This window comes from Oncorhynchus kisutch, linkage group LG4 (assembly GCF_002021735.2).
Source record: "Oncorhynchus kisutch isolate 150728-3 linkage group LG4, Okis_V2, whole genome shotgun sequence".
Lineage (NCBI taxonomy): Eukaryota > Metazoa > Chordata > Actinopteri > Salmoniformes > Salmonidae > Oncorhynchus > Oncorhynchus kisutch.
Window position 1 is genome coordinate 46,164,448 of NC_034177.2, and position 72,089 is coordinate 46,236,536.

At 41.3% G+C, this 72,089-nt stretch overlaps 4 long non-coding RNA genes across 7 annotated transcripts; 3 read left to right on the plus strand and 1 right to left on the minus strand.

The window, feature by feature from the left end:
• Nucleotides 1–446: 446 nt before the first annotated feature.
• LOC116373655 (uncharacterized) lies at nucleotides 447–2,286 on the minus strand. Its single transcript, XR_004209592.1, has 4 exons — nucleotides 2,146–2,286; nucleotides 1,101–1,199; nucleotides 914–1,003; nucleotides 447–700 (listed from the first exon to the last, which is right to left on the minus strand). It is a non-coding gene; the product is annotated as an uncharacterized LOC116373655 (long non-coding RNA).
• A 22,444-nt stretch (nucleotides 2,287–24,730) lies between these two features.
• On the plus strand, nucleotides 24,731–34,314 carry LOC109888709 (uncharacterized). Its single transcript, XR_004209743.1, has 8 exons — nucleotides 24,731–24,884; nucleotides 25,795–25,893; nucleotides 25,991–26,080; nucleotides 26,293–26,428; nucleotides 31,700–31,763; nucleotides 31,904–31,991; nucleotides 32,061–32,132; nucleotides 32,651–34,314. It is a non-coding gene; the product is annotated as an uncharacterized LOC109888709 (long non-coding RNA).
• Nucleotides 34,315–41,916: 7,602 nt separating this feature from the next.
• Nucleotides 41,917–45,917, plus strand: LOC109889598 (uncharacterized). 3 transcript variants are annotated; one of them, XR_004209744.1, is made up of 4 exons: nucleotides 41,917–42,209; nucleotides 43,752–43,836; nucleotides 43,933–44,022; nucleotides 44,243–45,603. It is a non-coding gene; the product is annotated as an uncharacterized LOC109889598 (long non-coding RNA). The 3 variants fall into 3 exon arrangements; XR_004209745.1 differs by having other exon boundaries at nucleotides 43,752–43,793; XR_002255296.2 differs by lacking the exon at nucleotides 41,917–42,209 and adding an exon at nucleotides 42,969–43,453 and having other exon boundaries at nucleotides 44,243–45,917.
• Nucleotides 45,918–51,516: 5,599 nt separating this feature from the next.
• On the plus strand, nucleotides 51,517–55,175 carry LOC109889599 (uncharacterized). Of its 2 annotated transcripts, none has more exons than XR_004209746.1 (4): nucleotides 51,517–53,194; nucleotides 53,288–53,377; nucleotides 53,568–53,697; nucleotides 53,780–55,175. It is a non-coding gene; the product is annotated as an uncharacterized LOC109889599 (long non-coding RNA). The 2 variants fall into 2 exon arrangements; XR_002255297.2 differs by having other exon boundaries at nucleotides 51,518–53,194; nucleotides 53,563–53,697.
• The last annotated feature ends 16,914 nt before the right edge of the window (nucleotides 55,176–72,089 follow it).

Below are 72,089 nucleotides of genomic sequence, written 5' to 3' on the forward strand. Positions count from 1 at the left end.
AGGTCGCAATGGTGGGTAGTATATGGGGCTTTGGTGACAAAACAGATGGCACTGTGATAGACTGCATCCAATTTGCTGAGTAGAGTGTTGGAGGCTATTTTGTAAATGACATCGCCGAAGTCAAGGATCATTTGGCAGCATGAGTAAGTTTGGCAGCATGAGTGATGGATGCTTTGCTGCGAAAAAGGAAGCTGATTCTAGATTTAATTTTGGATTGGAGATACAAATGTGAGTCTGGAAGGAAAGTTTACAGTCTAACCAGACACCAAGGTATTTGTAGTTGTCCACATATTCTAAGTCAGAACCATCCAGAGTAGTGATGCTGGACGGGCGGGCAGCTGTGAGCAGCGATCGGTTGAAGAGATAAGGTAGTTGTTGTGAAATTATTAGATTACTTGTTAGATATTACTGCACAATCGGAAATAGAAGCACAAGCATTTCGCTACACTCGTATAAACATCTGCTAACCATGTGCATGTGACCAATAACATTTTATTTGACTACAGAGTGAAAATGCACTGACAGATAAGAATAGGTCCATGTGTATGTAAAGTATAGGCATACCGGTCAGATTTTCTTCATAGAAATTGCCTTCCTCTGATGATCCTGATGGCCCTGGGACATAACATCTTCACTGTTGTCAATAATAGTTATTGAGTCATCATTGAGTCATCTTGTATCCAAGCATAGCTTTGGTCAACTGTATTGCAGAAAAAAAGCATCTTAGATAACTGGAGAGATAACACAAAGTATTTGGACATTTTGATTAGTTATGGCTCTGTGCTCCTCTACTTTACATTTTGTTACAATACAATGAATATGGGATGAAAGTGCAGACTTGCCTGTCTTTGATTTACAAAGCAGATTCACAAGAACTTACAGTATGTGCTGGTGTTGAATGACACTAACTTACGTATACACTGTCTGTTCTGACCAACGGTTGTGCATCATCCAACACATAGACAATCGATCCAGAGGTACTGGCAGCCTCGGTGTCTGACATCTATGGATACAATAATATTAAATTAGTCATGTGCCACTTATGCAATGGAATATGATTCAGCAATCCCCAGTATCCTCATTCTAAACAACTGACAAACCTGAGCTTCTGGTTTTATTATTTCTTTTTCAAATCTGGCCTACAAGTTGAATTATGTTTCTTTTAGAGTTTCCATGCGTCTTCTTAGCCTCTGCAGTGCCTTCGTAAAGGAAGACAAGTTTCAAAAAGAATGGTTGACACTTAAAAGAATGACAAGATTGCTCGGCACACAACAAAGGGGATGGGCTGGGGGAAAAAAGCAAGTATAAGCATAACATAAGCACATTATACAAGTTCCTGGATGCAACTAAAGCACATCTGCTTTTATGGATGGACTAAAAAAGAAACAGTATGAGTGATATGGCTAAAGCAAGGCATGTGAATTGGCAGTCCTACCAAATGTTACACTTTACACAATCCTTATTCCTGTTGTGGTGTTTCACTCTTTTACGTGCAAAGCCTAAATAACTAGCAACTTATTTCTCTTTGGGTAAGAAAGGGTCATAAAAAAAACTGCCAAAACTTAAATAAAATAATTAAATGAGGGGATGTATTTAAATATTTCAGCACATATGCATGCTTATGACTTGACAAAACAGATGAAAGGAACTGACTTTTCTAGCTAGCTTGTAAACCAATTCAAGTTACATGGGCAATATTATTGTTCAATGCATGTAACATTGGGTTAACCACAATCATGTATTCTGAATCAAAGACATTTTGACCAATTATGCTAAACTAGCACGCTAACCGTTAGCTAGCACGCTAACCGTTAGCTAGCACGCTAACCGTTAGCTAGCACGCTAACCGCTAGCTAGCACGCTAATCATTAGCAAGCAGTAAATAAGTATAAGGTAAAAACATGCAAAGTAACAATTGCACATGAATGAATGGTTTGGATGAGCCTACCAATTTCAATCTCATGATGAAGTATATCTGATACAATGCGGCTTTCGGACATTGTCAATGCATGTTGGATTCCACCGAAAGACATAAATGAGCTAACATTAATTACAAATAAAGACAATGGGAACATGCATTGCTTGCCAATACATCACATACCATTTTAGTTAACATATTGGTTAACAGTTTAGTTAATAGCTTACCTTCTTGCATGAATGCGAACGTCTGCAACCATCCTCCTCTTCCTAAAAAAACGTGCTGCACAGCTACTTTTGTTGTGATCATGCTCAGGCAGAGACAGGCTTGCCAGGTCAATTTCACATTTCTATTAAATCCAGTGAAAACTCCCTTCAAAGCCTGAAAACGTTCACAATCTCATTAGATTACAGGGAAATGAATGGATTTTAAAAATATATATATCATGCAATATAGAAGTAGAATAAAAACTTGCAGATTTCTGAATATGTGTGCAATATTATTACTGTCACTGTCAAGTTCTGACCTTAGTTCCTTTATTATGTCTTTATGTTAGTTTGGTCAGGGCGTGAGTTGGGGTGGGTAGTCTATGTTCTTTTTTCTATTATGTATTTATGTGTTTGGCCTGGTATGGCTCTCAATCAGTGCGTCTCCTCGGCCCGGGTTATATGGCACCAGCCCTACGCAGGGTGTCGCCGGTTCGCCATCACAGCCCAGTGCGGTCTGTTCCAACCCGCCGCTCTTGCTGGGCTACGAGGAGTATCCAGCCTGGACAGGTTGTGCAGGCTCGGTGCTCAAGACCTCCATTGACCCTCCACGGTCCGGTCCATTCGGTTCCTAGTCCATGCACCAGGTCTCCGGTGGCAGCCCCACACACCAGGCTGTCTTTCCGTCTCCTCCCTCCAGGTGCTCCCTCCTGTCCAGAGCTTCCAGAGTCTCCCTCCTGTCCAGCGCTTCCAGAGTCTCCCTCCTGTCCAGCGCTTCCAGAGTCACCCGTCTGTCCTGAGCTGCCGGAGTCGCCCGTCTGTCCTGAGCTGCCCGGAGTCGCCCGTCTGTCCTGAGCTGCCGGAGCCGCCCGTCAGTCAGGAGCTGCCGGAGCAGCCCGTCAGTCAGGAGCTGCCGGAGCCGCCCGTCAGTCATGAGCTGCCGGAGCCGCCCGTCAGTCAGGAGCTGCCGGAGCCGCCCTTCACTACTGCGCTACCAGAGTCTCCCGCCTGTCCAGCGCTGCCAGAGTCTCCCATCTATTCGGGGCCCGCTGCAAGGGTCCCCAATCCGAGGTCGGCGGCGAGGGTCACCGCTCCAAAGGCACCGCTTAAGTAGACTAAGACTATGGTGGAGTGGGGTCCACGTCCCGCCCCAGAGGCGCCACCGTGGACAGACGCCCACCCAGACCCTCCCCTATAGGTTCAGCTTTTACGGCCGGAGTCCGCACCTTTGGGGGGGTACTGTCACATTCTGACCTTAGTTTCTTTATTATGTCTTTGTGTTAGTTTGGTCAGGGCGTGAGTTGGGGTGGGTAGTCTATGTTCTTTCTTCTATGTTGTATTTCTGTGTTTGGCCTGGTATGGTTCTCAATCAGAGGCAGCTGTCGATCGTTGTCTCTGATTGAGAATCATACTTAGGTAGCCTGTTTTCCCCATTTTGGTTGTGGGGGATTGTTTTCTATGTCTGTGTTTTCCACACAGAACTGATAAAAAATATGACGAACACTTACCACGCTGTGTATTGGTCTGATCCATCCTACTCCTTCTCAGAAGAGGAGGACAATTTGGGTTTGTAGATACACAGTCAGTATCAGTGAGGTGTTCAGAAAACTTGTAATAAACTTGGATAGCTGATGGATAACTGATGTTCATATCTTAAAGGACAAGTACCTATAAGCTTTTGTCAGGAATCAGGACTAGGTTAATAAATCCAACGCAACTGCATGTTTTAGAAATGGTAGGCTATCTTATGGTAGGCCTAGTTATAAAATGACACTATAGGCCTATTTTTGCCGGATTGGAGTATGTCTGCAATTGTCTTGCCTAGTGCAGCAAAATTGCCAAAACATGGCCTGGTCATGGATGAAAGCATCTGTTCAAAATGGGGTAGAACTGAGGGAACATAAGGCGGACCCCAGGATTTCAGCTCCCTGTGTTAGCTGTTGTTATCCTCTTGCTGCGTTTATTTGTAGATAGACTCACCCCAACAGGGAGTTACGAGTTGGGAGATATAATAAAAATGTCTGCTTAATGCTTTTGAGGGAGCAGCAGAAAAGTGTATCCAAGCTGGGGTACCCCTTGCTAGAATTGTTAGTTGTAGCAGTAGTAGTAGCCATGTCATGGCAGCAGTGTTGTAGTCGAGTCACTAAAGCATAAGTCCGAGTCAATTCACAAGACCCAATGGCTAACTCTGAGTTGAGTCAAAGTCATCAATGTTTGAGTCGAGTCGAGTCACAAGTCCCTGTGTTTGAATCCCGGTCCAAGATTTCAAATCTAAGACAATGGGTCCATATTAACTTAATATTAAGTTATTAACCCAGTCAGAATGTGGCAGGGGGAATTTCAATCAATCATTTTTAAATCCCCTTTCTTTCTGCGTCAACAAATGTTTATATGCTACAGGTCAAACAGATTGTCAGCTAGCTAGCTAGCTAATTAGGTAACATGATTGAACATGGTGTGGCTGCACAGCTTCACTATCTTTGATGTAGTCTAAACAGAAACTGAAAGACAGAGACAAACAGATACACTTTTATAAACTATACTGATGTCAGATATTAGTGGCTAATGTTCACATTCTGTGGAGGTCAACTGCTCCAAGATCTGTGTGTCTGTGCTCTGCTAAGTCATAGCTTCTCATCATGTTTCTAGAGAGAAACTGGGTACGATGCATGACTGATCTTACAATGCAATGTGAGTCTTTGCACTGCCCCCCATATACATCTCTACAAAAATGTGGTGACACCTCTTAAACTTGATGGATATCTTTATAATGCTAGTAAGCTTTGGGCTTTGGTGGAGAGAATGCGTTTCGGTATTAACCTTAGACAACAATAAATACCTTGCCAAAAAGTATTTATTATGATGGACTGTGAAAAACCCAATGTACTGTGTGAGAGCAGATATGACATTTTCTGTCATTTAAATAGTTGAGGCTGTGTGTAAGTTTAGATGGTGTTCAAGGTACAAATTGTTCAACCTCCTTTCGTTACAGACCTTTAGTGCCCCCCTGTGGAATATCACCTGTCGTTACATGGGGATCAACATTTGTTTGTGAGGGTTGCAAAAACAACATGGGTAATGTTAGAATAAAATCATGCCGAGGAAGTTTTATTCAAATGACGGAGGATGAGACACGACGTGTCGTACAGTGTCAGGCTTCAGATCAAAAGAAAAACGATACAGTCACTGCCTCGCAGTCCAACCAACGGTATTTTAAACTAAGCACAGTTTGAAGGCTAAGCAAATGTCCTTCACATTTCAGAAAATGTAAGGCAACACTACATCTATTCTAGATAAAGGGGTCATTTTTATTTGTATAAATGGAAGATTTATATAAGCATTGTGTTATGTGCCACTATCCAGGTCTTTCTTGCATAAGTGGGTTATTTTGGCAAGAGAGACCTGGTTACTGTGTAACCCAGCAGTTATATTAAATCTGCAGCTGTCTGCCTCCCTTACATGTGCAAGTTGAGATAGGGCCTTTTGACTCAAGCGAAGAAACCTTTGGCCAAATATTACGACAAACAAGCCTATTAGTCAGAAAATGTTGTTCAGCATTCTCGCATTTCATAAACACTGTGTTTGGATAGAACCTCATTTCCAATGTTGTAGTACAAATAGTTTCACCTTAGAATTTGTCAGTGTTGCTATACATTGAAAACGTGAAGAATTATGACATTAAGGTGTGAGTCAGATGTGCCACCTTCGGAATAATACAAATTTGAATCGGAACTTCACTTCTATTAGTCCGGGCAGCACTTACCTCTTCTCTTTGGTCAACAAATCAACCAATCCAATGAAGAAATAAACATTCTACTGAAAGGGTATACTTCATAGCTCACAAGAAACCAACAACACACACCACACATCATTTTCAACTGCAATAAAACTTTATAGAAACAGAATTCTTTGGAACATGGTGATGATAAATTAACATTTGCCTAACTAGAATGACAAGTGGATTAATATGAATCTCTAGTTGATACTGAGGGACATATTCTATCATCACACCAGCGTACTAGATACTCTGGATACTCCTAAGGGGTTGAATCAGTCCATCTTCAGGAAGAGAACACTGTTCGAGAAGCTCCACACTCCAGGGATGAAAGTACTTTGACATCTTGTGGCTCCTGTTGGGTCTCATAGGAAAAGTCTGCTCCAACAGTACTTCCGACAGTAGCTGCTGCTGCTCATGCAGAACAGCCTGGATCGGTGGGCGCTGGTTCATTTCTGTCACCTGCCCTTTGTGGTTCGGGTTGAAAGGGCAGTGGAGGTACTAGGATGGCAGGCTGGGATGATGCTGGCTGATCCTCTCTGGCCATGGGAGGCCATGAGGTCTCAATAGGGCTCCTGATTGGCGCAGCGGTAAAAGGCACTGGTCCCATAGGGCGGCTCACAATTGTCCCAGTGTCATCCGGGTTAGGGTTTGGCCGGGGTAGGTCGTCATTGTAAATAAGAATTTGTTCTTAACTAACTACACAATTTAAATAAAGGTCAAAAAATAAAATAAAATAAATATATTTTTGTGTGTGTGTGTGTGTGTGTGTGCGACCCCTTACAACTGTCTTTGTTCCATCTCTTCAGAAAGAGACTCTTCATCCACCTCCAAGATCGAGGGCAGTGATGGAGAGACACACACTGGGAAGAAAGGCCCAGACTTAAAGTTAACGTCCCAGTTAATGGGCTTCACTCTCTTCCTGCGCCCTCGTTGGCTATTCTCCCATTCAACTGGGCACTTCTCACCTGCCTGCACGGTTCTCCTACTGGTCAATAAGGGGGAGTGGTCGGTGCGACCTGTGTGGCTGGGCGTAGGTCTGGGCAGGGGGTGACAGCCATCATCTCCGCCTACGTTAGCTGGGTGGCAGACTAAAGGTGGACCACAGAGGAACATCCTCTCAGTGCTACTGAAGGACAGGGGCTCAGAGGGTAATATGATTTGTTTGTCACCCAGTTGATCCGGTAGCTGCTGGTCCAGCATAGCAGACCGGATCTGTAAGAGCTGGATCCTCTTCGACACACGCCGTGATCTGGAGTTGGCAGGCCGGGCTGGCACTGGCGAGGCAGGTGGGGCAGGCACTTGGCTGGAAGGAACCGGAGAAGCAGATGGAGTAGGCACCAGAAGGTCAGGTACATTGCTGACCATTGGGGTAGGCAATGGGATGGCCATCTGGGCAGGTGAGGCTGACACTGCAATGGTTGGTAGCACAGGGAAAGAATTGATGCTCTCCCTCCTACCCATGGAGTTTATAAGCTCTAAGGTCTGGTTAGGGAACCTCAGAGTGCTGCCATCAGTATGTCTTGCTATCCTAGCTATCCCGGTCTTGGGTCGAGCCAGGCTTCTGCTGGCCTGGACCTCCGGCTGGAGGACATCCACAGGAGAACATGGCGGCTGCAAGAGGCTGCCGTCGGACAGAGACCGTCTGGCCTGAGCAGGAGGAGAGCGGGGCCTTTGGTCCTGGATGTTAGACCTCTTGAGAGGATTGGCCTGGATCCTGACCTCAGACTGGCTGCATGGAGTCCCAGATAAAGGAGCTACTGCCTTGGCTGCAGTGTAGCATAAATTGGGCCTCCTAGGGATGCTTCCTGGTGTCTGAGGTCTGCTGGATTTAACCTCTGGCTCCTTCTTGTGGCTGGAGGTAAATGTGCTCCCTCCGGTTTTGGTTTTAACCGGACCCAGACGCTTGCTACCCATCTGTCCCTCCAGCTGCAGACGAGGCATGCGAGGCACCTTGAGGATGATTTTGTTCCTTTGGGCATTGAGACAGGTCACAGTGAGCATTGGGAGCCTGATGGGTGGAGTGGCAATTGGAAGCCTTCCCATGTCAGCCCCCTCTTTAATCACATCCATGTTGTGGAAGTGGGATCGGCTATTCTTTCTCCCTGGTGGCATTGGCTGTAAGACAATATCACTGGCACACCGGACACTGAGGATGTCTGTCAGGCTGTTCTCAGAACTGTTCTGACTGGTCTCTTGTGTCCTAGTCCTGGACTTCCCTCTGTCTTTCATGGCTGTGAGAGTCACAGTGGAAGAGCAAACAACATGTTTGAGAATAAGAATATAGAATAAATTACATATATTACAATAGAATTTGATCAAAGTTGTAATTATAAACTAGTGTTTTTCCACTTTCAAAGGACATTCCAATTCCTGCCAAAATGTTCACAAATTCATAAAAATGAAAGATTCACAGACTATGGCCTACCTTCAATTTGGACTTCAAGATAATTTGCACACGTAGGATTTGACTATACAGTTTCAACAATATATTCTTGAAAACAGAAACACAAGACCACAATACCTTGTTTAAAGAAATACTTTTTTTGTCACAAATCACAAAACAACAGTTTTTCTTACAGTTATTGATCAAATAAAGTTGTCATAAGACAAAAGTAGTGTATTTGAGATTATTTCATTAAATTATAGGTCCTACCTCAGATATGGAAGAGCATCAATGACCTGTCTATGAAATGTTGTATTTTAACAAGAGAATGCTTCATTGTGACATCATGTACATTATGACATAGGAGCCGTCCACATCATAAAAGTTTGTCAAAACCACTTGAATAGGCATGAAATGTCCAATTAAATACAAAAGGCCTAATTCAACAATTGAATAAAAACAGTACTTTGACAGTAATTATTCAGTTTATTGGCTTTTATTTTCACTCCAGTAGTGGTTTTGAATTAATTAAAATGAGAGTAGGCCTAGTGAGTTTAGTAGAACTCGATCGCTCATTGAACACCTGTGTGGAACGTTCGCAGCTGACGCCACACAGACACCTTTGAAAAAAATGCACGTTTTTAGTTTCATATTCAATTTATCAGCATATATGCACGACAAATAAATTCCCAGTACTCAAATAAATCGCAATTATCTATTTATTATAGCATCCTCTTAGAAGGAGAATCACTGTGGTGTCAATGTTTTTGATTATGTCCAAGTAGGAACATAGCTACAGGTATTTTAACTTCTATACTATAACAGTAGTAGTTGTGTGTGTTTTCTTGTCGTGCATTCGTTTTGAGTCAAAGCTAAACCCACAATATTTTGACTCCATTTGGTATTAGCACCGTCAATGGGGGAAGTGACATGCCTGATGCCTAAATTGCTGTTGTCGACCAAACACATTTCAATTTCACCTTTGAAATACAATAAATAGCCTGCTAATTTGTCGACAAAACAAGTTAATAAATTATATGTTGGATTCACGTCTCCAACTCAACCAAAAATGAAAGTTAAAGAATGGAATTAAGCCAGTGTCTTAGATTGAACTATCCAAGCAGTAAATATATAATTTAAAATTTTGATATTTGGTTGCGTTGTCAACTAAACACAATTTAATTTAACTTTTGTAATATAGTAAATAGCCTAAAGTTAAGGCCCTATTACAAACTAATGTAACAGTATTTATTCAACCTTAAAATAAGTAACAGATCCATGGCCACATTTTAAGGTTACTGTAACTATACATGTATTCATTCATATGTCAAGTTAATCATATAAAATGTGCATGTTCAAGATAGCATGTAGTAGGTTGTAGGTTGTGGAGATCTGTGGAGATATTCACAATGGCTGTAGTCAATGTAGAATCTCGAACGGCACTGATCACTTGCACCATGTCATCTCAACTTCAAACCAGGTCATTTGGTTCTGCTATTTGATGAAGCACAGTGTGGTTTAGTCGCCAGGGTTGTGGGTGCGATTTCCACGGTTGACCAGTGTGACCGTATGCTAAATGTAAATAAACTAAAAACTAAAATGTAAATAACCAGTCGTGGAAAAAGTACTCAAATGTCATACTTTTTCTTTTACAATATATTTATTGGCATTTCTTTTCTTTTTTTTCTTTTTTTTAAACAATTTAACAAACAACAGAATATGATACAGATAATGCCCCGTTATTCCTTCCACCTAAACAAAACACCATGCTACATGGGAGCACATTGTGCAAAACCCTTCCCTCCCCAACACAGGAACACCCCCCTCCCTCCCCTCTACTGGTATTAACTTCACTGATTAACAACAACAAAAAGAAACAGAATGACCTTCACATTCCATGCTAGAAAATAAATGATTCAACACAAAAACAAATAATAATAATAGATTCATGAAGAAAGTAGTAATGAGGCAGCTAAGGTGACGTCTCTAGAAACTACTGAAAGTCCCCCCAGACATCAGTAAATTCAAAGGGTTTATTACGTCAATTGTATGTTATTCTTTCAGATGGAATATAGGAGATAGTTCTTTTAGCCACATCTGCTTGCTTGGCGGAGTGTCACTCTTCCATATAATAGCTGTGCATTTATTGGCTGCAATGACTGCCAATTGAATGAATCTGGTTTTGCTACAAATAATAAGGGAAGGATCTAGTGGTACCATCATATTAGTGACCTGTGATAAGATATGAATAATGTCTTTCCAATAATTGCTTAGTTCAGGGCAGGACAAAAACATATACATAACTGTGCACACTCCCGTTTTACACCTTGGGCAAAATGTTAAATATTTAGAAGTGATCTTGTACAGTCTCTCTGGTGTAAAGTAGACCCTATGTAAAATATTGAATTGCATCAACTTGTGCCTTGTGTTAAATGAAAGACGCTGAGCATCTAAAAAGAGCTTTCCCCATTTCTAATCCTCAAATATGAGACCAAGGTCATCATGCCACTTCATGCAAGCTTTCAGAGGTTCATCATTCCCCAACAGAGCTTGAAGCCTCGAGTACATGTAGGAAATGAAACCTTTTACCCCTTTCCTCTCCAGCCACAGTTGATCAGTTTTAGGTTTACTCATGGGCTGAATCCTACCTCCCTGCTGAGTGGCAATATAATGCCTAATCTGTAGGTACTTGAAGAAAAGAGTTTGAGGTAATTTAAAATGAGATGCCAGTTGTTGAAAGGATAGTTGTTCACCTTCTCTATAGAGATGACCAAATGTTTTAATTCCTTTGTTGAACCAAGAAAATGTAATACCATCTCTCAGGGCTTTGGGTAAGATGTGGTTATTATAGAAAGGTGTTTGTTCATATATAGATCTAAGCTCTTTTTGTTTGTTTCCAAACTTCAATCCATAGATTTAAAGTGTTTTTAATGAACGGGTTGTTTATGAGACCTAGCAAAGCTTTAGGTGGGCTAATATAAGGTATAGATGCCAATGTAGCAGGGGTCAGACACTCCTCCTCTATCTGTCTCCCAGAGGGTGAACTTGTTGTTGTATCTTGCCATATCCACACAGTTTAACTGAGATGCCCAGTAATACAACTGGAAGTCAGGTAGAGTGAGTCCTCCTTCTGAGTATGGTTTGCATAAAGTTGTGAGTTTCACTCTGGAGGTTTTCCCTTTCCACAGAAATGAAGAAATCTTCCTATTAAGTTGTTAGAAAAATACTTTGGGAAAAGGAAAAGGCAAGGTTTGAAAAAGGTACAAGAATTTTGGTAATATATTCATCTTTACACAATTGACCCGCACAATAAGAGAAATTGGTAAACCCCGCCATCTATCCAATTCTTCCCCAACCTTTTTGAGAAGTGGAGTATAGTTCAGTTGATATGTCTTAATAATATCAGAATGAATTTGCAATCCAAGATATGTCATTTTCTGTGGTTTCCAAGAAAATGTTTGGTCTAAGATTGGGTTCTGCATAGCTGCCCTGTTAAAAGGCATAATTATATTCTGTGATTTTTTTTATATCCTGAAAAGGTCCCATATTCTTTCAGGATATAGTGAAGTAAAGCAAAATGTCATCGGCATATAGCGAGACCAGATGTTCACGCCCACCTATACGAAAACCATGGATGGATGAGATCTAAAAGCTTCTGCCAGTGGCTCTATAGCCAAAGAAAATAGGAGCAGACTAGTGGGACAACCCTGTCTTTTGCCACATGATAGGGAGAACTGTGAGGAAATGTTTCCATTAGTCAGGATCTGAGCTACCGGACATTTGTACAGTAATCTAACCAGACCTACATACTTAGGTTCAATATTCATCCTCTGTAAAACTTCTAACAGGTAGTTCCATTCTATGCGGTCAAAAGCTTGTTCCGCATCTAACGAAGCCGCCACTACAGATTCTTGGTCACTCTCTACATAATGCATAATATTAAATAATCTTCTGATATTATCAGGAGATGAGCGGTTTCTTACAAAGCCTGTTTGGTCCATATCAACCAAGTCCGGTAGAACCTTATCCAGTCTAAGAGCAATGAGTTTCGTAAGAATCTTATATGAAGTGTTCAATAGAGATATTGGTCTATACGACCCACAAAGCATAGGATCTTTCCCAGGTTTGAACAAAACTGTGATCAGTGACTGTTCAAGTGTGTCTGGGAGCTTTTCTGTCTCTATGGCATAATTAAACATACTGCAAAGAAGCTCAATTAGTTTGGGTAAAAAGGATCAATAGAATTCAATAGGGAATCCGTCTAACCCTGGTGATTTTTCCCCAGCAGTGTTGAAAATGGATTCCCTAATTTCCTCTGATGTAATCTCTTTCTCCATGTGCTCTCTGTCCTCATCAGTTAAAGTTTGTAAATTGGGTTTGTTCAAAAACTCATGCATTGTGGCAGGGGCATCCCCTTCAGACTTGTACAATGTTTCATAAAACTCCCTGAAGACTGGATACATTTCCTCAGGACTGTGAACAACTGTGTTACTGGGTAGCTTAATAGAGCTAATAACTCTACTAGCATCCTCTCGTCTTATCTGCCAAGGAAGCAACTTTCCTGCTTCATCTCCATGTTCCTAGTGGTTTTGTTTTGTTCTCCTGAGAACATTTTCGACTTTATGGGTCGGTAGGGTGTTATATTCCAATCGCTTTGAGTCAAATTTTTGTTGAGAGAGTTGAGTCGTCAAATGTTACACTATGTTCTTTTTCCAGATCTGTAATTTCATATACATCTTACGAGCATCTGAACTAAAGGATATGATTTGCCCCCTCAGATATGCAAGGAGAGCTTCTCATAAAATTAGGGAGGAGGCAGAGTTGTTATTGGTGCTAAAAAATATGTCTATATGAGTGTTCCGAAATGTTACAAATGTGGGACTATTTAGTAAATATGTACCAAACCTCCATCTTCTTGAGGGTGGCTGTGCTCTACAAACTGGTACTGAAGCCAGCAGGGCAGAATGATCTGATGTACATCTTGGTAAGTACTTACACCCAGTAGTTAAACTTCCCTTGGCTGCAGGAATAAGAAACAAGTCTCTTCTAGAGTAATTGTTATGGACAGGGGAGTAAAATGAGTATTCTTTAACCTTTTGGTTGTGAAATGTCCATAAGTCTACGAGTCCAAAGTGTTTCATTTCTGCTTTTAACATTTTAGCTTCCTGTGTGAGGTTGATACTATTAGAGGAAGATCTATCACTGGAAGGGTCCAGTACCAAGTTAAAATCCCCTGCCATTATTATCTCTGATGATGGGAATATTAACTTTAAAAAGATGTCTTGATAAAATGTAGGATCATCATGGTTAGGACCATACACAATCACAATGGTAATGGGCTCAGTATTAATGAAACCTTGAATGATCACAAACCTACCCCCTTTGTCTTTATTCTGAGATTGTATCTGAAAGGGGCAATGCTTATTAATGAGTATGGCCACCCCTCTTGCCCGAGAGGTGAAAGATGAATAGTACACTTGGCCCACCCACGCTCTCTTTAGTTTATCATGCTCAGAGTCAGTCAGGTGTGTCTTCTGAAGAGCTATATCAACCTTATGCTGCTTTAGATCATTCAGAATGCGTTTGCGCTTGGCTGGGCATTTATTACCACTAATGTTAAGTGTCATAAAAGTATAATTATTAGGTGCAGACATCTTTAAAGAAAATAAGAAATAGGGAAAAGGAAAGAAACAAAATTGCATTGAGTGTGTACAACTTGTACAAAATAAAATTATGAAAGTTTAAAGTAGTAAACTACGTGAGCTAATACCCTGACCCTACCACAAACCTACCCAACCCCCTCCCCAACTGAGGGAGTGAAAGAACCCATATCCTTAGATGCTAGTCTTTAAACTAGATGTACCTACTATGCATAGCATCGCTCTAATTAGGTTCATTCTAAATTATATGTATATGGAAGTAGAAGTACATTGACTGTTCCTTGTAGCATAAAAATATTGTTAGTCAAGTAACAAAATACAATTTGATTACAACAATAATGACCGGACTATTTAGCCCAACTTGAGCATGTCTCAACAACAACAACAAAAACCTTGTGTGTCACCAACAGAGCCTACACGCACACCCAAATGTCAACCAATCGGCATTCCCCAATGCGCCCTGAGACCTGTGCCGCGAGGCAACAAAAGCGATGACCACAAACGCACCCCAGCAGGTCAGGAAAAAAGACATCAAGCTATGATGTATAAATGAAAACCTTTAACAGACGATAACAATCATCTCTCATAAAATAGGGACAAGTAGTTAAACAATCACCATCCTCCTCAGTTCACTGTCCCCACCAAAATATTATATATATATACACACACACACACACACACACACACGTACGCACATACACAAGTGTAAAGCTATCAGCTAGTTGGCAAATAGGCGGCCAGCGAGTAGCTTATCCCGGTCTCGGTATCAGTAACGCTAGCATATACCTCTAACAATAAACAAGCCAGCAAACGTAATAGTAGCTAAAATTCCCTGAAGTAATTTAAACATAGTTAGGCTTGAAACCCAGTCAAAAGTCACATAACTATTTAACCCAACCCGACTGGACCTCTCTGCATAAATTAAAGTATACAGAATAATTGTAACTACCTGGCATAGTGTGGACGTATAGTAGCTAAAGCTACAACCTTGTAAACTTAGCGAGCTGGCTAAGTAGCACAGCCAACATTAGCTAACATCCAACTTTACCTCACTAGTCATTATCGCTCTAGCCATCTAGCCAGCCATCCAGCCAGTCGATCATATGAGTAATTTTGTTGTTTCATCATGTGCTAACAGTTCACTATCCACTGTATCCAAGTTCAAAAGACAGTTCCTCGGGATGTAGTAGACGTGAACAAGTCAGGAAGTTCTTTCCTCATGTATGTTTCAGCCATCTTCACAGAGTCAAATGTGCGCTCACCATTCTTGGTTTCGATCCACAAAGTCGCTGGGTAGCTCAGATCGTATGCCAAGCCAGCCTGACGTAGAAGTCTCTTCAGTGGGGAGAAAGACATCCTCCTCTTGTGTAGTGTGGGAGAAAGATCCGGAAAGATCATGATTCTGGCATCTCCATACTTGAGCTCTCCCTTTGCTCGGGCAGCAGAGAGGATGCGAACCTTGTTCTGGTAGTGTAGAAATGTACTGACAAATGCCCTGGGTGCAACCTGGCCAGGCAGCCGCCTCCGTAGGGTGCGATGGGCCCTCTCGATCTCCAGTGGGTGCGCGGGAGGGGGTCGATCCAGAATTTTGGGAATCCATTCCTGTAGAAAGCAGATCGCGTCTCTTCCCTCCACGGCCTCTGGGGAAACCTTGAAGTCTCAAATTCGATCGCCTTTGGAAATGTTTGTATTAATCAAATTTCTCCTCGAGTTTAGAGATGGCATCTTCTCACTTCTTGTATTTTTGTTCCACTTCCTCGTAGACGTCCAGGATGGCAGCCTGGTGGTCAGCATGGGCTTTTTCTAATTTTGTCACTCGTCCCTTTGTGACTATCTGGTCTTCGTGGAGTTTATTGACCAGTACATCAATTTTGCTGAGGTGTTCAGAAAGTGTCTCTTTGATTTTTGTTATACCCTTGTCCATCTATCTCCATTCTGAACCATGCTGGTGCTTCTTCCGAGCTAGCATCTGCCGAATCCGAAGAAGGGCTGTCAGAGAGGGGCATTTTTCCATGCCTTGTCTGAGGCTTTGACATATTGGGCATCTTTTAATTTGGAGGTACAATAGATGTTTTAACTTCCAACTCACTATTGACGAACAGATAAACCATGTCAAATGCCTTAAAAAGGTTCGAAAGTTTGAGGACGCTACGCAGACGCGTCTTGTTAGAGCTTAGCCATTTACGGAAGTCTCAATTGTCATACTTGAGTAAAACTAAAGTTACCTTAGTAGAAAATGATTCAAATAAAAGTGAAAGTCAGCCAATAAAATACTACCTGAGTAAAAGTCTAAAAGTATTTGGTTTTAAATATACTTCAGTATCAAAAGTAAATGTAGTTGCTAAAATATACTTAAGTATCAAAAGTAAAAGTATGAATTTAAAATTCCTTAAATTAAGCAAATCAGATAGCCAGAGTCACACCCAGACATCATTTAAAAACAAAGAATTTGTGTTTAGTGATTTGTGAGTCAGCCAGATCAGAGGCAGTAGGGATGACCAGAGATGTTCTCTTGATACGTTTGGGAATTGGACCATTTTCGGTCCTGCTAAGCATTCAAAATGTAATGAGTACTTTTGGGTGCCGGGGAAAATATATGGAGTAAAAAGTACATCATATTCATTTTCTACTAAGGTCACTTTACTTTTACTCAAGTATGACAATTGAGTACTTTTTCCATCACTGGATATTTACATTTGAGTAATTTAGCATACGGTCACACTGGTCACCCGTGGGAATCGCACCCACAACCCTGGCGACTAAACCACACTGTGCTTCATCAAATAGCAAAACCAAATTACTTGGTTTAAAGTTGAGAATATATTATAAGTACATGGTGCAAGTCATCAATGTCGTTCGAGATTCTACTTAGACAACATCAATTGTGAATATCTAAACAGATCCGCCACAACCTACAGTATGCATGCTGTCTTGAACATGCACACTTTATATGATGAACATTACATACGAATAAATGTATAGTTACAGTAGCCTCAAAATGTGGCCATGGATCTGTTACTTATTTTAAGGTTGAATAAATACTGTTACATTAGTTTGTAAGATGGCTATTTACTGAATTACAAAAGTAATATTGAATTGTGTTTATTTGACAACGCTTCCAAATTTCAACATTTAAAGGATATATTTACTGCTTGGATAGTTCAATCTAAGACACTGGCTTAATTCCATTCTTTAACTTTCATTTTTGGTTGAGGTAGAGACCTGAAGCCAACATATAATTTATGAACTTGTTTTGTTGACAAATTAACAGGCTATTTATTGTATTTCTAAAGTAAAATTGAAATGTGTTTGGTTGACAACATAAATTTAGGCATCAGGCATGTCACTTCCCCTATTGGCTGACGGTACTAATACCGAATGGGACCAAAATATTGTGGGTTTAGCGTTGACTAAAAACGAATGCACGACAAGAAAACACACACAACTACTACTATTATAGTATAGAAGTTAAAATACCTGTAGCTATGTTCCTACTTGGACATAATCAAAAACATTGACACCACAGTGATTCTCATTCTAAGAGGATGCTCTAATAAATAAACAATTGCGATAGTCAGATTTATTTGAGTACTGGGAATTTATTTGTCGTGCATATATGCTGATAAATTGAATATGAAACTAAAATCGTGATTTCTTTTCAAAGGTGTCTGTGGCGTCAGCAGCGAACGTTCCACACAGATGTTCAATGAGCGATCGAGTTCTAGGAAACTCACTAGGTCTACTCTCATTTTAATACATTCAAAACCACTACTGTAATGAAAATAAAAGCCAATAAACTGAATAATTACTGTCAAAGTACTATTTTATTAAATTGTTGAATTAGGCCTATTGTATGTAATTGGACATTTCATGCCTATTCAAGTGGTTTTAACAAACTTTTATGGACGGCTGCTATGTCATAATGTACATGATGTCATAATGAAGCATTCTTTTGTTAAAATACGACATTTCATAGACAGGTCATTGATGCTCTTCCATATCTGAGGCAGGACCTATAATTGAATGAAATAATCTCAAATACACTACTTTTATCTTATGACAACTTTATTTGATCAATAACTGTAAGAAAAACTGTTATGTTTTGTGATTTGTGACGAAAAAAATATATTTTTTAAACTAGGTATTGTGTCTTGTGTTTCTGTTTTCAATAATATATCGTTGAAACTGTATAGTCAAATCCTACGTGAGCAAATGATCTGGAAGTCCAAATTGAAGGTAGGCCTCAGTCTGTGAATCTTTCACTTTTATGAATTTGTGACCATTTTGGCAGGAATTGGAATGTCCTTTGAAAGTGGAAAAACATTAGTTTATAAAAACAACTTTGATCAAATTATATTGTAATATATTCTATATTCTTATTCTCAAACATGTTGTTTGCTCCTCCACTGTGACTCTCACAGCCATGAAAGACAGAGGGAAGTCCAGGACTAGGACACAAGAGACCAGTCAGAACAGTTCTGAGAACAGCCTGACAGACATCCTCAGTGTCCGGTGTGCCAGTGATATTGTCCTACAGCCAATGCCACCAGGGAGAAAGAATAGCCGATCCCACTTCCACAACATGGATGTGATTAAAGAGGGGGCTGACATGGGAAGGCTTCCAATTGCCACTCCACCCATCAGGCTCCCAATGCTCACTGTGACCTCTCTCAATGCCCAAAGGAACAAAATCATCCTCAAGGTGCCTCGCATGCCTTGTCTGCAGCTGGAGGGACAGATGGGTAGCAAGCGTCTGGGTCCGGTTAAAACCAAAACCGGAGGGAGCACATTTACCTCCAGCCACAAGAAGGAGCCAGAGGTTAAATCCAGCAGACCTCAGACACCAGGAAGCATCCCTAGGAGGCCCAATTTATGCTACACTGCAGCCAAGGCAGTAGCTCCTTTATCTGGGACTCCATGCAGCCAGTCTGAGGTCAGGATCCAGGCCAATCCTCTCAAGAGGTCTAACATCCAGGACGAAAGGCCCCGCTCTCCTCCTGCTCAGGCCAGACGGTCTCTGTCCGACGGCAGCCTCTTGCAGCCGCCATGTTCTCCTGTGGATGTCCTCCAGCAGGAGGTCCAGGCCAGCAGAAGCCTGGCTCGACCCAAGACCGGGATAGCTAGGATAGCAAGACATACTGATGGCATCACTCTGAGGTTCCCTAACCAGACCTTAGAGCTTATAAACTCCATGGGTAGGAGGGAGAGCACCAATTCTTTCCCTGTGCTACCAACCATTGCAGTGTCAGCCTCACCTGCCCAGATGGCCATCCCATTGCCTACCCCAATGGTCAGCAATGTACCTGACCTTCTGGTGCCTACTCCATCTGCTTCTCCGGTTCCTTCCAGCCAAGTGCCTGCCCCACCTGCCTCGCCAGTGCCAGCCCGGCCTGCCAACTCCAGATCACGGCGTGTGTCGAAGAGGATCCAGCTCTTACAGATCCGGTCTGCTATGCTGGACCAGCAGCTACCGGATCAACTGGGTGACAAACAAATCATATTACCCTCTGAGCCCCTGTCCTTCAGTAGCACTGAGAGGATGTTCCTCTGTGGTCCACCTTTAGTCTGCCATCCAGGTAACGTAGGCGGAAATGATGGCTGTCACCCCCTGCCCAGACCTACGCCCAGCCACACAGGTCGCACCGACCACTCTCCCTTATTGACCAGTAGGAGAACCGTGCAGGCAGGTGAGAAGTGCCCAGTTGAAATCCTCTTGACCCCCTTGGTCTCACTGGCAGAACAGCCTCCTATCAAGCGGGGGCACATGCCCGCCTCCCGTGCCAAGGCCGAGCGTGAATGGGAGAATAGCCAACGAGGGCACAGGAAGAGAGTGAAGCCCATTCACTGGGACGTTAACTTTAAGTCTGGGCCTTTCTTCCCAGTGTGTGTCTCTCCATCACTGCCCTCGATCTTGGAGGTGGATGAAGAGTCTCTTTCTGAAGAGATGGAACAAAGACAGTTGTAAGGGGTCGCACACACACACACAAAAATATCTTTATTTTATTTAATTTTTTGACCTTTATTTAAATTGTGTAGTTAGTTAAGAACAAATTCTTATTTACAATGACTACCTACCCCGGCCAAACCCTAACCCGGATGACACTGGGCCAATTGTGAGCCGCCCTATGGGACCAGTGCCTTATACCGCTGCGCCAATCAGGAGCCCTATTGAGACCTCATGGCCTCCCATGGCCAGAGAGGATCAGCCAGCATCATCCCAGCCTGCCATCCTAGTACCTCCACTGCCCTTTCAACCCGAACCACAAAGGGCGGGTGACAGAAATGAACCAGCGCCCACCGATCCAGGCTGTTCTGCATGAGCAGCAGCAGCTACTGTCGGAAGTACTGTTGGAGCAGACTTTTCCTATGAGACCCAACAGGAGCCACAAGATGTCAAAGTACTTCTTTTACATCCCTGGAGTGTGGAGCTTCTCGAACAGTGTTCTCTTCCTGAAGATGGACTGCTTCAACCCCTTAGGAGTATCCAGAGTATCTAGTACGCTGGTGTGATGATAGAATATGTCCCTCAGTATCAACTAGAGATTCATATTAATCCACTTGTCATTCTAGTTAGGCAAATGTTAATTTATCATCACCATGTTCCAAAGAATTCTGTTTCTATAAAGTTTTATTGCAGTTGAAAATGATCTGTGGTGTGTGTTGTTGGTTTCTTGTGAGCTATGAAGTATACCCTTTCAGTAGAATGTTTATTTCTTCATTGGATTGGTTGATTTGTTGACCAAAGAGAAGAGGTAAGTGCTGCCCGGACTAATAGAAGTGAAGTTCCGATTCAAATTTGTATTAATCTGAAGGTGGCACATCTGACTCACACCTTAGTGTCATAATTCTTCACGTTTTCAATGTATAGCAACACTGACAAATTCTAAGGTGAAACTATTTGTACTACAACATTGGAAATGAGGTTCTATCCAAACACAGTGTTTATGAAATGCGAGAATGCTGAACAACATTTTCTGACTAATAGGCTTGTTTGTCGTAATATTTGGCCAAAGGTTTCTTCGCTTGAGTCAAAAGGCCCTATCTCAACTTGCACATGTAAGGGAGTCAGACAGCTGCAGATTTAATATAACTGCTGGGTTACACAGTAACCAGGTCTCTCTTGCCAAAATAACCCACTTATGCAAGAAAGACCTGGATAGTGGCACATAACACAATGCTTATATAAATCTTCCATTTATACAAATAAAAATGACCCCTTTATCTAGAATAGATGTAGTGTTGCCTTACATTTTCTGAAATGTGAAGGACATTTGCTTAGCCTTCAAACTGTGCTTAGTTTAAAATACTGTTGTTTGGACTGCGAGGCAGTGACTGTATCGTTTTTCTTTTGATCTGAAGCCTGACACTGTACGACACGTCGTGTCTCATCCTCCGTCATTTGAATAAAACTTCCTCGGCATGATTTTATTCTAACATTACCCATGTTGTTTTTGCAACCCTCACAAACAAATGTTGATCCCCATGTAACGACAGGTGATATTCCACAGGGGGGCACTAAAGGTCTGTAACGAAAGGAGGTTGAACAATTTGTACCTTGAACACCATCTAAACTTACACACAGCCTCAACTATTTAAAATGACAGAAAATGTCATATCTGTCATATCACAGTACATTGGGTTTTTCACAGTCCATCATAATAAATACTTTTTGGCAACGTATGTATTGTTGTCTAAGGTTAATACCGAAACGCATTCTCTCCACCAAAGCCCAAAGCTTACTAGCATTATAAAGATATCCATCAAGTTTAAGAGGTGTCACCACATTTTTGTAGAGATGTATATGGGGGGCAGTGCAAAGACTCACATTGCATTGTAAGATCAGTCATGCATCGTACCCAGTTTCTCTCTAGAAACATGATGAGAAGCTATGACTTAGCAGAGCACAGACACACAGATCTTGGAGCAGTTGACCTCCACAGAATGTGAACATTAGCCACTAATATCTGACATCAGTATAGTTTATAAAAGTGTATCTGTTTGTCTCTGTCTTTCAGTTTCTGTTTAGACTACATCAAAGATAGTGAAGCTGTGCAGCCACACCATGTTCAATCATGTTACCTAATTAGCTAGCTAGCTAGCTGACAATCTGTTTGACCTGTAGCATATAAACATTTGTTGACGCAGAAAGAAAGGGGATTTAAAAATGATTGATTGAAATTCCCCCTGCCACATTCTGACTGGGTTAATAACTTAATATTAAGTTAATATGGACCCATTGTCTTAGACTTGAAATCTTGGACCGGGATTCAAACACAGGGACTTGTGACTCGACTCGACTCAAACATTGATGACTTTGACTCAACTCAGAGTTAGCCATTGGGTCTTGTGAATTGACTCGGACTTATGCTTTAGTGACTCGACTACAACACTGCTGCCATGACATGGCTACTACTACTGCTACAACTAACAATTCTAGCAAGGGGTACCCCAGCTTGGATACACTTTTCTGCTGCTCCCTCAAAAGCATTAAGCAGACATTTTTATTATATCTCCCAACTCGTAACTCCCTGTTGGGGTGAGTCTATCTACAAATAAACGCAGCAAGAGGATAACAACAGCTAACACAGGGAGCTGAAATCCTGGGGTCCGCCTTATGTTCCCTCAGTTCTACCCCATTTTGAACAGATGCTTTCATCCATGACCAGGCCATGTTTTGGCAATTTTGCTGCACTAGGCAAGACAATTGCAGACATACTCCAATCCGGCAAAAATAGGCCTATAGTGTCATTTTATAACTAGGCCTACCATAAGATAGCCTACCATTTCTAAAACATGCAGTTGCGTTGGATTTATTAACCTAGTCCTGATTCCTGACAAAAGCTTATAGGTACTTGTCCTTTAAGATATGAACATCAGTTATCCATCAGCTACCCAAGTTTATTACAAGTTTTCTTGAGGCTTTTTGCAAAGAGATCAATCTTGATGTAACGGCCTACGTTTTCACAGTGGTACAAAGCTGAAATCACTTATTATCAGTACATTTTATTCCACCTTGTGAAACCAGGGGTCTAGTAGAGTGTAAATGTGAATAGGGTTAAGAGGGTAATAGAGAAAGAGAGATGGTGAGAGTAGCTGAGTGCCTATAATAAGAGATGGCTGTTGATATCACTAGTCTGATTGGTCTTTGTGCAGGTAGTGAGCCTGACTGCTGAGAGGTTAGGTTGCTAGTTAGAATCTTAATCTGCCATAAACTACTTTTGTGTCAGCAAGTCTACAGACCATTCAAGTAGCTGCACTGAACACCTCACTGATACTGACTGTGTATCTACAAACCCAAATTGTCTAAGGAAATGTAGGTGACTGTCCCGGTTTTCGTCCTCCTCTTCTGAGAAGGAGTAGGAAGGATCAGACCAATACGCAGCGTGGTAAGTGTTCGTCAGATTTTTAATCAGTTCTGTGTGGAAAACACAGACATAGAAAACAATCCCCCACAACCAAAATGGGGAAAACAGGCTACCTAAGTATGATTCTCAATCAGAGACAACGATCGACAGCTGCCTCTGATTGAGAACCATACCAGGCCAAACACAGAAATACAACATAGAAGAAAGAACATAGACTACCCACCCCAACTCACGCCCTGACCAAACTAACACAAAGACATAATAAAGAAACTAAGGTCAGAATGTGACAGTACCCCCCCCCAAAGGTGCGGACTCCGGCCGTAAAAGCTGAACCTATAGGGGAGGGTCTGGGTGGGCGTCTGTCCACGGTGGCGCCTCTGGGGCGGGACCTGGACCCCACTCCACCATAGTCTTAGTCTACTTAAGCGGCGCCTTTGGAGCGGTGACCCTCGCCGCCGACCTCGGATTGGGGACCCTTGCAGCGGGCCCCGAATAGATGGGAGACTCTGGCAGCGCTGGACAGGCGGGAGACTCCGGCAGCGCAGTAGTGAAGGGCGGCTCCGGCAGCTCCTGACTGACGGGCGGCTCTGGCAGCTCCTGACTGACGGGCGGCTCCGGCAGCTCAGGACAGGCGGGCGGCTCCGGCAGCTCAGGAGAGACGGGCGGCTCCGGCAGCTCAGGAGAGACGGGGGGCTCCGGCAGCTCAGGACAGACGGGCGACTCCGGCAGCTCAGGACAGACGGGCGACTCTGGAAGCTCAGGACAGACGGGCGACTCTGGAAGCGCTGGACAGACGGGCGACTCTGGCAGCTCAGGACAGACGGGCGACTCTGGCAGCTCAGGACAGACGGGCGACTCTGGAAGCTCTGGACAGGAGGGAGGCTCTGGAAGCTCTGGACAGGAGGGAGCACCTGGAGGGTGGAGACGGAAAGACAGCCTGGTGTGTGGGGCTGCCACCGGAGACCTGGTGCATGGAGGAGGAACCGAATGGTCAATGGAGGTCTTGAGCACCGAGCCTGCACAACCTGTCCAGGCTGGATACTCCTCGTAGCCCAGCAAGAGCGGCGGGTTGGAACAGACCGCACTGGGCTGTGCTGGCGAACCAGGGACACCCTGCGTAGGGCTGGTGCCATATAACCCGGGCCGAGGAGACGCACTGATTGAGAACCATACCAGGCCAAACACATAAATACATAATAGAAAAAGGAACATAGACTACCCACCCCAACTCACGCCCTGACCAAACTAACATAAAGACATAATAAAGGAACTAAGGTCAGAACTTGACAGTGACAGTAATAATAGTGCACACATATTCAGAAATCTGCAAGTTTTTATTCTACTTCTATATTGCATGATATATATATTTTTAAAATACATTCATTTCCCTGTAATCTGCTGAGATTGTGAACGTTTTCAGGCTTTGAAGGGAGTTTTCACTGGATTTACTAGAAATGTGAAATTGACCTGGCAAGCCTGTCTCTGCCTGAGCATGATCACAACAAAAGTAGCTGTGCAGCACGTTTTTTAAGGAAGAGGAGGATGGTTGCAGACGTTCGCATTCATGCAAGAAGGTAAGCTATTAACTAAACTGTTAACCAATATGTTAACTAAAATGGTGTGTGGTGTATTGATAAGCAATGCATGTTCCCATTGTCTTTATTTGTAATTAATGTTAGCTCATGTATGTCTTTCGGTGGAATCCAACATGCATTGACAATGTCCGAAAGCCGCATTGTATCAGATATACTTCATCATGAGATTGAAATTGGTAGGCTCATCCAAACCATTCATTAATGTGCAATTTGTTACTTTGCATGTTTTTACCTTATACTTATTTACTGCTTGCTAATGATTAGCGTGCTAGCTAGCGGTTAGCGTGCTAGCTAACGGTTAGCGTGCTAGTTTAGCATAATTGGTCAAAATGTCTTTGATTCAGAATACATGATTGTGGTTAACCCAATGTTACATGCATTGAACAATAATATTGCCCATGTAACTTGAATTGGTTTACAAGCTAGCTAGAAAAGCCAGTTCCTTTTCATCTGTTTTGTCAAGTCATAAGCATGCATGTGTGCTGAAATATTTAAATAAATCCCCTCATTTAATTATTTTATTTAAGTTTTGGCAGTTTTTTTTATGACCCTTTCTTACCCAAAGAGAAATAAGTTGCTAATTATTTTGGCTTTGCACGTAAAAGAGTGAAACACCACAACAGGAATAAGGATTGTGTAAAGTGTAACATTTGGTAGGACTGCCAATTCACATGCCTTGCTTTAGCCATATAACTCATACTGTTTCTTGTTTAGTCCATCCATAAAAGCAGATGTGCTTTAGTTGCATCCAGGAACTTGTATAATGTGCTTATGTTATACTTATACTTGCTTTTTTCCCCCAGCCCATCCCCTTTGTTGTGTGCCGAGCAATCTTGTCATTCTTTTAAGTGTCAACCATTCTTTTTGAAACTTGTCTTCCTTTACGAAGGCACTGCAGAGGCTAAGAAGATGCATGGAAACTCTAAAAGAAACATAATTCAACTTGTAGGCCAGATTTGAAAAGGAAATAATAAAACCAGAAGCTCAGGTTTGTCAGTTGTTTAGAATGAGGATACTGGGGATTGCTGAATCATATTCCATTGCATAAGTGGCACATTACTAATTTAATATTATTGTATCCTTAGATGTCAGACACCGAGGCTGCCAGTACCTCTGGATCGATTGTCTATGTGTTGGATGATGCACAACCGTTGGTCAGAACAGACAGCGTATACGTAAGTTAGTGTCATTCAACATCAGCACATACTGTAAGTTCTTGTGAATCTGCTTTGTAAATCAAAGACAGGCAAGTCTGCACTTTCATCCCATATTCATTGTATTGTAACATAATGTAAAGTAGAGGAGCACAGAGCCATAACTAATCAAAATGTCCAAATACTTTGTGTTATCTCTCCAGTTATCTAAGATGCTTTTTTCTGCAATACAGTTGACCAAAGCTATGCTTGGATACAAGATGACTCAACGATGACTCAATAACTAGTATTGACAACAGTGAAGATGTTATGTCCCAGGGCCATCAGGATCATCAGAGGAAGGCAATTTCTATGAAGAAAATCTGACCGGTATGCCTATACTTTACATACACATGGACCTATTCTTATCTGATATGTCAGTGCATTTGCACTCTGTGGTCAAATAAAATGTTATTGGTCACATGCACATGGTTAGCAGATGTTTATATGAGTGTAGCGAAATGCTTGTGCTTCTATTTCTGATTGTGCAGTAATATCTTACAAGTAATCTAACAATTTCACAACAACTACCTTATCTCTTCAACCGATCGCTGCTCACAGCTGCCCGCCCGCCCAGCATCACTACTCTGGATGGTTCTGACTTAGAATATGTGAACAACTACAAATACCTAGGTGTCTGATTAGACTAAACTCTCCTTCCAGACTCACATTAAGCATCTCCAATCCAAAATTCAATCTAGAATCAGCTTCCTATTTCGCAGCAAAGCATCCATCATTCATGCTGCCAAACATACTCATGCTGCCAAATGATCCTTGACTTCGGCGATGTCATTTACAAAATAGCCTCCAACACTCTACTCAGCAAATTGGATGCAGTCTATCACAGTGCCATCTTTGTCACCAAAGCCCCATATACTACCCACCATTGCGACCTGTATGCTCTCGAAGGCTGCCCCTCGCTTCATATTCGTCGCCAAACCCACTGGCTCCAGGTCATCTATAAGTCTTTGCTAGGTAAAGCCCCGCCTTATCTCAGTTCACTGGTCACCATAGCAGCACCCACCCGTAGCACGCACTCCAGCAGGTATATTTCACTGGTCACCCCCTTAGCCAATTCCTCCTTCCGCCACCTTTCCTTCCAGTTCTCTGCTGCCAATGACTGGAACGAACTGCAAAAATCACTGAAGCTGGGGACTCATATCTCCCTCACTAGCTTTAAGCACCAGCTGTCCGAGCAGCTCATAGATCACTGCACCTGTACATAGCCCTCCTGTAATCAGCCCATCCAACTACCTCATCCCCATACTGTTATCTATTTTATTTATTTAGCTCCTTTGCACCCCAGTATCTCTACTTGTACACTCATCTTCTGCACATCTATCACTCCAGTGTTTAATTGCTATATTGTAATTATTTCGCCACTATGGCCTATTTATTGCCGTACCTCCGTTATCCTACCTCATTTGCACACATTATATAGACGTTTTCTATTGTATTATTGACTGCATGTTTGTTTATTCCATGTGTAACTCTGTGTTGTTGTTCGTGTTGCACTGCTTTGCTTTATCTTGGCCAGGTCACAGTTGTAATTGAGAACTTGTTCTCAGCTAGCCTACCTGGTTAAATAAAGGTGAAATAAAAAATAAAAATACACACAAGTGTAAAGGAATGAATAAGAATATGTACATGTAAGTATATGGATGAGGGAGATACAGTAGATGGTATAGAGTACAGTATATACATATGAGATGAGTAATGTAGGGTATGTAAACAGTTTAGAAAGTGGCATTGTTAAAAGTGACTAGTGATACATTTATTACATCCAATTTTTAATTATTAAAGTGGCTAGAGATTTGAGTCAGCAGCCACTCAATGTTAGTGATGGCTGTTTAACAGTCTGATGGCCTTGAGATAGAAGCTTTTTTTTCAGTCTCTCGGTCCCAGCTTTAATGCACCTGTACTGACCTCACCTTCTGGATGATAGCCTGGGTGAACAGGCAGTGGCTCGGGTGGTTGTTGTCCTTGATGATCTTTTTGGCCTTCCTGTGACATCGGATGGTGTAGTTGTCCTGGAGGGCAGGTAGTTTGTCTCGAGCTTAATGACGAGTTTGGAGGGTACTATGGTGTAATCAATGAACATCATTCTTATATAGGTATTCCTCTTGTCCAGATGGGTTAGGGCAGTGTGATTGCGATTGCGTCGTCTGTGGACCTATTGGGGCGGTAAGCAAATTGGAGTGGGTCTAGGGTGAAGGTGATATGATCCTTGACTCGTCTCTCAAAGCACTTCATGATGACGGAAGGAAGTGCTAGTCGTTTAGCTCAGTTACATTAGCTTTCTTGGGAACAGGAACAATGGTGGCACTCTTGGAGCATGTGGGTACAGCAGACTTGGATAGGGATTGATTGAATATGTCCGTAAACACACCAGCCAGCTGGTCTGCGCATGCTCTGAGGACACAGCTAGGGATGCCGTCTGGACCGGCAGCCATGCGAGGGTTAACTAGTTTAAATGTTTTACTCACGTTGGCTGCGGTGAAAAAGAGCCCGCAGGTTTTGGTTTGGTCAGTGTATTATCCTCAAAGCGAGCAAAGAAGTTGTTTAGTTTGTCTGGGAGCAAGACGTCAGTGTCCACGACGGTGCTGGTTTTCTTTTTATAATCCGTGATTGACTGTAGACCCTGCCACATACAGTGGGGAGAACAAGTATTTGATACACTGCCGATTTTGCAGGTTTTCCTACTTACAAAGCATGTAGAGGTCTGTACATTTTTATCATAGGTATACTTCAACTGTGAGAGACGGAATCTAAAACAAAAATCCAGAAAATCACATTGTATGATTTTTAAGTAATTAATTTGCATTTTATTGCATGACATAAGAATTTGATACATCAGAAAAGCAGAACTTAATATTTGGTACAGAAACCTTTGTTTGAAATTACAGAGATCATACGTTTCCTGTAGTTCTTGACTAGGTTTGCACACACTGCAGCTGGGATTTTGGCCCACTCCTTCATACAGAACTTCTCCAGGTCCTTCAGGTTTCGGGGCTGTTGGTGGGCAATACGGACTTTCAGCTCCCTCCAAAGATTTTCTATTGGGTTCGGGTCTGGAGACTGGCTAGGCCACTCCAGGACCTTGAGATGCTTCTTACGGAGCCACTCCTTAGTTGCACTGGCATTTTGTTTCGGGTCGTTGTCATGCTGGAAGACCCAGCCACGACCCATCTTCAATGCTCTTACTGAGGGAAGGAGGTTGTTGGCCAAGATCTCGTGATACATGGCCCCATCCATCCTCCCCTCAATACAGTGCAGTCGTACTGTCCCCTTTGCAGAAAAGCATCCCCAAAGAATGATGTTTCCACCTCCATGCTTCACGGTTGGGATGGTGTTCTTGGGGTTGTACTCATCCTTCTTCTTCCTCCAAACAATGCGAGTGGAGTTTAGACCAAAAAGCTCTATTTTTGTCTCATCAGACCACATTACCTTCTCCCATTCCTCCTCTGGATCATCCAGATGGTCATTGGCAAACTTCAGACGGGCCTGGACATGCGCTGGCTTGAACAGGGGGATGTTGCGTGCGCTGCAGGATTTTAATCCATGACGGCGTAGTGTGTTACTAATGGTTTTCTTTGAGACTGTGGTCCCAGCTCTCTTCAGGTCATTGACCAGGTCCTGCCGTGTAGTTCTGGGCTGATCCCTCACCTTCCTCATGATCATTGATCCCCCACGAGGTGAGATCTTGCATGGAGCCGCAGATCGAGGGTGATTGACCGTCATCTTGAACTTCATCCATTTTCTATTAATTGCACCAACAGTTGTTGCTTTCTCACCAAGCTGATTGCCTATTGTCCTGTAGCCTATCCCAGCCTTGTGCAGGTCTACAATTTTATCCCTGATGTCCTTACACAGCTCTCTAGTCTTGGCCATTGTGGAGAGGTTGGAGTCTGTTTGATTGAGTGTGTGGACAGGTGTCTTTTTTACAGGTAACGAGTTCAAACAGGTGCAGTTAATACAGGTAATGAGTGGAGAACAGGAGGGCTTCTTAAAAAAAACGAACAGGTCTGTGAGAGCCGGAATTCTTACTGGTTGGTAGGTGATCAAATACTTATGTCATGCAATAAAATGCAAATTAATTACTTAAAAATCATACAATGTGATTTTCTGGATTTTTGTTTTAGATTCCGTCTCTCACAGTTGAAGTGTACCTATGATAAAAAATTATGGACCTCTACATGCTTTGTAAGTAGGAAAATCTGCAAAATCGGCAGTGTATCAAATACTTGTTCTCCCCACTGTAGGTCTCATGTCTGAGCCGTTGAATTGCGACTCTACTTTGTCTCTATACTGACGCTTAGCTTGTTTGATTGCCTTGCGGAGGGAGTAGCTACACTGTTTGTATTCGGTCATGTTTCCGGTTGCCTTGCCATGATTAAAAGCAGTGGTTCGCGTTTTCAGTTTTGTCCGAATGCTGCCATCAATCCACGGTTTCTGGTTGGGGAAGGTTTTAATAGTCACCGTGGGTACAACATCACCGATGCACTTGCTAATAAACTCGCTCACCGAATCAGCGTATACATCAATGTTGTTGTCTAAGGCTATCCGGAACATATCCCAGTCCACGTGATCGAAGCGATCTTGAAGTGTGGAATCAGATTGGTCGGACCAGCATTGAACAGACCTGAGCACGGGCGTTTCCTGTTTTAGTTTCTGTCTATAGGCTGGGAGCAACAAAATCGAGTCGTTGTCAGATTTGCGATTTGTTAATCATAAGACATACACCCCCGCCCTTCTTCTTTCCAGAGAGATGTTTGTTTCTGTCGGCGCGATGCGTGAAGAAACCGGGTGGCAGTACCGAGTCTGATAACGTATCCCGAGTGAGCCATGTTTCCGTGAAACAGAGAATGTTACAATCTCTGATGTCTCTCTGGAATGCAACCCTTGCTTGAATTTCGTCTACCTTGTGGTGAAGAGACTGGACATTGGCGAGTAGTATACTCGGGAGCGGTGAGCGATGTGCCCTTCTACGGAGCCTGACCAGAAGACCGCTCCGTCTTCCCCTTCTGGGGCGCCATTGTTTTTGGTCGCCTTCTGGAATCCGATCCATTGTCCTGGTGGTGGTCCAAACAGAGGATCTGCTTTGGGAAAGTCATATTCCTGGTCGTAATGTTGGTATGTTGACGTTGCTCTTATATCCAATAGTTCTTCCCGGCTGTATGTAATAAGACTTAAGATTTCCTGGGGAACAGTGTTAGAAATAATACATAAAAAAACAAAATACTGCATAGTTTCCTAAGAACGCGAATCGAGGCGACCGTCTCTGTCAGTTAGTGTATTTCATACCATGCCAGCACAGAACGGTTCCGCTTGGATTGTACAGTGGTGTGAAAAAGGTTAGGATCCACCCTGATGGAGTCTGCCTTCATTTCAGCATGGTATTGCGCGTTCCCCTCTCACTACATGGCTGTATCTGTAGGGTTTGTGTGGCTGTAGCCGTCCCTCTCATACCATATTCAATAGGCTTGAATGGCACAGCTGTTATAAACCTGCATTTTGAGTTGCTCCAACAGTTATCGCTTATGGATTGGTTCATAGGTTGGATTGGGTGAAACTGACATGATTCCCACTGATGTTTTCCAGGAGAGATGTCGGTGATTCGGGCCAATGACCAAGGGAAAGCTGGGACAAAAGAGTGGTTCACACGGTAAACATGTTTACCACTGTCTTCAGTCAGTGCATTTTCACTCTGGCAAAAAATGCTGGCTCTAATTTGTTGTGCATTGATTTAACTTGCTGCAATTTGATTTAGTTTTTATTGTCTTTTACAAACTATTATGTCTGAAGAAATGGATGCTGCGGCCACTGATTGCGCATCAGAGAATGACTGAGAAAGAGGAGTCGTCTGAAGAATCCTATGAAGAAAATCTGACTGGTATGCCGAAACCTTACATACACATGGACCTATTCTTAATTACAATGTCCTTTTCAACATGTTTTCCAGGAGAGATGTCAGCGATTCGGGCCAAACAACCAATGACCAAGGGAAAGCTGGGACAAAAGAGAGGCTCACACGGTAAGCATGTTTCCTGCTGCCTTCAGTCAGTGCATTTTCACTCTGTAGTGTCAACTTATGGCCGTACTGTGCTGGTCCAATCCTGTCTTTATCAGTTAGTGTATTTCTAACCATGCCAGCACAGAACGGTTCAGTTTGGATTGGACACAAGTCAAGACGTTAGATCTGGAACTAATGTGTCAGGATAGATGATAACACAGAAGGATTACCACACTTTACATAGTTTTTCTTGAGGGAGGGAACTTGATTTAATAGGTATTGCTTTTATTAGAAGGTTTACGTTGCAAACAGATTGTTGGGCTTAGATTCCATACAGATTGAGTCTGCCTTGATGTCAGCATTGCACATTCTCCTCTCACATCCTTGTCTATGTAGTTATTTAGTTGGGATTGTTAGTTTAATTTCAACACACTGTACAGCTGTAACCTTGTAGAGTTAATACAGAGAGATGTTCAAGTACTGTATTGTAGTCAACCTATATTTAATGTAGTCATTCATAATGCCATCTCTTTACAAAGGTGACAAAGGAACAAAACGGTGTTGGTCAACAATAGAGGTGGATGCAGTTGAAGATTCCTTGATGAACTTTATCCAAATGGGGAAAAGTGCCTGGAAAACGCATGCATTTCTGCTTCTCCCCAAGCGCTAGTAAACAGGGACAGCAGAGCAGCACAGTTCAGTAAATAGTTGAGGCTGTGTGTAAGTTTAGATGGTGTTCAATTTACAAAGTGTTCAACCTCCTTTCTTACAGACCTTTAGTGCCCCCCTGTGGAATACCACTTGTCGTTACATGGGGATCAACATTTGTTTTTGAGGGTTGAAAAAAAAAATACATGGATAATGTTAGAATAAAATCATGCTGAGGAAGCTTTATTCAAAAGACGAAGGATGAGACATGACGTGTCTTACAATGTCAGGCTTCAGATCAAAAGAAAAACGATACAGTCACTGCCTCGCAGTCCAACCAACAGTATTTTAAACGAAGCACAGTTTGAAGGCTTAGCAAAAGTCATTCATATTTCACAAATGTAAGGCAACACTACATCTATTCCAGATGGAGTGCTTTTTATTCGTATAAAAGGAATCATTTATATAAGCGCTGTCTTACGCTGTCTTATGTGGCACTATCCAGGTCTTTCTTGCAAAAGTGGGTTCTTTTGGCAAGAGAGACCTGGTTACCGCAGAACCCAGCAGTTATATTTCATCTGCAGCTGTCTGCTTCCCTTACATGTGCAAGTTGAGACAGGGCCTCTTGACTCAAGCAAAGAGAACTTTGGCCAAATATTATGACAAACAAGCCTACTGGTCAGAAAATGTTGTTCAGCATTCTCGCATTTCATAAACACTGTTTTGGTAGATCCTCATTTCCAATGCTGTAGTACAAATAGTTCCAGCTGAGAATTTGTCAGTGTTGCTATATATTGAAAACGTGAGGAATTTTGGCACTATGGTGTGAGTCAGATGTGCCTCCTTTGGATTAATACAAATTTGAACCGGAAATTCACTTATATTAGTCCGGTCAACACTTACCTCTTCTCTTTGGTCAACAAATCAACCAATCCAATGAAGAAATAAACATTCTACTGAAAGGGTATACTTCATAGCTCACAAGAAACCAACAACACACACCACACATCATTTTCAACAGCAATAAAACTTTATAGAAACAGAATTCTTTGGAACATGGTGATGATAAATTAACATTTGCCTAACTAGAATAACAAGTAGATTAATATTAATCTCTAGTTGATACTGAGGGACATATTCTATCATCACACCAGCGTACTAGATACTCCTAAGGCGTTGAAGCAGTCCATCTTCAGGAAGAGAACACTTTGAGAAGATCCACACCCCAGGGATGAAAGTACTTTGACAGCTTGTGGCTCCTGTTGGGTCTCATAGGAAAAGTCTGTTCCAACAGTACTTCCGACAGTAGCTGCTGCTGCTCATGCAGAACATCCTGGATCGGTGGGCGCTGGATCATTTCTGTCACCTGCCCTTTGTGGTTTGGGTTGAAAGGGCAGTGGAGGTACTAGGAGGGCTGGCAGGGCTCAATAAGGCTCCCGATTGGCGCAGCGGTATAAGGCACTGGTCCCATAGGGCGGCTCACAATTGGCCCAGTGTCGTCCGGGTTAGGGTTTGGCCGGGGTAGGTCGTCATGGTAAATAAGAATTTGTTCTTAACTAACTGCACAATTTAAATAAAGGTAAAAAAATATAAAAAAATGAGGGTGTGTGTGTGTGTGTGTGTGTGTGACTCCTTACAACTGGCTTTGCTCCATCTCTTCAGACAGAGACTCTTCATCCACCTCCAAGATCGAGGGCAGTGATGGAGAGACACACACTGGGAAGAAAGGCCCAGACTTAAAGTTAACGTCCCAGTGAATGGGCTTCACTCTCTTCCTGCGCCCTCGTTGGCTATTCTCCCGCTCGGCCTTGGCACGGGAGGCGAACATGTGCCCCCGCTTGATAGGCTGTTCTGCCAGTGGGGTCAAGAGGGTATCAAAGGGGCACTTCTCGCCCGCTTGCACGGTTCTCCTGCTAGTCAGCAAAGGGGAGTGGTCGGTGCGACCTGTGTGGCTGGGCGTAGGTCTGGTCAGGGGGTGACAGCCATCATCTCCACAGACTAAAGGTGGACCACAGAGGAACAACCTCTCAGTGCTACTGAAGGACAGGGGCTCGGAGGGTAATATGATTTGTTTGTCACCCAGTTGCTCTGGTAGCTGCTGGTCCAGCATAGCAGACTGGATCTGTAAGAGCTGGATCCTCTTCGACACACGCCGTGATCTGGCATTGGCAGGCCGGGCTGGCACTGGGGAGGCAGGTGGGGCAGGCACTCGGCTGGAAGGAACCGGAGAAGCAGATGGAATAGGCACCAGAAGGTCAGGCACATGGTTGACCATTGGGGTAGGCAATGGGATGGCCATCTGGGCAGGTGAGGCTGACACTGCAATGGTTGGCAGCACAGGGAAAGAATTGGAAGTCTCCCTCCTACCCATGGAGTTTATAATCTCTAAGGTCTGGTTAGGGAACCTCAGAGTGCTGCCATCAGTATGTCTTGTTATCCTAGCTATCCCGGTCTTGGGTCGAGCCAGGCTTCTGCTGGCCTGGACCTCCGGCTGGAGGACATCCACAGGAGAACATGGCGGTTGTAAGAGGCTGCCGTCAGACAGAGACCGTCTGGCCTGAGCAGGAGGAGAGCGGGGCCTTTGGTCCTGGATGTTAGACCTCTTGAGAGGATTGGCCTGGATCCTGACCTCAGACTGGCTGCATGGAGTCCCAGATAAAGGAGCTACTGCCTTGGCTGCAGTGGAGCATAAATTGGGCCTCCTAGGGATGCTTCCTGATGTCTGTGGTCTGCTGGATTTAACCTCTGGCTCCTTCTTGTGGCTGGAGGTAAATGTGCTCCCTCCGGTTTTGGTTTTAACCGGACCCAGACGCTTGCTACCCATCTGTCCCTCCAGCTGCAGACGAGGCATGCGAGGCACCTTAAGGGTGTTTTTGTTCCTTTGGGCATTGAGACAGGTCACAGTGAGCATTGGGAGCCTGATGGGTGGAGTGGCCATTGGAAGCCTTCCCATGTCAGCCCCCTCTTTAATCACATCCATGTTGTGGAAGTGGGATCGGCTATTCTTTCTCCCTGGTGGCATTGGCTGTAGGACAATATCACTGGCACACCTGACACTGAGGATGTCTGTCAGGCTGTTCTCAGAACTGTTCTGACTGGTCTCTTGTGTCCTAGTCCTGGACTTCCCTCTGTCTTTCATGGCTGTGAGAGTCACAGTGGAGGAGCAAACAACATGTTTGAGAATAAGAATATAGAATAAATTACATATATTACAATAGAATTTGATCAAAGTTGTAATTATAAACTAGTGTTTTTCCACTTTCAAATGACATTCCAATTCCTGCCAAAATGTTCACAAATTCATAAAAATGAAAGATTCACAGACTAAGGCCTACCTTCAATTTGGACTTCCAGATAATTTGCTCACGTAGGATTTGACTATACAGTTTCAACAAAATATTATTAAAAACAGAAACACAAGACCACAATACCTTGTTTAAAGAAATACTTTTTTTGTCACAAATCACAAGACATAACAGTTTTTCTTACAGTTATTGGTCAAATAAAGTTATCATAAGATACAAGTAGTGTTTTGAGATTATTTCATTAAATTATAGGTCCTACCTTAGTTCAGGAAGAGCGTCAATGACCTGTCTATGGAATGTTTTTTTTTAACAAAAGAATGCTTCATTATGACATCATGTACATCATGACATAGTAGCCGTCCACATCATAAAAGTTTGTCAAAACCACTTGAATAGGCATGAAATGCAAAATTAAATTAAATAGGCCTAATTCAACACTTAAATAAAATAGTACTTTGACAGTAAATATTCAGTTTATTGGCTTTTATTTTCATTACAGTAGTGGTTTTGAATGTATTAAAATGAGAGTAGACCTAGTGAGTTTCGTAGAACTCGTTCACTCATTGAACGTCTGTGTGGAACGTTCGCAGCTGATGCCACACAGATGCCTTTGAAAAACATTCACGATTTTAGTTTCATATTCAACTTATCAGCATATATGCACGGCAAATAAATTCCCAGTACTCAAATAAATCTGACAATCGCAATGATCTATTTATTAGAGCATCCTCTTAGAAGGAGAATCACTGTGGTGTCAATGTTTTTGATTATGTCCAAGTAGGAACATAGCTACAGGTATTTTAACTTCTATACTATAATAGTAGTAGTTGTGTGTGTATTCTTGTTGTGCATTCGTTTTGAGTCAAAGCTAAACCCACAATATTTTGGTCCCATTCGGTATTAGCACCGTCAGCCAATGGGGGAAGTGACATGCCTGATGCCTAAATTGATGTTGTTGACTAAAAACATTTCAATTTCACTTTAGAAATACAATAAATAGCCTGTTAATTTGTCAACAAAACAAGTTAATAAATTATATGTTGGCTTCACGTCTCCAACTCAACCAAAAATGAAATTTAAAGAATGGAATTAAGCCAGTGTCTTAGATTGAACTATCCAAGCAGTAAATATAATATTTATGTTGATATTTGGTTGCGTTGTCAACTAAACACAATTCAATTTTACTCTTGTAATACAGTAAATAGCCAAAAGTTAAGGCTTTCTTAGAAAGTAATGTAACAGTATTTATTCAACCTTAAAATAAGTAACAGATCCATGGCCACATTTTGAGGTTACTGTAACTATACATGTATTCATTCATATGTAAAGTTAATCATATAAAATGTGCATGTTCAAGATAGCATGCCTTCTGTAGGTTGTGGAGATCTGTGGAGATATTCACAATTGCTGTAGTCAATGTAGAATCTCGAACAGCACTGATCACTTGCACCATGTCATCTCAACTTCAAACCAGGTCATTTGGTTCTGCTATTTGATGAAGCACAGTGTGGTTTAGTCGCCAGGGTTGTGGGTGCGATTCCCACGGGTGACCAGTATGCTAAATGACTAAAATGTAAATGATCAGTGGTGGAAAAAGTACTCAATTGTCATACTTTTTTTTTTACAATATATTTATTAGCATTTATTTTTAATTTTTTTTACAATTTAACAATCATCAGAATATGACAGTTCTTTCAGCCACATCTGCTTTCTTAGCGGAGTGTCACTCTTCCATATAATAGTTGTGCATTTATTGGCTGCAATGACTGACAATTTAATGAATCTGGTTTTGCTACAAATATTAACTTGTAGAACAGAATCATCTCCAAGAAGAATAAGGGAAGGATCTAGTGGTACCATCATATTAGTGACCTGTGATAAGATATGAATAATGTCTTTCCAATAATTATTTAGTTCAGGGCAGGACAAAAACATATACATAACTGTGCACACTCCCGTTTTACACATTGGGCAAAATGTTAAATATTTAGAAGTGATCTTGTACAGTCTCTCTGGTGTAAAGTAGACCCTATGTAAAATATTGAATTGCATCAACTTGTGCCTTGTGTTAAATGAAAGACGCTGAGCATCTAAAAAGAGCTTTCCCCATTTCTAATCCTCAAATATGAGACCAAGGTCATCATGCCACTTCATGCAAGCTTTCAGAGGTGCATCATTCCCCAACAGAGCTTGAAGCCTTGAGTACATGTAGGAAATGAAACCTTTTACCCATTTCCTCTCCAGCCACAGTTGATCAGTTTTAGGTTTACTCATGGGCTGAATCCTACCTCCCTGCTGAGTGGCAATATAATGCCTAACCTGTAGGTACTTGAAGAAAAGAGTGTGAGGTAACTTAAAATGAGATGCCAGTTGTTGAAAGGACAGTTGTTCACCTTCTCTATAGAGATGACCAAATGTTTTAATTCCTTTGTTGAACCAAGAAAATGTAATACCATCTCTCAGGGCTTTGGGTAAGATGTGGTTATATAGAAAGGTGTTTGTTCATATATAGATCTCAGCTCTTCTGTTTGTTTACAGACTTCAATCCATATATTTAAAGTGTTTTTAATGAAAGGGTTGTTTATGAGGCCTAGCAAAGCTTTAGGTGGGCTAATATAAGGTATAGATGCCAATGTAGCAGGGGTCAGACACTCCTCCTCTATCTGTCTCCCAGAGGGTGAACTTGTTGTTGTATCTTGCCATATCCACACAGTTTAACTGAGATGCCCAGTAATACAACTGGAAGTCAGGTAGAGTGAGTCCTCCTTCTGAGTATGGTTTGCATAAAGTTGTGAGTTTCACTCTGGAGGTTTTCCCTTTCCACAGAAATGAAGAAATCTTCCTATTAAGTTGTTAGAAAAATACTTTGGGAAAAGGAAAAGGCAAGGTTTGAAAAAGGTACAAGAATTTTGGTAATATATTCATCTTTACATAATTGACCCGCCCAATAAGAGAAATTGGTAAATCCCGCCATCTATCCAATTCTTCCCCAACCTTTTTGAGAAGTGGAGTATAGTTCAGTTGATATGTCTTAATAATTTCAGAATAAATTTGCAATCCAAGATATGTCATTTTCTGTGGTTTCCAAGAAAATGTTTGGTGTAAGATTGGGTTCTGCATATCTGCCCTGTTAAAAGGCATAATTATATTCTGCTATTCTTTTTTATATCCTGAAAAGGTCCCATATTCTTTCAGGATGTCAACTAATGTTCGGAGTGAAATTTCTGGTTTAGTGAGGTAAAGCAAAATGTCATCGGCATATACCGAGACCAGATGTTCACGCCCACCTATACAAACACCATGGATGGATGAGATCTAAAAGCTTCTGCCAGTGGCTCTATAGCCAAAGAAAATAGGAGCAGACTAGCGGGACAACCCTATCTTATGCCACATGATAGAGAGAACTGTGAGGAAATGTTTCCATTAGTCAGGATCTGAGCTACCGGACATTTGTACAGTAATCGAACCAGACCTACATACTAAGGTCCAATATTCATCCTATGTAAAACTTCTAACAGGTAGTTCCATTCTATGCGGTCAAAAGCTTGTTCCGCATCTAATGAAGCCGCCACTACAGATTCTTGGTCATTCTCTACATAACAAATAATATTAAATCATCTTCTGATATTATCAGGAGATGAGCGGTTTCTTACAAAGCCTGTTTGGTCCATATCAACCAAGTCCGATAGAACCTTATCCAGTCTAAGAGCAATGAGTTTCGCAAGAATCTTATATGAAATGTTCAATAGAGATATTGGTCTATATGACCCACAAAGCATAGAATCTTTCCCAGGTTTTAACAAAACTGTGATCAGTAACTGTTCAAGTGTGTCTGGGAGCTTTTCTGTCTCTATGGTATAATTAAACATACTGCAAAGAAGCTCAATTAGTTTGGGTAAAAAGGATCGATAGAATTCAATAGGGAATCCATCTAACCCTGGTGATTTTCCCCCAGCAGTGTAGAAAATGGATTCCGTAATTTCCTCTGATGTAATCTCTTTCTCCAAGTGCTCTCTATCCTCATCATTTAAGTTTGTAAATTGAGTTTGTTCAAAAACTCATGCATTGTGGCAGGGGCATCCCCTTCAGACTTGTACAATGTTTCATAAAACTCCCTGAAGACTAGATGAATTTCCTCAGGACTGTGAACAACTGTGTTACTGGGTAGCTTAATAGAGCTAATAACTCTACTAGCATCCTCTCGTCTTATCTGCCAAGGAAGCAACTTTCCTGCTTTATCTCCATGTTCGTAGTGGTTTTGTTTTGTTCTCCTGAGAGCATTTTCCACTTCATGGGTCGTCAGGGTGTTACATTTTTGTAGAGTTGAGTCGTCAAATGTTACACTATGTTCATTTTCCAGATCTGTAATTTCATTCTCCAACGAATCTACTTGAGCCTTATACATCTTACGAGCATCTGAACTGAAGGATATGATTTGCCCCCTCAGATATGCAAGGAGAGCTTCTCATAAAATTAGGGAGGGTTGTTATTGGTGCTAAAAAATATGTCTATATGAGTGTTCAGAAATGTTACAAATGTGGGATTATTTAGTAAATATGTACCAAACCTCCATCTTATTGAGGGTGGCTGTGCTCTACTGACTGGTACTGAAGCCAGCAGGGCAGAATGATCTGATATACATCTTGGTAAGTACTTATGCCCAGTAGTTAAACTTCCCCTGGCTGCAGGAATAAGAAATGAGTCTCTTCTAGAGTAACTGTTATGGACAGGGGAGTAAAATGAGTATTCTTTAACCTTTTCGTTGTGAAATCTCCATAACTCTACGAGTCCAAAGTGTTCCATTTCTGCTTTTAACATTTTAGCTTCCTGTGTGAGGTTGATACTATTAGAGGAAGATCTATCACTGGAATGGTCCAGTACCAAGTTAAAATCCCCTGCCATTATTATCTCTGATGATGGGCACATTAACTTCAAAAAGATGTCTTGATAAAATGTAGGATCATCATGGTTAGGACCATACACAATCACAATGGTAAATGGGCTCAGTGTTAACCTCTTATGGCTGCATCCCTTGTTCTCAATTTTCGCCTGAAGACATACCCTAATCTAACTACCTGTAGCTCAGCCCCAGAGGCAAGGATATGCATTTTCTTGGTATCATTTGAATGGAAACATTCTGAAGTTTGTGGAAATGTTAATTGAATTTAGGAGAATATAACACAGTAGATCTGGTGGAAGAAAAGAGAAAGAAAGAGCAAACGTTTTCTGTTTTTTATTGTTGTAGCATCATCTTTCACATGTACTAGAATAGCCACACAGTCGGATAGGATGCTGGAGATAATTTTGATGGATAACACAAGAGGGCAACTGTAGGTGTGCAAAGTGTCAGACTGAAAACTTCAGGAATGGGTGAGCTACATGACATTTAGCATGAAGTCACCCAGGTGTCCCACACAAGTTGCCCAAATGTACCCAAGTGGCCAAATTGGTGAAATGACCAAAACTATATACAACAGTGCAAATAACTGTATACAACATATCAAAAAGCAAATCTAACACACAAAAAATGTATTTTTTTATATTTTTTATATTAGAAAATAAATATTTTCAAAAAACAGTAGACTCTTTGGATGTCCTCTACACAATATTTTGCTGGCGGTGCCATATCCCATAGCAGTGGCAAACTGAACAAGTGGTGCAGGTGATGGGGGACCCAAATTGTCTAAGGAAATGTAGGTGACAGTAATGATATTGCACACATATTCAGAAATCTGGGATGATGGAATCATTGTCTACTCTCCATAATTTCTGCTCGAGGACCTGCCCCTCACCCACTGCAGAGTGCACAAAAGTACCAAAAATGTCACAGGTCAACACAGTTCCCCCTGCACCTTGCTGCAGTGACAAATCTCTCCCCAGGGTTGCCATGTACGCAATTGTGTCTTTTATTGAGGCACTTTTTGAAAAGTTTTGGTCGCTGGGTGCAAGTTTTTATACTACTTCTATATTGCACCGTTATCACAAAAAAAATCCATTCATTTCCCTGTAATCTGCTGAAATTGTGATAGTTTTCAGTCTTTGAAAACAGCTTTCACTGGATTTACTAGAATTTGAAATTGACCTGGCAAGCCGTTTTTTAAAGGAAGAGGAGGATGGTTGCAGACGTTTGCATTCATGCAAGAAGGTAAGCTATTAACTAAACTGTTTACCAATATTTTAACTATAATTGTATGTGGTGTATTGGCAAGCAACACATGTTCCCATTGTCTTTATTTGTAACTAATGTTAGCTCATGTATATCTTTCGGTGGAATCCGACATGCATTGACAATGTCCGAAAGCCGCATTGTGTCAGATTTACTGCGTCATGAGATTGAAATTGGTAGGGTCATCCAAACCATTCATTACTGTGCAATTGTTACTTTGCATGTTTTTACCTTATAATTATTTACTGCTTGCTAGTGGTTAGCGTGCTAGCTAGTGGTTAGCATGCTAGTTTAGCATAATTGGTAAACATATCTTTGATTCAGAATACATGATTGTGGTTAAACCAATGTTACATGCATTGGAAAATAATATTGCCAATGTAACTTGAATTGGTTTACAAGCTAGCTAGAAAATCCAGTTCCTTTTCATTTGTTTTGTCAAGTCATAAGCATGCATGTGTGACGAAATATTTAAATAAATCCCCTCATTAAAATATAAAAAAGTTTTGGACGTTTTTTTATAGCCCTTTCTTACCCACAAATAAATAAGTTGCTAGTTATTTTAGCTTTGCATGTAAAAGAGTGAAACAGCACATGTAACTGACAGTTAAACTGTCAGTCTATGTCGTTGTTTTTTGTTTGAAATGTTTACGTGTTCGCTATACGTGGGAAATGATAAGACAAGCGGAACTAAATAGCTAATAACTGTTGTAATGGGGATCCTTATTGTAGCAACACACTTTTGGAGCGAAGGCAATCCCGCGCTGTGTTAGCAAAATTTTCATGTCATCGGGTGAAATTCGTAAAGGTTGAAGTGTGTATGTTAGGATGGTAACATTATAATAATTAAGGATGAAGTGTGAATTCATGCCAGGAAAAATAAGGGTTAAGTTTGATTTCCTCCCTTCTGTAATAAGCAGCAAATTAGTTATTTTTCCTTTATTATTAATGTGTTTAATCTGATACTGTTATAGCGCCGGCTAAACTGTTTATGTATGTAAGCACTTCAGAGTTATACCAAGCTAATAAGTCACTCGTAAGATACGTTTGTAAGAGTGTGCTTAACTGTATTTGAATTTACTTTAGTTCTCACGGAAGGTGATAATTCTGACTAAATCTACATAATAAAGCCGCTAGTTAAAATCAAGGAACGGTTGTGCTCGTGGTTACTGGAGGGAGCTACACCACAACAGGAATAAGGATTATGGAAAGTGTAACATTTGGTAGGACTGCCAATTCAGATGCCTTGCTTTATCCATATCACTCATACTGTTTCTCGTTTAGTCCATCCATAAAAGCAGATCAGCTTTTGTTGCATCCAGGAACTTGTATAATGTGCTTATGTTATGCTTATACTTGCTTTTTTACCTTGAAAGTCGTCTTAAAAAAGGAAATTGTAATAGATGTTTGTAGGACCGTCATTGGTGTCCCCCAGCCCATCCCCTTTGTTGTGTGCCGAGCAATCTTGTCACTCTTTTAAGTCTCAATCATTCTTTTTGATATTTGTCTTCCTTTACAAAGGCACTGCAGAGGCTAAGAAGACGCATGGACGTAATTCAACTTGTAAGCCAAATTTCAAAAGGAAATAATAAATCCCGAAGCTCAGGTTTGTCAGTTGTTAGAATGAGGATACTGGGGATTTTTGAATAATATTAAATTGCCTAATTTGCACATGACTAATTTAATATTATTGTATCCTTAGATGTCAGACACCGAGGCTGCCAGTACCTCTGGGTCGATAGTCCATGTGTTGGATGATGAACCACCGTTGATCAGAACAGACAGCGTATATGTAAGTTAGTGTCATTCAACACCAGCACATACTGTAAGTTCTTGTGAATCTGTTTTGTAAATCAAATATAGGCAAGTCTGCACTTTCATCCCATATTCATTGTATTACAACAAAATGTAAAGTAGAGGAGCACAGAGCCATAACTAATCAAAATATGCCAGTGTCCAAATACTTTGTTATCTGTCTAGTTATCTAAGATACTTTTTTTTCTGCAATACAGCCACACAGGTCGCACCGACCACTCCCCTTTACTGACCAGTAGGAGAGCCGTGCAGGCGGGCGAGAAGTGCCCCTTTGAAATGCTCTTGACCCCCTTGGTCCCACTGGAAGACCAGCCTCCTATCAAGCAGTGGCACATGCCCGCATCCCGTGCCAAGGCTGAGCGGGAATGGGAGAATAGCCAACGAGGGCGCAGGAAGAGAGTGAAGCCCATTCACTGGGACGTTAACTTTAAGTCTGGGCCTTTCTTCCCAGTGTGTGTCTCTCCATCACTGCCCTCGATCGTGGAGATGGATGAAGAGTCTCTTTCTGAAGAGATGGAGCAAAGCCAGTTGTAAGGGGTCACACACACACACACACACACACATTCATTTTTTAAATTTATTTTTTTACATTTATTTAAATTGTGAAGTTAGTTAAGAACAAATTCTTATTTACAATGACGACCTACCCCGGCCAAACCCTAACCCAGACGACACTTGGCCAATTGTGAGCTGCCCTATGGGACCAGTGCCTTATACCGCTGCGCTAATCAGGAGCCCTATTGAGACTTCATGACCTCCCATGGACCAAAGAGGATCAGCCAGCATCTGCCCTGCCTGCCATCCTAGTACCTCCACTGCCCTTTCAACCCCGAACCACAAAGGGCAGGTGACAGAAATTATCCAACGCCCACCGATCCAGGCTGTTGAACAGTGTTCTCTTCCTGAAGATGGACTGCTTCAACCCCTTGGGAGTATCCAGAGTATCTAGTACGCTGGTGTGATGATAGAACATGTCCCTCAGTATCAACTAGAGATTAATATTAATCCACTTGTTATTCTAGTTAGGCAAATGTTAATCTATCATCACCATGTTCCAAAGAATTCTGTTTCTATAAAGTTTTATTGCAGTTGAAAATGATGTGTGGTGTGTGTTCTTGGTTTCTTGTGAGCTATGAAGTATACCCTTTTAGTAGAATGTTTATTTCTTCATTGGATTTGTTGACCAAAGAGTAGAGGTAAATGCTGACCGGACTAATATAAGTGAAGTTCCGATTCAAATTTGTATTAATCCGAAGGAGGCACATCTGACTCACTCCATAGCGCCAAAATTCCTCACATTTTCAATATATAGCAACACTGATAAATTCTCAGGTGGAACTATTTGTACTACAGCATTGGAAATGAGGATCTATCCAAAGACAGTGTTTATGAAATGCGAGAATGCTGAACAACATTTTCTGACCAGTAGGCTTGTTTGTCGTAATATTTGGCCAAAGTTCTCTTTGCTTGAGTCAAGAGGCCCTGTCTCAACTTGCACATGTAAGGGAAGCAGACAGCTGCAGATGAAATATAACTGCTGGGTTCTGCGGTAACCAGGTCTCTCTTGCCAAAAGATCCCACTTTTGCAAGAAAGACCTGATAGTGCCACATAAGACAATGCTTACATAAATTATTCATTTTATACGAATAAAAAGCACCCCTTTATCTGGAATAGATGTAGTGTTGCCTTACGTTTGTGAAATATGAATGACTTTTGCTAAGCCTTCAAACTGTGCTTTGTTTAAAATACTGTTGGTTGGACTGCGAGGCAGTGACTGTATCGTTTTTCTTTTGATCTGAAGCTTGACACTACGACACGTCGTGTCTCATCCTTCGTCTTTTGAATAAAAGCTTCATCCTTCGTCTTTTGAATAAAAGCTTCCTCGGCATGATTTTATTCTAACATTATCCATGTTTTTCTTTTTAACCCTCAAAAACAAATGTTGATCCCCATGTAATGTCACGTGATATTCCACAGGGGGGCACTAAAGGTCTGTAACGAAAGGAGGTTGAACACTGTACCTTGAACACCATCTGAACTTACACACAGCCTCAACTATTTAAATGACAGAAATGTAGGCTATGTAAACATTATATAAAGTGGCATTGTTTAAGTGACTAGTGATACATTTATTACATGGAATTAGTCATTATTAAAGTGGCGAGAGATTGAGTCTGTATGTTGGCAGCAGCCACTCAATGCTTTGTCATCAGCCATCGAGAGAATGCCTCCTATGAAATCTATAAAAGCTATCCAACTGCCTAAGTTGTACCTAATGGAAGCGTAAAATAATGAACAATTTTAAATTCTCGATATTTGATGCATTATTTCTATTTTATGACAGAAAATATCTATGTAGAATGCCAGAATGATGCAACACGGAAGGCAACTCGACGGCTGTAGTGTAGTTCTTCATTAAAGTATTTAAACTGGAACAACCATTTTAGTAATGGATTCAATATATCCAAGTAACAGATTAATAGCTTAGAATTGTCTTTATTTTTCTGTAACATTTCAAGTCAGCAGGCTTTGTATTCTTGAGACCTTAGTCACTCCAAAAGTGAACCATCCACCAGGAAAAACTTCCCCCGAACAGTGAGATAGAGGACATTCGTCATCTGCCTATGAGCTTAAGTCAAGTAAGTCCCATTAAATCCTCAGAAGTACACCAAGAGAGCCAGAAGCATCTCATACACATATTTTCTCTGATCTGCAACTATTCTGGTGTGTCTATAGAACTGTACTGCTTTCCAGTCCCTGTTTACTAGCGCTTGGGGAGAAGCAGCAATGCATTTCTCACAGTCTTGTTTTCCAGGCATTTTTCTCCATTCGGATAAAGTTCATTAAGGAATCTTCAACTGCATCCACCTCTATTGTCGACCAATAACTTTATGTTCCTTTGGCACCTTTGTAAAGATATGGCATTATGAATGACTGTATTAATTAAAGGTTGACTACAATACAGTACTTGAACATCTCTCTGTATTAACTCTACAAGGTTACAGCTGTATCTGAGTGTGTTGAAATTATACTAACAATCCCAACTAAATAACTACATAGATAAGGATGTGAGAGGAGAATGTGCAATGCTGACATCAAGGCAGACTCAATCTGTATGGAATCTAAGCTCAACAATCTGTTTGCAATGTAAACCTTCTAATAAAAGCAATACCTATTAAATCAAGTTCCCTCCCTCAAGAAAAACAATGTAAAGCGTGGTAATCCTTCTGTGTTATCATCTATCCTGACACACTAGTTCCAGATCTAACATCTTGACTTGTGTCCAATCCAAACTGAACCGTTCTGTGCTGGCATGGTTGGAAATACACTAACTGGTAAAGACAGGATTGATCTGGACCAGCACAGTACGGCCATAAGTTGACACTACAGAGTGAAAATGCACTGACTGAAGGCCGCAGGAAACATGCTTACCGTGTGAGCCTCTCTTTTGTCCCAGCTTTCCCTTGGTCATTGGTTGTTTGGCCCGAATCGCTGACATCTCTCCTGGAAAACATCAGTGATGTGATCATCCTGTCTGGGTTGGCGCCCCTCCCCCCTCGGGTTGGGCCGTGGCGGAGATCTTTGTGGGCTATACTCAGCCTTGTCTCAGGATGGTAAGTTGGTGGTTGAAGTTATCCCTCTAGTGGTGTGGGGGCTGTGCTTTGGCAAAGGGGGTGGGGTTATATCCTTCCTGTTTGGCCCTGTCCGGGGGTGTCCTCGGATGGGACCACAGTGTCTCCTGACCCCTCCTGTCTCATCCTCCAGTATTTATGCTGCAGTAGTTTATGTGTCGGGGGGCTAGGGTCAGTTTGTTATATCTGGAGTACTTCTCCTGTCCTATCCGGTGTCCTGTGGGAATTTAAGTATGCCCTCTCTAATTCTCTCTTTCTTTCTCTCTCTCGGAGGACCTGAGCCCTAGGACCATGCCTCAGGATTACCTGACATGATGACTCCTTGCTGTCCCCAGTCCACCTGGCCATGCTGCTGCTCCAGTTTCAACTATTCTGCCTGTGATTATTATTATTTGACCATGCTGGTTATTTATGAACATTTGAACATCTTGGCCATGTTCTGTTATAATCTCCACCTGGCACAGCCAGAAGAGGACTGGCCACCCCACATAGCCTGGTTCCTCTCTAGGTTTCTTCCTAGGTTTTGGCCTTTCTAGGGAGTTTTTCCTAGCCACCGTGCTTCTACACCTGCATTGCTTGCTGTTTGGGGTTTTAGGCTGGGTTTCTGTACAGCACTTTGAGATATCAGCTGTTGTACGAAGGGCTATATAAATAAATTTGATTTGATTTGTTTTTCACAGTCCATCATAATAAAACGTTTTTGGCAACTTATGTATTGTTGTCTAAGGTTAATTCCGAAACACATTCTCTCCACCAAAGCCCAAAGCTTACTAGCATTATAAAGATATCCATCAAGTTTAAGAGGTGTCACCACATTTTTGTAGACATTTATATGGGGGGCAGTGCAAAGACTCACATTGCAGTGTAAGATCAGTCATGCATCGTACCCAGTTTCTCTCTAGAGAAACATGCAGGAGAAGCTATGACTTAGCAGAGCAGTATGGCTGTATCAATTGTTCTAGAACTGGTTCAAGAAAGAAGGTTAGGTTAGTTAGGCTACATGTGATCGTGCGTCACCATAACTGAAACATGGCCTTCTTTCTTTCACGGTTTCACGTCATGGTGCAAGTATTTGCATAAACTGGGAAACATTTGCATACATTTCAATTTCTCTGGCCGGCAGTGAAGGGGTTAATCAGCTGTGTGCTCTCAGTTTACGCTCACTAGCAGAATCTGTCTGCCACAGCTGCTGCGCTAATCTTCTATCACAGCGCTGAAAACAAGAGGTGTTTCCAGAGGACAACAACACAGAGCTGGTTAGAAGGATCCAGGCCAATCCTCTCCAGAGGTCAAACATCCAGGACCAAAGGCCCCGCTCTCCTCCTGCTCAGGCCAGACAGTCTATGTCCGACTGCAGCGCTGAAAAGAGGTGTTTCCAGAGGACAACAACACAGAGCTGGTTAGAGAAGCTTCAAACCAAACCACGTACACACACACACACACACACACACACACAGATTTAGGAGCAGTTGACCTCCACAGAATGTGAACATTAGCCACTAATATCTGACATCAGTATAGTTTATAAAAGTGTATCTGTGTTTGTCTCTGTCTTTCAGTTTCTGTTTAGATTACATCAAAGATAGAGAAGCTGTGCAGCCACACCATGTTCAATCATGTTACCTAATTAGGTAGCTAGCTAGCTGACAATCTGCTTGACCTGTAGCATAGAAACATTTGTTGGCACATAAATTTAAAAAATGATTGATCAAATACCCCCCGCCACTATCTGACTGGGTTAACAACTTAATATTAAGATAATATGGACCCATTGTCTTCGACTTCAAATCTTGGACCGGGATTCAAACACAGGGACTCAATTCAAACATTGGTGACTTTGACTCAACTCAGAGTTAGCCATAGGGTCTTGTGTATTGACTCGGATTTATGCTTTAGTGACTCGACTACAACACTGCTGCCATTACATGGCTACTACTACTGCTACAACTAACAATTCTAGCAAGGGGTACCCCAGCTTGGATACACTTTTCTGCTGCTCCCTCAAAAGCAGTAAGCAGACATTTTGATTATACCTCCCAACTCATAACTCCCTGTTGGGGTGATTCTATCTACAAATAAATGCAGCAAGAGGATTACAACAGCTAACACAGGGAACTGAAATCCTGGGGACCGCCTTATGTTCCCTCAGCTTTACCCCATTTTGAACAGGTGCTTTTCATCCCTCACCAGGCCATAATCCGGCAAAGAAATAGGCCTATAGTGTACAGTGTCGGCCTATAATGTCATTTTATAACTAGGCCTACCATAAGGTAGCCTACCATTTGTAAAACATGAGGTTGCGTTGGCTTTATTAACCTAATCCTGATTCCTGACAAAAGCTTATTATTATCTTATCCTTTAAGATATGAACATCAGTTACCCAAGTTTTCTTGAGGCTTTTTGCAAAGAGATCAATGCTGATGTAAAGGCCTACGTCTTCACAGCAGTACAAACCTGAAATCACTTATTATCAGAACATTTTATTCCACCTTGTGAAACCAGGGGTCTAGTGTAGGGTAAATGTGAATAGGATTTAAAGAAGGCCTGTTATGAGAGAGAAAGAGAGATGGTGAGAGTAGCTGAGTGCCTATAGTAAGAGGTGGCTGTTAATATCACTAGGCTGTTTGGTCTGTGTGCAGGTAGTGAACCTGATTGCTGAGGGGTTAGGTTGCTAGTTAGAATCTTAACCTGCCATAAGCTACTTTTGTGTCAGCAAGTCTACAGACCATTCAAGTAGCTGCACTAAAACAACTCACAGATTTTTTATTTTACTAGGCAAGTCAGTTAAGAACAAATTCTTATTTTCAATGACAGCCTAGTGGGTTAACTGCCTGTTCAGGGGCAGAACGACAGATTTGTACCTTGTCAGCTCAGGGATTCGAACTTGCAACCTTTCGGTTACTAGTCCAACGCTCTAACCACTAGGCTACCTTGCCACTGATACTGACTGTGTAAGCTACAAACCCAAATTATCGAAGGAAATGTAGGTGACAGTAATATTATTGCACACATATTCAGAAATCTGGCCTGGTGGAATCATTGTCTACTCTCCATCATTTTCACTCGAGGCTCTGCCCCTCACCCACTGCAGAGTGCACAAAAGTACCAAACTACCAAAAATGTCACAGGTCAACAAAGTTCCCCTTCCACCATGCTGCAGTGACAAATCTCTCCCCAGGGTTGCCATGTATGCAATTGTTTTTCTTTTATTGAGGTAGTTTTAAAACTTTGCTGCAGCTGAAAAGTTTCGGTCGCTGGGTGCAAGTTTTTATACTACTTCTATATTGCACCGTTACCAACATGGTATGTTTAAATAATCCATGAATTTCCCTGTAATTTGCTGAGATTGTGATAGTTTTCAGGCTTTGAAACAGTTTTAACTGAATTTACTAGAAATGGGAAATGACCTGGCAAGCCAGTCTACCTGGCCATGCTGCTGCTCCAGTTTCAACTTCCACCTGACTGTGCTGCTGCTCTAGTTTCAACTGTTCTGCCTTATTATTATTCGACCATGCTGGTCATTTATGAACATTGAACATCTTGACCATGTTCTGTTATAATCTCCACCCGGCACAGCCAGAAGAGGACTGGCCACCCCACATAGCCTGGTTCCTCTCTAGGTTTCTTCCTAGGTATTGGCCTTTCTAGGGAGTTTTTCCTAGCCACCGTGCTTCTCCACCTGCATTGCTTGCTGTTTGGGGTTTTAGGCTGGGTTTCTGTACAGCACTTTGAGATATCAGCTGATGTACGAAGGGCTATATAAATAAATTTGATTTGATTTGATTTGATTTGTCTCTGCCTGAGCATGATCACAACAAAAGCAGCTGTGCAGCACGTTTTTTTTAAGGAAGAGGAGGATGGTTGCAGACCTTCGCATTTATGCAAGAAGGTAAACTATTAACTAAACTGTTAACCAATATTTTAACCATAATTGTATGTGGTGTATTGGCAAGCAATGCATGTTCCCATTGTCTTTATTTGTAATTAATGTTAGCTCATGTATGTCTTTCGGTGGAATACAACATGCATTGACAATGGCCGAAAGCCACATTGTGTCAGATATACTGAGTCATGAGTTTGAAATTGGTAGGCTTATCCAAACAATTCATTCATGTGCAATTGTTACTTTGCATGTTTTTACCTTATACTTATTTACTGCTTGCTAATGATTAGCGTGCTAGCTAGCGGTTAGCGTGCTAGTTTAGCATAATTGGTAAACATGTCTTTGATTCAGAATACATGATTGTGGTTAACCCAATGTTACATGCATTGGAAAATAATATTGCCAGTGTAACTTGAATTGGTTTACAAGCTAGCTAGAAAAGCCAGTTCCTTTTCATCTGTTTTGTCAAGTCATAAGCATGCATGTGTGCCGAAATATTTAAATAAATCCCCTTATTAAATTATTTTATTTTAAGTTTTGGCAGTTTTTTTTATCGCCCTTTCTTACCCAAAGAGAAATAAGTTGCAAGTTATTTTAGCTTTGCACGTAAAAGAGTGAAACACCACATGTAACTGACAGTTCACCTGTAAGTCTATGTCGTTGTTTTTTGTTTGAATTGTTTACGTGTTCGCTATGCGTGGGAAATGATAAGACAAGCGGAACTACGTAGCTAATAACTGTTGTAACGGGGATCCTTATTGTAGCAACACACTTTTGGAGGGAAGGCAATCCCGCGCTCTGTTAGCTAATTTTCCATGTCATTGGGTGTAGTTCATAAAGGTTGAAGTGTGTATGTTAGGATGGTAACGTTATAATAATTAAGGATAAAGTGTGAATTCATGCCAGGAATAATAAGGGTGAAGTTTGATTTCCTCCCTTCTGTAATAAGCAGCAAATTAGTTATTTTTCCTTTATTCATGTGTTTAATCTGATACAGTTACAGCATCGGCTAAATTGTTTATGTATGTAAGCACTTCAGAGTTATACCAAGCTAATAAGTCACTCGTAAGATAAGTTTGTAAGAGTGTGCATAAATGTATTTTCATTTATTTTATAGTTCTCGCGGAAGGTGATAATTCTGTCAAGGAACGGTTGTGCTCGTGGTTACTGGAGGGAGCTACACCACAACAGGAATAAGGATTGTGGAAAGTGTAACATTTGTTAGGACTGTGCCAATTCAGATGCCTTGCTTTAGCCATATCACTGTTTCTCGTTTAGTCCATCCATAAAAGCATATCAGCTTTAGTTGTATCCAGGAACTTGTATAATGTGCTTATGTTATGCTTATACTTGCTTTTTTCCTTGAAAGTCGTTTTAAAAAAGGAAATTGTAATAGATGTTTGTAGGACCTCTATCAGTCAATGATAACAGTCATTGGTGTCCCCCAGCCCATCCCCTTTGTTGTGTGCCGAACAATCTTGTCATTCTTTTAAGTGTCAACCATTCTTTTTGAAATTTGTCTTCCTTTACGAATGCACTGCAGAGGCTAAGAAGACGCATGGAAACTCTAAAAGAAACATAATTCAACTTGTAGGCCAGATTTGAAAAGGAAATAATAAATCCCGAAGCTCAGGTTTGTCAGTTAGAATGAGGATACTGGGGATGGTTGAATCATTTTCAATTGCCTAATTTGCACATGCCTAATTTCATTTTATTGTATCGTTAGATGTCAGACACCGAGGCTGCCAGTACCTCTGGGTCGATAGTCCATGTGTTGGATGATGCACTGCTGTTGATCAGAACAGACAGCGTATATGTAAGTTAGTGTCATTTAACACCAGCACATACTGTAAGTTCTTGTGAATCAGCTTTGAAAATCAAAGATAGGCAAGTCTGCACTTTCATCCCATATTCATTGTATTATAACAAAATGTAAAGTAGAGGAGCACAGAGCCATAACTAATCAAAATATGCCAGTGTCCAAATACTTTTTTTCTGCAGTACAGTTGACCAAAGCTATACTTGGATACAAGACTGATGACTCAATAACCAGTATTGACAACAGTGAAGATGGTTATGTCCCAGGGCCATCAGGATCATCAGAGGAAGGCAATTTCTATGAACAAAATCTGACCGGTATGCTTATACCTTACATAGACCTATTCTTAATTACAATGTCCTTTTCGAAAATGACTTGTTTTCCACTGATGTTTTCCAGGAGAGATGTCAGCGATTCGGGCCAAACAGCCAATAACCAAGGGAAAGGTGGGACAAAAGAGGCTCATACGTTAAGCATGTTTCCTGCTTCCATCAGTCAGTGCATTTTCACTCTGTAGTCAAATCAAATGTTATTGGTCACATACACATGGTTAGCAGATGTTTATGCTAGTGTAGCAAAACTTTTTCAGAAAGTATGGTGCTAGAACACCATTAATCATTTCTGTGCACTTTGTCCTGTGCATTTTGAAGTGGGTAGCAGTAGTGGAGTCTGAGAAAGCAGCTCTACATGTTTCTCCAATGTGATCACATGCCAGCATTAGCAATAGCTAATGCCATGGTGGCCTCAGCCTTTTTTGCAGAGTACATTTTTTAAACCATAAATGGCAGCTCGTTTTGGGTGGAACTGTTACAAGGCTATGTATGCCTTTTGAGTATGTTTTTGAGTTGTGTTAGATTTGCGTCAATTCGAATCTGGTATCAGGATAAATATGACAATGAGTCACCGATTGTATACTATGTTTCACCATGTATTTTTTTATTAGCTAAGCAATAAGTGGTAAATGCAATTTTCGTATATACGGGCTCTCTGTCCCACCTCGCAGGGCAAACAGAGAACTGACTTGTTCCTGACAAAGATATTATAATATACCCTGATGACAGTAGTAGTTCCTTCTTCCGAGCCGGCCTGTCAGAGTAGAGACTGGGCGTGGTTTAAACTCACCCAGCCTATCGTTGATTGTTGTCGTACGAGCTGGTACCAGCCCCCGGGCGCTCCAGTTGATAGATGTAACTTGCTGTGTCGAGTATCTATGCGCTCATTTCCTAGATACCGTTATCACATATCTATCTGGTTTCTGTTATTGTTAAGTTTGAGTTCAAACAAAAACAGTCTGTGGTTTGCTACACTACGTTCTGTATGTGTCTGTTTTTATGTTATTCTGTATTTTTCCATCATGAGAAAGGCCCATGGCCCTGAAACTGTTAGCTATGTTGCATAACACCTACATACATCCACACAAGCCAACAGCAGATAATATTCAATCACATATATGGTGACGGGCTATAGTGCATAACACAGAATCCTCATTGTTGTCATGTGTTTTTTTACATCACTAAGTTTGGCGTAGAAATCAGCGTTACAATACATGCAGAATGCCCGTGTATCATCTCCAATAAACGGCTTCAACCAGCCTTTGAATTCAGGGTTTGATTCCCACTCCTTTCTGTATTTTTGAGTAGAGTTTAGACTGAGACATGAAGCTAGATGTTTAGCTTACGTCACAGAGAGGCACACACACAGTGGACAAGGTGAGTAAGTGACTGAGGCTGTGTGAGTCAAATGCAGTGATTTATTTTAGACACAGAACCTTTTACATTTAATCAGCCAGCGGCAGCTTCCCGCATGCGCAATTCATTTGCAGTCTGTACTTGGAGAGGTGAACATCTCCTGCTCTGACTGCAGCTGGGAGGGACTGCTGCGCAAGTACTGGGCCGCCTGTGAGTGCTTTGGGACAGGGGTGGGGCCCACATTGAGAAGAGGATCGGTCTCCAATAAACCCTGGAAAAAGTCGCTAGATTTATCGCTAGTCACTTTAAAAAAAAAAAATCCCTAGAGGAGTCTGAATAGTCGCTAAATATAGCGACAAAGTTGCTAAGCTGGAATAACTGGTTTTCTTGTATATTTTGGTCCCATTCTATATTAGCACCGTCAGCCAATGGGGGAAGTGACATGCCTGATGCCTAAATTGATGTTGTCGACTAAACACATTTCAATATAACTTTTGAAATACAATAAATAGCCTGTCAATTTGTCGACAAAACAAGTTAATACATTTTATTTGTCTTCATGTCTCCAACTCAACCAACAAGAAAGGAATTAAGCCAGTGTCTTAGATGTAACTATCCAAGCAGTAAATATATCCTTTAAATGTTGATATTTGGTTGCGTTGTCAACTAAACACAATTCAATATTACTTTTGTAATACAGTAAATAAATAGCCTAAAGTTAAGGCTATCTTTCAAACTAGTATAACAGTATTTATTCAACCTTAAAATAAGTAACAGATCCATAGCCATATTTTGAGGTTACTGTAACTATACATTTGTAACGTTAATCTTATAAAGCGTGCATGTTCAAGATAGCATGCATCAGTTGCTGTAGTCTATGTAGAATCTCGAACGGCATTGATCACTTGCACCATGTACTTTTAATGTAATCTCAACTTCAAACCAAGTAATTTGGTTCTGCAATTTGATGAAGCACAGTTTGGTTTAGTCGCCAGGGTTCTGGGTGCGATTCCCACAGGTGACCAGTGTGACCGTAATCTAAATGACTAAAATGTAAATAACCAGTGGTGGAAAAAGTACTCAATTGTCATACTTGAGTAAAAGTAAAGTTACCTTAGTAGAAAATGACTCGAGTAAAATTGATAGTCAGCCAATAAAATACGACTTGAGTAAAAGTCTAAAAGTATTTGTTTTTAAATATACGTAAGTATCAAAAGTATGAATTTCAAATTCCTTAAATTAAGCAAACCAGAGACATAATTTTAAAACAAAGTGTTTGTGTTTAGTGATTAGTGAGTCCGCCAGATCAGAGGCAGTAAGTATGACAACATTCTTTAGGAATGTTAAGTAAAATATGTATAAAAAAAAAACAAGTACAGAAACAATATTTTTACTTAAATACTTTAGATCAAAATAAAGAAAGTTGCCCACCCCATATCTAAACTCCCAGTAATTGATTGGGTATTTACTAATGTTTCGGCATCACTGTGCCTTCAGGGTAAGTTTCTAAAATCCTTCTATGGAAGAGATACATAGATTATGTCTTTGTGCTCTGGGAGGGAAGTCAGCAGGAACTAAATTAATTCCAAACTCTACAAAATGAGAGCTCTGAAAAACTCAAATTCACCATGCAGACTGATGAGAGAAAACTACCTGGACATATGAGATTCTGCCTTTGTGCACTTGAGGATCATCATGAGATTAAACAACTGCTTCCTACTTGCCTGTTTGTGTGTGTGACAAGAACTGAGTAACATGGTGTGACCTGCATGTTGCAAAACTGTAGATAACAGCCCAGCAGATGCTTTGTCCTTGTGTTTGTAAGCAACAATATTGAGCACATGGTGTGACTTGCTGTATCTTACAAAGTTGTGGTTAATCAGGTATAGGGGGGGTGGTCATCACGATGTTTAACTGAGATGGAAAAATACTGAACAACACAATAACAGGAACTGAGCAACTGTTATAAGTAGGCTGCGATACCAGAACAGTAAGAATCTATACATCAACGGAGGGAGGACTCCAAGAAGCGCCAAGAGGGGGGGCCCTGCCGGAGCACCTGCGATAGGCTGAGCAAGTCTAAACCACACTCAGCCTCTACTGTGATAGGCCAACAGATGGGTTGGAACTATGTCTATGTCTATCACAGTATAAGAACAGCTGTTTACGTACATCCTGTCAGTTCTCAGTTTGCCCTGCGAGGTGGAAGAGAGCCCGTATATACAAAAATTGCATTTACCATTTATTGCTTGAAATTAAAGATAAGTAACGACAAATTCTGACTTTTATTCTTCCTGATACCAGATTTGAAAAACGCAACTCTTAACATAATATATTTAATATGCCATAAACTATATATTTTTTAACAGTTTCACTAATTCATTCTAATTAACTTAATCATTATGACACACCCCTCACTATTGTCATTGGATGCACTACTTGCACTGTTTGTCTACATAACCTGGTTCAAGTATTCATGACATTACCCTAAAGAAGGCACCATGATGCCGAAACTTTTGTAAATACCCAATAAATTACTGGGAGTTTATTTTGATATAAAGTATTATATAAACACAATAACACCGACAGACAAAAATGAATGACAAAATAAACAATCCCGCACAAAACAAGGGTGGGACAACCTACATTATATACAGACACTAATTAACTAAACAACACACAGGTGAAACCAATCAGACAAAACCAACAGATACAGGAAAAGGGATCGGTAGTGGCTAGTAGGACGGTGACGACGACCGCCGAGCACCGCCTGAACGGGCAGGAGAGCCAACCTCGGCGGAAGTCGTGACACTTAAGTATATTTTAGCAACAACATTTACTTTTGATTCTTAAGTATATTTAAAACCAAATACTTTTAGACTTTTTACTCAAGTAGTATTTTAATGGCTGACTTTTACTTGAGTCATTTTCTACTAAGGTAAGAATACTCTTACTTGTAATGCGGTCTGTATGTAGCTGGTGTAGAGGAGTCAGGCGAAGGACAGCAGATATGAGTAAAGAAACATACTTTACTCAACATATACAAATGTGATACAATAAAAAGAGCCCACATTAACGGACCGTACTATATACAAACAATTACTCACAAACATACATGGGGGAACAGAGGGTTAATTAATGAATAAGTAATTGGGGAATTTAAACCAGGTGTGTAAGACAAAGACAAAACACATGGAAAATGAAAAGTGGATCGGCTATGGCTAGAAGGCCGGTGATGTCGAACGCCGCCCGAACAAGGAGAGGGACCGACTTCAGTGGAAGTCGTGACATTACTCAAGTATGACAGTTGAGTACTTTTTCCACCACTGTTTATTTACATTTTAGTCATTTAGCATACGGTCACACTGGTCACCCGTGGGAATCGCACCCACAACCCTGGCGACTAAACCACACTGCTTCATCAAGTATCAGAACCAAATGACCTGGTTTGAAGTTGAGATTACATTAAAAGTACATGGTGCAAGTGATCAATGCCGTTCGAGATTCTACATAGCATGCATCAGTTGCTGTAGTCTATCTTGAACATGCACGCTTTATATGATTAATGTTACACACAAATAAATGTACAGTCGTAGCCAAAAGTTTTGAGAATGACACCAATATTAATTTCCACAAAGTTTGCTGCTTCAGTGTCTTTAGATATTTTTGTCAGATGTTACAATGGAATACTGAAGTATAATTACAAGCATTTCACAAGATTCAAAGGCTTTTATTGACAGTTACATGAAGTGTATGCAAAGAGTCAGTATTTGCAGTGTTGACCCTTCTGTTTCAGGACCTCTGCAATCCGCCCTGGCATGCTGTCAATTAACTTCTGGGCCACATCCTGACTGATGGAGCCCATTCTTGCATAATCAATGCTTAGAGTTTGTCAGAATTTGTGGGTTTTTGCATGTCCACCCGCCTCTTCAGGATTGACCACAAGTTCTCAATGGGATTCAGGTCTGGGGAGTTTCCTGGCCATGGACCCAAAATATCAAGGTTTTGTTCCCCGAGCCACTTAGTTATCACTTTTGCCTTATGGCAAGGTGCTCCATCATGCTGGAAAAGCATTGTTCGTCACCAAACTGTTCCTGGATGGTTGGGAGAAGTTGCTCTCGGAGGATGTGTTCTTAGTCAAAATTGTGAGTGAGCACACTCCCTTGGCTGAGAAGCATCCCCACACATGAATTGTCTCAGGAAGCTTTACTGTTGGCATGACACAGGACTGATGGTAGCGCTCACCTTGTCTTCTCCGGACAAGCTTTTTCCGGACGCCCCAAACAATCAGAAAGGGGATTCATCAGAGAAAATGACTTTACCCCAGTCCTCAGCAGTCCAATCCTGTACCTTTTGCATAATATCAGTCTGTCCCTGATGTTTTTCCTGGAGAGAAGTGGCTTCTTTTCTGCCCTTCTTGACACCAGGCCATCCTCTAAAAGTCTTCGCCTCACTGTGCGTGCAGATGCACTCACACCTGCAGCTGCCATTCCTGAGCAAGCTCTGTACTGGTGGTGCCCCGATCCTGCAGCTGAATCATCCTTAGAGGACAGCCCTGGCGCTTGCTGGACTTTCTTGGGCGCCCTGAAGCCTTCTTCACAACAATTTAACCGCTCTCCTTGAAGATGTTGATGATCCGATAAATGGTTGATTTAGGCGCAATCTTACTGGCAGCAATATTCTTGCCTGTGAAGCCCTTTTTGTGCAAAGCAATGATGACGGCATGTGTTTCCTTGCAGGTAACCATGGTTGAGAGTGGAAGAACAATGATTCCAAGCAGCACCCTCCTATTGAAGCTTCCAGTCTGTTATTCAAACTCAATCAACATGACAGAGTAATCTCCAGCCTTGTCCTCGTCAACACTCACACCTGTTAACGAGAGAATCACTGACATGATATCAGCTAATCCTTTTGTGGCAGGGCTGAAATTAAGTGGAAATGTTTTTTGGGGATTCAGTTCATTTGCATGGCAAAGAGGGACTTTGCAATTCATCTGATCACTCTTCATAACATTCTGGAGTATATGCAAATTGGCATCATACAAACTGAGCAGCAGACTTTGTGAAAATACATTTTTGTGTCATTCTCAAAACTTTTGGTCACGACTGTATAGTTACAGGAACCTCAAAATGTGGCCATGGATCTGTTACTTATTTTAAGGTTTAATAAATACTGTTACATTAGTTTGTAAGATAGCCCAAAGTTAAGGCTATTTACTGTATTACAAAAGTAATATTGAATTGTGTTTAGTTGACAACGCAACCAAATATCAACATTTAAAGGATATATTTACTGCTTGGATAGTTCAATCTAAGACACTGGCTTAATTCCATTCTTTAACCTTTATTTTTGGTTGAGTTGGAGACAATTTATGAACTTGTTTTGTCGACAAATGAACAGGCTATTTATTGTATTTCTTAAGTGATATTGAAATGTGTTTGGTCGACAACATCAATTTAGGCATCAGGCATGTCACTTCTGCCATTGGCTGACGTTGCTAATACCGAATGGGACCAAAATATTGTGGGTTTAGCGTTGACCTAAAACGAATGCACGACAAAAAAACACACACAACTACTACTATTATAGTATAGAAGTCAAAATACCTGTAGCTATGTTCCTACTTGGACATAATCAAAAACATTGACAGTGTTTCTCGTGCTAAGAGGATGCTATAATAAATAGATCATTGCGATTTTCAGATTTATTTCAGTACTGGGAATTTATTTGCCGTGCATATATGCTGAAGAATTTAATATGAAACTAAAATCGTGAATGTTTTTCAAAGGCGTCTGGCATCAGCTGCGGACGTTCCACACAGATGTTCAATGAGCGATCGAGTTCTACTAAACTCACTAGGCCTACTCTCATTTAAATTCAAAACCACTACTGCAATGAAAATAAAAGCCAATAAACTGAATAATTATTGTCAAAATATTATTTCTATTCAATTGTTGAATTAGGCCTATTGTATTTAATGTTACAGTTCATGCCTATTCAAGTGGTTTAGACAAACTTTTATGAAGGCTGGACGGCTGCTATGTCATAATGTACATGATGTCATAATGAAGCATTCTTTTGTTAAAATAAGACATTCCATAGACAGGTTATTGACGCTCTTCCTGAACTGAGGTAGATCTGTAATTTAATGGAATAATCTCAAATACAGTACTTATATATTATGAGAACTTTATTTGATCAATAACTAAGGAAAACTATTATGTTTTGTGATTTGTGACAAAAAAAAAAAAATTTAAACTAGGGATTGTGGTCTTGTGTTTCTGTTTTCATGAATAACATTGTTGAAACTGTATAGTCAAGTCCTACGTGTGCAAATGATCTGGAAGTCCAGATTGAAGGTAGGCCTTAGTATGTGAATCGTTCATTTTTATGAATTTATGAACATCTTCGCAGGAATTGGAATGTCCTTTGAAAGTGGAAAAACACTAGTTTATAATAACAACTTTGATCAAATTCCATTGTAATATATGTAATTTATTCTATATTCTTATTCTCAAACATGCTTTTTGTTGTTGTTTGCTCCTCCACTGTGTCTCTCGCAGCCATGAAAGACAGAGGGAAGTCCAGGACTAGGACACAAGAGACCAGTCAGAACAGTTCAGAGAACAGCCTGACTGACATCCTCAGTGTCCAGTGTGCCAGTGATATTGTCCTACAGCCCAATGCCACCAGGGAGAAAGAATAGCCGATCCCACTTCCACAACAAAGATGTGACTAAAGAGAGGGCTGACATGGGAAGGCTTCCAATGGCCCCTCCACCCATCAGCCTCCCAATGCTCACCGTGACCTCGCTCACTGTCCAAAGGATCAAAAACACCCTCAAGGTACCTCTCATGCCTCTCTGCAGCTGGAGGGACAGATGGGTAGCAAGCGTTTGGGTCCGGTCAAAACCAAAACTGGACGTTTTTTTTAACCTCCAGCCAGAAGCAGGAGCCAGAGGTTAAATCCAGCAGATCACAGACACCAGGAAGGCCCAATGTATGTTCCACTGCAGCCAAGGAAGTAGCTCCTTTATCTGGGACTCCATGCAGCCAGTCTGAGGTCAGGATCCAGGCTATTACGTTATTATAAACGAGTTTTTTTCCACTTTCAAAGGACATTCTAATTCCTGGCAAAATGTTCATAAATTGATAAAAATGAAAGATTCATAGACTAAGGCCTACCTTCAATTTGGACTTCCAGATAATTTGCACACGTAGTATTTGACTACAGTTTCAACAATATATTATTGAAAACAGAAACACAAGACCTTGTTTTTAAAAAAAAATATATTTTTTTGTCACAAATCACAAAGCATAACAGTTTTTCTGACATTTATTGATCAAATAAAGTTCTCATAAAATAAAAGTTATGTATTTGAGATTATTAAATTAAATTATAGATCCTACCTCAGTTCACGAAGAGCGTCATTGACCTGTCTATGGAATGTCTTATTTTAACAAAAGAATGCTTCATTATGACATCATGTACATTATGACATAGCAGTCGTCCACATCATAAAAGTTTGTCTAAACCACTTGAATAGGCATGAAATGTAAAATTAAATACAATAGGGTAATTCAATTTAATGAAAAGAATAGTTTGACAGTAATTATTCAGTTTATTGGCTTTTATTGGCAATACAGTAGTGGTTTTGAATTTATTAAAATGAGAGTAGTGTTATATAAATAATCAAATATCAAGCGTTACTAGCAGGCCAATGCTCTGGTTAAACCGGATGTCCTCAGATAACTCTGGGCCCAGTGTCCTCAGTCAAGTTTAGAGCCTACGTGCAATAACATGATTATCCGAAGGACACACAGCTGCCATCACGCAAATATACTCCCCTGTAAACTACAAAGAACATCCTGCAACACTAACGAGCTTAGAGTGCCAAACTATCTCACTGACATTGACCCTTGCATGCACTCCTGCAAAGACAGGAAACACCTGAGCCTAAAGCAGACATTGCCAGTCCCTATATCCACGCTTCCTTGACACACAAACATCTCATGAGCACTGTACACTCACACTCTACCCCCCCTACTGGTCGGGTGCCAAGAGCAGAGGACTCTGCTGTGCACCAATGGGGCTCCTGCTCTGGCTGGAGCAGGCCCGCCTCCAACTCTTCAGGACCAGTCAGAAGACCAACACGACGAGACTCCACCTACATTATTCTGTGTATACATTCTGCTGTAAACTCTGGCTGGGCAGCCTAATTATTCTGACTCCTCACAGAGTCACATTGCTTAGGTCCGTGCACGATGTAGGACAAGATATCTCTGACTTTAAATAAACTGCCTTTTGCTACACCTGATGCCACTCTGTCCAGCATCGTTGTTTTGCTCTCCCTCTCCTGTATGTGATCACCAACAGTAGGCCTAGTGAGTTTAGTAGAACTCGGGTCGGACCCATTCATTGAACATCTGTGTGGAACGTTCGCAGCTGACACCACAGACGCCTTTGAAAAAAAATCCCGATTTTAGTTTCATAATAAATTTATCAGCAAATAAATTCCCAGTACTCAAGTAAATCTGGAAATCGCAATAATCTATTTATTATAGCATCCTCTTAGAACGAAAATCACTGTGGTGTGAATGTTTTTGATTATGTCCAAGTAGGTACATAGCTACAGATATTTTGACTTCTATACTATAATAGTAGTAGTTGTGTGTGTTTTCTTCAGGGTTGCCAAGTCCTCAGTAAGGAAAGTAGCTATTGGCTGTCCTAAAAGTCGCTAGAAGTCGCAAAATGACTTCATCACCTAATTTGCATAAATGGCCATGTGCATGTAATTGTGATGGACACTGTAGGAGAGAGGAATAACATCGTGGTAGAGACAGAAAGTGAGTAAAAACCACCCTAAATATGTTTAGAACTACAAATGAACCTCTGTTGATTTTTTTTTTTACGTCACAATTCCAACCCTCCCCCTTTATCCGGGCTTGGGACTGGCAAAAGTGACCCAAAAGAGACACTCTGGTGGAGTTACTTATTTTGTTTGGTTTTTAACCTTGTGGTCCAATTAGGAGCCTACAACAAGTCACAGTAAAACATGAACATTTTTAATCATACATTAACAATCTAAATGGACCAAAAAGAGACAATATAAAAAACTGTAAATGGCAACGTGAGAAAATTATGGTAACTAGTCTGGCCCTAATTCAGGTTAATTGTTTGTTTTTCCAGACCCCCCTCCACACACACACAGACTGTGCTGGCTCACAGAAAGAGTGGGTCATTGTCATTTTGGTCACTCTCTCTCTATGGCAGGTTCAGCAACTGAGGGACCTGACTTAAATGAGTAAGCAGCTGATGTGCCAAAAAGCTGCATTTTGAAGTGGGTAGCTCTACATGTTTCTCCAATGTGATCACATGCCAGCATGGAACAGTGTTCAGCAATAGCTAATGATGCATGGTGGCCTCAGCCTTTTTTGCAGAGTCAATTTTTTTAACCATAAATGGCAACTTGTTTTGGGTGGAATTTTGAGTATGTTTTTGAGTTAGCATGTGTTTTTTCCCCCACTAAGTTTGGCGTAGAAATCAGCCTTACAATACTTGCAGAATGCCAGTGTATCATCTCCAATAAACAGCTTCAACCAGCCTTTCTTTGAGTTCAGGGTTTGATTCCCACTCCTTTCTGTATTTTTGAGTATACAGTTAGTTGTTACATGATGAACTAGCCAGCTAGATGTTTAGCTTATGTCACCGAGAGGCACACACACAGTGGACAAGGTGAGTAAGTGACTGAGGCTGTGTGAGTCAAATGCAGTGATTTATTTTAGACAAAGAACATTTTACATTTACATCGGCCAGCGGTGGCATCCCGCATGCACGATCAATTTGCGATCTGGACGCGGAAGGGGTGAACATCTCTTGCTCCGACTGCAGCTGGGATGGACTGCTGCGCTAGGACTGGGTCGCCTGTGAGTACTTTGGGACAGGGGTGGGGCCCACGTTGAGAAGAGTAAGAGCCATATGTGCTTTCACGTCAGAGTCTCCAAAACTCTCCAATAAACACAAGAAAAAGATTTATCGCTAGTCGCTGTTTTGAAAATCTGTCTCTAGAGCAGTCTGAATAGTCGCTAAATATAGCGACAAAGTTGCTAAGTTGGAAAAACTGGATTTCTTGTATATTTTGGTACCATTCGGTATTAACACCGTCAGCCAATGGGGGAAGTGACATTCCTGATGCCTAAATTGATGTTATCGACTGAACATATTTCAATATCACTTTTGAAATACAATAAATAGCCTGTTAATTTGTCGACAAAACAAGTTAATACATTTTATTTGGCTTCATTTCTCCAACTCAACCAAAAATAAAAGTTAAAGAATGGAATTAAGCCAGTGTCTTAGATTGAACTATCCAAGCAGTAAATATATTATTTAAATGTTGATATTTGGTTGCGTTGTCAACTAAACACAATTCAATATTACTTTTGTAATACAGTAAATAGCCTAAAGTTAAGGCTCTTACTAACTAATGTAACAGTATTTATTCAACCTGAAAACAGGTAACAGATCCATAGCCACATTTTGAGGTTACTGTAACTATACATTTATTTGTATGCATACTGTAGGTTTGTGGAGATATTCACAATTGCTGTAGTCTATGTAGAATCTCGAACAGCATTGATCACTTGCACCATGTACTGTTAATGTAATCTCAACTTCAAACCAGGTCATTTGGTTCTGCTATTTGACGAAGCACAGTGTGGTTTAGTCGCCAGGTGCGATTCCCACGGGTGACCAGTGTGACCGTAAGCTAAATGACTAAAATGTGAATAATCAGTGGTGGAAAAAGTACTCAATTATCATACTTTTTTTTGTACAATATATTTATTGGCATTTCTTTCTTTTATTAAAAAACAAAACAATTTAACAATCATCAAAATATGACACAAAACCTACACAAAACATTGTTCAAAACCCTTCCCTCCCCAACACAGGAACAGCCCCCCCTCCCCTCAACTGGAATTAGCTTCAATGATTAACAATAAAAAAAAGAAACAGAATGACCTTCACATTCTATGCTAGAAAATAAATGATTCAACACAAAACCAAATAATAATAATAGATTAATGAAGAAAGTAGTAATGAGGCAGCTAAGGTGACGTCTCTAGAAACTACTGAAAGTCCCCCCAGACATCAGTAAATTCAAAGGGTTTATTACGTCAATTGTATGTTATTCTTTCAGATGGAATATAGGAAGATAGTTCTTTTAGCCACATCTGCTTGCTTGGCGGAGTGTCACTCTTCCATATAATAGCTGTGCATTTATTGGCTGCAATGACTGCCAATTTAATGAATCTGGTTTTGCTACAAATATTAACTGGTAGAACAGAATCATCTCCTAGAATAATAAGGGAAGGATCTAGTGGTACCGTCATGTTAGTGACCTGTGATAAGATCTGAATAATGTCTTTCCAATAATTGCTTAGTTCAGGGCAGGACAAAAACATATGCATAATTGTGCCCACTCCCGTTTTACACCTTGGGCAAAATGTTAAATATTTAGAAGTGATCGTGTACAGTCTCTCTGGTGTAAAGTAGACCCTATGTAAAAAATGGAATTGCATCAACTTGTGCCTTGTGTTAAATGAAAGACGCTGAGCATCTAAAAATAGCTTTCCCCATTTCTCATCCTCAAAAATGAGACCAAGGTCATCATGCCATTTCATGCAAGCCTTCAGAGGTTCATCATTCCCTGACAGAACTTGAAGCCTAGAGTACATGTAGGAAATGAAACCTTCTACCTCTTTCCTTTCCTGCCACAGTTTATCAGTTTTAGGTTTACTCATGGGCTGAATCCTACCTCCCTGCTGAGTGGCAATATAATGCCTAACCTGTAGATACTTGAAGAAAAGAGTTTGAGGTAACTTAAAATGAGATGCCAGTTGTTGAAAGGATATTAGTTCATCTGCTCTATAGAGATTACCAAATGTTTTAATTCCTTTGTTGAACCAAGAAAATGTAATACCATCTCTCATGGCTTTGGGTAAGTTTATTTTTATTTTTATAGAAATGTGTTGTTTGTTCATATAGAGACCTAAGACCTTCTGTTTGTTTACAGACTTCAATCCATATATTTAAAGTGTTTTTAATGAAAGGGTAGTTTATGAGACCTAGCAAAGCTTTAGGTGGGCTAATATAAGGTTTAGATGCCAATGGAGTATGGGTCAGACACTCCTCCTCTATCTGTCTCCCAGAGGGTGAACTTGTTGTTGTATCTTGCCATATCCACACAGTTTAACTGAGATGCCCAGTAATACAACTGGAAGTCAGGTAGAGTAAGTCCTCCGTTTGAGTATGGTTTGCATAAAGTTGTGTGTTTCACTCTGAGGGGTTTCCCTTTCCACAGAAATAAAGAAAACTTCCTATTAAGTTTGAAAAAAAACCTCTGGGAATAGGAAAGGGCAAGGTTTGAAAAGGGGACAAGAATTTTGGTTATGTATTCATCTTTACCTAATTGACCCGCCCAATAAGGGAAATTGGTAAATCCCGCCATCTATCCAATTCTTCCCCAACCTGTTTGAGAAGTGGAGTATAGTTCAGTTGATATGTCTTAATAGTTTCAGAAGGAATTTGCAATCCAAGATATGTTATTTTCTGTGGTTTCCAAGATAACCGTTGGTCTAAGATTGCGTTCTGCATATCTGTCCTGTTAAAAGGCATAATTATGTTCTTCAATAGGTTTATTTTATATCCTGAAAAGGTCCCATATTCTTTCAGGATGTCAACTAATGTTCGGAGTGAAATTTCTGGTTTAGCAAAATGTCATCGGCATATAGCGAGACCAGATGTTCATGCCCACCTATACAAACACCATGGATGGATGAGATCTAAAAGCTTCTGTCAGTGGCTCTATAGCCAAAGAAAAAAGGAGCGGACTAGCGGGACAACCCTGTCTTATGCCACGTGATAGGGAAAACTGTGAGGAAATGTTTCCATTAGTCAGGATCTGAGCTACCGGACTTTTGCAAAGTTATCTAGTCCGACCTACATACTTAGGTCCAATATTCATCCTCTGTTAAACTTCAAACAGGTAGTTCCATTCTATGCGATCAAAAGCTTTTTCCGCATCTAATGAAATCGCCAATACAGATTCTTGGTCATTCTCTACATAATGCATACTATTAAATAATCTTCTGATATTATCAGGAGATGAGCGGTTTCTTACAAAGCCTGTTTGGTCCATATCAACCAAGTCCGGTAGAACCTTATCCAGTCTAAGAGCAATGAGTTTCGCAAGAATCTTTCTGAAGTGTTCAATAGAGATATTGGTCTGTACGACCCACAAAGCATAGGATCTTTCCCAGGTTTTAACAAAACTGCGATCAGTGCCTATTCAAGTGTGTCTGGGAGCTTTTCTGTCTCTATGGCATAATTAAACATTCTGCAAATAGGCTCAATTAGTTTGGGTAATAAGGATCGATAGAATTCAATAGGGAATCCGTCTAACCCTGGTGATTTTCCCCCAGCAGGGTTGAAAATGGATTCCCTAATTTCCTCTGATGTAATCTCTTTCTCCAAGTGCTCTGTAGCCTCATCAGTTAAAGTTGAGTTTGTTCAAAAACTCATGCATTGTGGCAGGGGTATCCCCTTCATACTTGTACAATGTTTCATAAAGGTTATGATTTGCCCCCTCAGATATGCAAGGAGAGCTTCTCATAAAATTAGGGAGGAGGCAGAGTTGTTATTGGTGCTAAAAAAATATGTCTATTTGAGTGTTCATAAATGTTACAAATGTGGAATTATTTAGTAGGTATGTGCCAAACCTCCATCTTCTTGAGGGTGGCTTTGCTCTACTAACTGGTACTGAAGCCAGCAGGGAAGAATGATCTGAGATACACCTTGGTAAGTACTTACACCCAGTAGTTAAACTTCCCTTGGCTGCAGGAATAAGAAATATGTATATTCTAGAGTGACTGTTATGGACAGGGGAGTAAAATGAGTATTCTTAAGTCTACGAGTCCAAAGTGTTGGTTAGGCCCATACATATTCACAATGGTCATTTTTATTTAACCAGGTAGGCTAGTTGAGAACAAGTTCTCATTTTTAACTGCGACCTGGCCAAGATAAAGCAAAGCAGTGTGACACAGACAACATCACAGAGTTACACATGGAGTAAACAGTAAACAAGCTAATAACACAATAAACAAGTCAATGACACAGTAGAAAAAAGAAAGTCTATAAACAGTGTGTGCCAAGGCATTAGGAGTTAGGCAATAAATAGGCTATAGGAGCGAATAATTACAATTTAGTAGATTAACACTGGAGTGATAAATGAGCAGATGGTGATGTGCAAGTAGAGATACTGGTGTGCAAAAGAGCAGACAAGTAAATCAAATAAAAACAGCGTGGGGATGAGGTTGGTAGATTGGGTGGGCTATTTACAGATGGACTATGTACAGCTGCAGAGATCGGTTAGCTGCTCAGATAGTTGATGTTTAAAGTTGGTGAGGGAAATAAAAGTCTCCAACTTCAGCGATTTTTGCAATTCGTTCCAGTCACTGGCAGCAGAGAACTGGAAGGAAAGGCGGCCAAATGAGGTGTTGGCTTTGGGGATGATCAATGAAATATACCTGCTGGAACGTGTGCTATGGGTGGGTGTTGTTATCATGACCGATGAACTGAGATTTTATTTAACCAGGTAGGCTAGTTGAGAACAAGTTCTCATTTGCAACTGCGACCTGGCCAAGATAAAGCATAGCAGTGTGAGCAGACAACAAAGAGTTACACATGGAGTAAACAATTAACAAGTCAATAACACAGTAGAAAACAAAGGGGGAGTCTATATACAATGTGTGCAAAAGGCATGAGGAGGTAGGCAAATAATTAAAATTTTGCAGATTAACACTGGAGTGATGAATGATCAGATGGTCATGTACAGGTAGAGATATTGGTGTGCAAAAGAGCAGAAAAGTAAATAAATAAAAACAGTATGGGGATGAGGTAGGTGAAGAAGGGTGGGCTATTTACCAATAGACTATGTACAGCTGCAGCGATCGGTTAGCTGCTCAGATAGCTGATGTTTGAAGTTGGTGAGGGAGATAAAAGTCTCCAACTTCAGCGATTTTTGCAATTCGTTCCAGTCACAGGCAGCAGAGTACTGGAACGAAAGGCGGCCAAATGAGGTGTTGGCTTTAGGGATGATCAGTGAGATACACCTGCTGGAGCGCGTGCTACGGATGGGTGTTGCCATCGTGACCAGTGAGCTGAGATAAGGCGGAGCTTTACCTAGCATGGACTTGTAGATGACCTGGAGCCAGTGGGTCTGGCGACGAATATGTAGCGAGGGCCAGCCGACTAGAGCATACAAGTCGCAGTGGTGGGTGGTATAAGGTGCTTTAGTGACAAAACGGATGGCACTGTGATAAACTGCATCCAGTTTGCTGAGTAGAGTGTTTTACTAGGGTAAGCTTGGCGGCGTGAGTGAAGGAGGCTTTGTTGCGGAATAGAAAGCCGACTCTTGATTTGATTTTCGATTGGAGATGTTTGATATGAGTCTGGAAGGAGAGTTTGCAGTCTAGCCAGACACCTAGGTACTTATAGACGTCCACATATTCTAGGTCGGAACCATCCAGGGTGGTGATGCTAGTCGGGCATGCGGGTGCAGGCAGCGACCGGTTGAAAAGCATGCATTTGGTTTTACTAGCGTTTAAGAGCAGTTGGAGGCCACGGAAGGAGTGTTGTATGGCATTGAAGCTTGTTTGGAGGTTAGATAGCACAGTGTCCAAAGACGGGCCGAAAGTATATAGAATGGTGTCGTCTGCGTAGAGGTGGATCAGGGAATCGCCCGCAGCAAGAGCAACATCATTGATATACACAGAGAAAAGAGTCGGCCCGAGAATTGAACCCTGTGGCACCCCCATAGAGACTGCCAGAGGACCAGACAGCATGCCCTCCGATTTGATTGTATCGAAAAGGGGCTATGCTTTTTAATGAGTATGGCCACCCCTCTTGCCCGAGAGGTGAAAGATTAATAGTACACTTGGCCCACCCACTCTGTCTTCAATTTATCATGCTCAGAGTCAGTCAGGTGTGTCTCCTGAAGAAGAGCTATATCAACCTTATGCTGCTTTAGATCATTCAGAATGCGTTTGCACTGGGCATTAAGTACTGTTAGAGTTGCGTAAATTCGAATCTGGTATCAGGATAAATATAACAATGAGTCACCGATTGAATACTATGTATTTTTTATTAGCTAAGTAATACATGGTAAATGCAACCTTTCGTATATACAGGCTCACTGTAATAGCACGGCAGGGCAGAACAGAGAACTGTATGTAAACAGTGTTCTTATACTGTGATGGACATAGTTCCAACCCGTCTGTTGGCCTATCACAGTAGAGACTGGGCGTGGTTTAAACTTGCTCAGCCTATTGCAGGCGCTCAGGCGGGTCCCCGCCTCTTGGCGCATCTGTTGATAGATGTAACTGTTGCTGCGAAGAACATCCATGCGCTCATACCGTTATCTCGCACCTGGCTCCTGTTATCTAACAAAAGACCGCTTGTTCTCGCAACACCCAGCTCTGAATGTGCCCCCTCCCAACTCATTGAACAGTTCCTGTCTTCATGCTACTTTTCCATCATGAGAAAGGCCCATGGCCTTGAAACTTTTAACAATGTTTCAAGTCAGCTATGTTGCATAACACATACATACATCCACACAAGCCAACAGCAGATAATATTCAATGATATATATGGTAATGGCTATAGTGTAAAACACAGAAACCTCATAATGGGCAGTGGAGGTACTAGGATGGCAGGCAGGGCAGACGCTGGGATGATGCTGGCTGATCTTCTCTGGTCCATGGGAGGCCATGAGGTCTCAAAAGGGAACCCGATTGGCGCAGCTGTCTAAGGCACTGGTCCTGTAGGGCGGCTCACAATTGGCCCAGGGTCATCCGGGTTAGGGTTTGGCTGGGGTAGGCCGTCATTGTAAATAAGAATTTGTTCTTAACTAACTTCACAATTTAAATAAAGGTGAAATTTAAAAGTAAAAATGAATATCA